Source organism: Leptidea sinapis, chromosome 36, assembly GCF_905404315.1.
Source record: "Leptidea sinapis chromosome 36, ilLepSina1.1, whole genome shotgun sequence".
In the NCBI taxonomy this organism is placed as follows: Eukaryota; Metazoa; Arthropoda; class Insecta; order Lepidoptera; family Pieridae; genus Leptidea; species Leptidea sinapis.
Window position 1 is genome coordinate 8,958,155 of NC_066300.1, and position 72,089 is coordinate 9,030,243.

A 72,089-nucleotide genomic window follows, 5' to 3' on the forward strand; every position below is an offset into this window, starting at 1 on the left:
ATTAGTTGTGCTTACAATATTATCAAGTTGACATTTTCATTACAAGTCCACATTTATATAAAATATTTTTAAATTTATTTAAACATTAATGCATCTATCATATTTATGGTTCGTAAGGTGTAAATTCCAGTTGTGTGTCGGAGCTGGTACACACAATTTGTTTTATTACCTACATACTTTTTTATTGTAGATTTATTTGCTTAGAAATACAGAGAGAAATATCGACAGAGAGAGAGAGAGAGAGAAATTGCTTGAATTGTTTTATACATATAATTAAATATAATAATTAAAATATCCATATCAAATTTAATTGAGAATTCAAGAAAGGCGTGAGAACTTCTATCCTGACGTGGGTCCCAAAATCTTTTTTAATAATAGAACAATACAAAGCTTTCCTCAATTATAATTAATGTACATATAGATAAGTTTTGGCGTTCTTGAATTGTATTACTAACAACAAAACAACAATCTGATAATATCATTTCATATCTTCGGTATCATCTTAAGAACTCGCAAAACTCCTATAAAAGCTAGAGCGGTCTCGTAAACTTCTATTCAAAAGAACTATTATTTGTGTTAAATCCCTTTAGAGTAGTTTCAATATTCGGGTACTTTGTTTTCGTCTAACTTTGTTTTGTACAATAATCCAATTTGAAGCTATGATTCTCTAGATTTAACTCAACCTTTTTATAGACATGAACTTTATTCAAAGCATCACCTGGAGTCCTTAATTATATGCGGTTTCATATCTCTGTTTTATTAATTTTTGAAATGATGATCAAACGTTATTGGTAGTATAGTAGGTTTTTATTGGTAAGAACCATACGAGGTAAATATAAAATCGAATTCTTGGTGGAAAGCAAAAAATATATTAATTTATTAATATCTAACAATTTGTATCATTTTATGTTCAATGTATGTATGCCTAGTTTAGAACAAATTTTTTTTTGTGAAATAAAAATATTTGAAACAATATATATAGATTATTAAAAGCAAAGATTCATAAAGTGATGCCAAATATACTTTTTGACCACACTTTTATGCTCTTTTTCATTATCACATAACATTCAACTTTATCCTATATCAAACAAATAAACACGCATATTTTTATTGTTTTCTGTTGAACGATGAAGACTTTCAATGTATAACTTATCTAGATATTAATTCAGGTCTTGTTTATCATTAAAATGCAGTTGTGTCGGACCTCAGCCACGGGATAAAATTTCAGCTCGATCGGTGGGGAGAAAAGATGCAAAATTCAGTTTAAGATTTGACCAATGTTACTAACAACAAAACCTTATCTAACACAGTCTGCTTGTAGAAACTAGAAACTTACTTTGGTGGCAATGTGGAACATGCAAACACATGGGTCTAACAATGATCAATAACAAAATTATTACAATTATCAAGTCAGTTGGCGATGATTATCCAATTAATTTATAAAAAGATCTTAATAAAAATTTATATATTAATTTTTAAAAGTCTAATTAAGAAGAAAGTTTTTATGACAACCCTAGCATCTTGCTGAGGTTGTTACAAAACTTTCTACAAGATGTTATCGCACTTACAGCACAGGCGGTCAGCATATTTAAAGTAAAACCATTGATAATAAATTTCACTAAGTAACAAAGAGTGTTGTGTCACGAGACGGCAACTGATTTCGTGCACGTGAAAAGCCAAAATAGGTCTACCGATACGCAATGTAACAAATCGGCACCACAGGAAGTGTTGGCAGTGGACGTATCTCCCTCTCTTTTACTACTGCACTTGATCGTCGCTCTGAAAAGTAGTCGTGTTGCGTTACTACGTTACGTTACTGTATTTATTACACATAATATGGTACTACTGTGTAATAAGTCATGGTTACACAGCAGATCATTATAAACGCAAACATTTGTAACGAAAAATTTGTAAACAATGACAGATTAATATCTGTATACTAGCTGACCCGACAGACGTTGTCCTGTTAATAATAAACAAAATAATGTTTTTATGAATTTGTCAATAATATAAAATATTTCTAATAATTGCTTTAGATTGTCAATTTTCTCCCACAATGACAACAGCCACTTCGCCAATGGTGGGTGAAATAAACCTCCTTGTGTGTTCACCGGCAGGTGTTTTGTCTGCTCGAATGACAACATTATGACTGTTTGATTTGAACGCACTCATAGCATTCTAAGCCTATATACTTCATTGTCACTCTCAAACTTATGACTTATCAGTCTACATAAAAATAATCTCATAGATAGTTAACAACTGCTGTTAATCTACCAACTATTGTTAGCTAAACTTAAGTTTATTTTTTACCTCCTGATAGAGTTAGAAAGATTTAAAAATACTTATTAGTTATTAATTTTAAACTATTCTTTCAATTTGATTTCTGAACGACGGGGGACACACCAAAGGAAAAACTAAATTGTTGTTTTTATTTAATTCTGAGCATCTTCATATTTTTTCACCTTTTAAACCTTTCCTGGACTTCCACAAATAATTCAAGACCAAAATTAGCCAAATCCGTCCAGCCGATCTCGAGACTAACGAACAGTAATTCACTTTTATATATATAGATAGATTAATTAAGCAGTTATAACACTTGTGCATAAAAAGAAAAAAATAAAAATATGATAGAATCTTTCTATAACAGTCTTGGAAATTATATCTCATTTAAAGGTTGACTGTCTTAAAACTTACGAACGTTGTTAAAAAGTTTTTATGGCTAGTAAAAACCTGTATAAAGCTGGAGAAAATTATCATTAATTACTTTGTTCTGTGTTGTACATTATAATAATGTCAAGGATATTAAAGTCAAGAAAAGACAAAAACCCAAGCTATACAAACGTTCCAGGTCTCCACTTTTTCCTAGTTTTCTACAGTTCACATAAACATTTAAAAGATTTAGGAATTAGAATACCATCCTTACAAAATACAAATATAAAAATAAAAGTATCAACATTTTACTATTTATTCCTTCCTTGTCAGCGTCAGATATATTATACAACTATACCAGGCTCCTTTGCATAGGATGCCGGCTAGATGATGGGTACCACAACGGAGCCTATTTCTGCCGGGAAGCAGAAATGTGTAAGCATTACTGTGTTTAGGTCTGAAGGGCGTCGTAGCTCATCGTATGTCTCAAGGTGACGAGCGCAATTATAGTGCCGCTCAGAAATTTTAGGTCTTTCAAGAATCCTGAGCGGCACTGCATTGTAATTGGTTTATCAATTACCATCAGCTGAACGTCCAGCTCGTCTCGTTCCTTATTTTAATAAAAAAAACACAATCGAAAGTTACCTTGGAGTAAATGTTTGCTACTTTCAGTTCAAATATTTTACATACATAGATACATACATAAAATCACGCCTCTTTCCCGTAGGGGTAGGCAGAGACCACTTCTTTCCAATTGCTACGATCCTTACATACTTGTTTCGCTTCGTCCACTTTCATTATTCCTTTCATACATGTTCTCCGGTTTAGGGTACTCTTGACCTGGCCTTTTTTCAAGACGTCCCCGATTTGATCTTGAAACGTCCGCCTAGGTCTACCCCTTCCAACACTTTCATTCACACTGACCTTATACACTTTCTTCGTCAATTTCATTCGTTCTCTCGACATGTCCAAATCATAGCATACCTTTCTCAATTTTTGTCACAACATCTTCTTTCAGACCACAAAGTCTCAAATATTTTATGTTTCTAATTATTTATTTTTCAGCTATTTCAACTCAGTGATCAAATTTTACGTTGCCGATCAACCCAGTCGTTTGGTTTTGGGTTCAGCGTGAGCAGATTTTTCGTTAGGGGGATGCCTATAACCCAACTACAGAATACCGGTAACTTTTTTTTTTTTTTTTTTGAGAGGAGGAAATACTGTTACGTAGTTACGCCCCGGAACGGGGCGTAATATGTCGGACTCGAGTGTCCGCGTAAGCGGACGCCCCATACCGACTAAAACCTCCTCTGTGCTGTTAGCAGTCCTGGCTTTCACAGCGAAGTAGGACGTGTGCCGTGAAGGCCGCAAAGGCTACGCAACAACAGTCGCGGGGCGTCTCCTAAGGAGACCCGGTCTGAGGTTCGAGTCTCCTTAGGAGACGCCCCGCGACTGTTGTTGCGTAGTCTTTGCGGTAACGTCCAATGTCAGCACAAGTGTGTCAGTACACTGCTGCAGTGTTTTTTATGGCGATAAGGAACAAGACGAGCGTTCAGCTGATGATAATTGATACGCCCTGCCCATTACGACGACCTGTATAGCCGAGTGGTTAGCGATCCTACCTACTAAGCTAGTGGCCCCGGGTTCGAATCCCGATAGGTGCAAGCATTTATATGATGAATATGGATATTTGTTTCCGAGTCACAGATGTTTATATGTATTCATGTATGTTTATATGTATGTTTATGTATGTATATTGTTTAAAATATATCGCTGTCTTGCAACCCATAACACAAGCTATATAAGCCTAATTTGGGGCAAGATAATTTGTGTAAAAAGTGTGTCAATATTATCATTATTATTATATTATTACAATGCAAATTACTTACAGATTCTTAAAAAACCCAAAAAACTGAGCGGCACTACTCTTGCGCTCGTCACCTTGAGATGTAAGATGTTATGTCTCATTTGCCCAGTAATTTCACTAGCTACAGCGCCCTTCAGACCTAAACACAATAATGCTTATACATTACTGCTTCACGGAAGAAATAGGTGCCGTTGTGGAATATATAATCTAGCCGGCATCCGGTGCAAAGGAGCCTCCCACTGTAAGCACATTCGTCCGAGTTACTCATCCGGGTTGTTCTGTCATCGGACGACAAAATTGGCTTAGGTGTACGTGAGCTGTAAGCTGTGCGGGTGAGCGGTAGGTGCTTTCTGCATACTAGAAACGTACTAGAAACGTACGTACGTAGACTAACAAATCTTAATAGAATGGCGCTTCTACGTTATAACCGACCGTATTAACAATAAGGATGGGTTGTTCTGGCCTGCTCGTGCGCTTGCTCGAGTTTACTGCACCGGTTCGCGATCTCGCTGTTTCTTGTCACAACGTAACATCACCTGTGCGTATGTTACTAAAAATCTTAATAATTAAAATTTTGTTTATAAATGAATATCTGCCACTAAAGCTTTCGTAATGTAAATCAAGTAGAACTTTGTTTATTACTATAACTCCTTTATGAAACTTTATAATAATAATTTCCTCATATAAATTGTAAATGAGTCTTCGCACTTTTAAAGAGTATGTATTTTAAAAATATTATTATATTTATTAACTAAGTTATTAACTTTATCTGTAATAAAGGATATTTGAAATTGAATTGAATTGAACTTAAGATAACTTACAACATCAAAACCTGCCTTTACTCGAATCAAACACAAAAATACTGCAATCATACGGTCATTTCCAGCAAACATCTTCAAAAAGATGTCTAGATTGTGAACTGCACATGTTGCAGTTTTACATACTTTCTTCACGAGTTTCGCAAAGTTGCTAAAGGATTTGTGTTCGAAGTTTCCGAACAAACGAATAAGATTTTAGTCTCTTGCATTTTTAAATTTTATATTCCCTTCGAAATAAATGTTTCGACTAAATGCTTTTCACGAACATTTCATCTATTGTCCCTTGTCCCTAATATTTACATCAATAATATTAATAATAATATTGACACACTCTTACACAAATTATTTTGCCCCAAACTAGGCATTGCCTGTACTATGGGTTGTACCCATACAACGATATATTTTATACAATATACTTACTTAAACATACATAAATATATGTAAACTGGATGTTTATGACTCGGAAACAAACATTCATATTCATTATATAAACGTCTGCAGCTACCGGTATGCGAACCCGGGACCTCTAGCTCAGTAGTCAGGGTCGCTAACGACTGAGCTATAGGGGTTGTCAATATATGTAAATCTGAAACATTCAAATTCGTTTTTATATTCAATTGCCAGGATTTATATTGATTTTGTATCAATAATTCGCTTCGCAGTGATATATAGGTATGCCTACATTCCAGATGAGTTTTTATACATTTCGGTATTGATGCCATCACATCGTTAGTTAAATGGCACCTAAAGAAATAAATAAAAAACCTTCATCCTAAAAAATATCATTTAAATGTCCATAAAATATCCACAGCGGTTTCAACTGTGAAATGATGAACTCTCAATCATTGTCACTTGACGTCTGAGACCACCGCGATTGAGCTTAGTGAAGTAAAAGTCAAGTCGTAGTTCCTTCAGCTACTAGCAATGACGTTCTATACATACATACGATTACTAGACGTTAGTTGATATTACTATTTTTTTGATTGATATTTTATCATTTTAGAAGTATCTTAAATTATACCCTAAATTTTTTACAATGTTTTTTATGTTTACTATCCAATAATAATTATCTTATTATTCTTAGTTTGGTTTTCAATGAGAATCTATATTGTTTCAAAGTTTTTATAAAACACATGTTTGAAATTGTTTGTTATATGACAGTGACCTGTAAAAGTGTGTAATCATTAATTTTGTGAAGAAGAATAAGTGCTATCATGTATATGTATGTACTGAACATGTAAAGAACGGCGGATAAATTATTACATTATTTTATGTTCTCATGTAAGTGACAATATTATGTTTTTAATGAGAAATAAATATCTTTAAGCCTAAGCGTGTATTTAGTTTGTTTTTCTTGTAAAGGTGATAATTATTAACAACAAAAAATCGACTTTTAGGTTTAGGTATGTCTTAGCATGCCTTGGTGTATTGCTCAAAGACATGGATATAAAAATAAATCTATTTACAGAAACAAACAGAAGGAACAGAGTATTTAAATTATTCAATTAATAGTGATAAGTGCACAATGTGCGTGTTTTTAGTTCGAGGTTTTGTAGATATTGAAAATCACGTTCCATTACCTACATAAAAACTAACAGACGCACCAAGCTATTAAAACATTATTGAAAACTATAATGTCAGTATTTATTTAAATGATAATATATGGTATATATGTAACCTGACGCGAGTTTAACATTTTATACCCATCCGAAGTAAAGTGCTAAACGCCGCTAAAAAGTTTCACTTCAAAATAAATCAAGTTGCAACTATAGATATAACTTTATTGTTCATTATATAACTACTAATATTAAAAGTTTGTAAGGTTAACGAGCATAAAAAATAAAGGTAACAATTTCTAGAATTTACCTTAAAGTGGAAATTTGAACATGCAGAGAAACCATATTCTCTGGCTCGAATTCAAATTTCAACGAGAGTCAGTTAATTAATTTATACCAAACCTGATTGTAATAAATTAAAACTTACACACTCTTCATGTGAACGAAGTCTCGTGAACTTTGTAAAACTTGCAACTGAGTTTTCTTGTCTTGTTTCTAAACAAACTTGAAATTACCCAGGCCTTCCTGAATATTAACTATTTTACACAATTTGTGATTTTATAAGGACAAACATATACAAAAACATAGTACCGATGATCTGTGAAATTTGTGTTAGCCCAGAAGTAGTATAATAATAATAAAAACTTTTAAAACTTAAATCAAACTGCTTATATTTTTGTAGTGTTTATATTAAATAATTTATCATTATATTTTAACAACATTATGTTAAATACTAGTTCGATAATTGATGTCATAGCATAAGTATTGGCAACTAGTTGTACATCGGGCACACTAAAAGTTTTGCACTTCTAGCTAATCGGAACTAATTGAATTTCGAACGTTATATTTTTTTTAAAACGTTGAAAAACAAATTACAAATGGCGGGAAATCATTTGTCAATTGTTTTTTATCACACATCAAAGTTCTACGTACGCAACGAAAATGGAGTTAAGTCGAAAAGATTTTAGAGCGATGATTTTTTTATGATTTAAAACGTTCTATCTCTCCGCAAGACTTTGCCACTCGTCTTCAAAATGCTTTTGAGAGAGAAGCACCTTGCTTGAGCACCGTGAGGCGATGGTTTGCTGAATTTGAGAAAGGTCGGGTTTCATAATTCATGACGAATTTCGTGAAGAGCGGCCTTCACGAAAATAATGTGACTTTTGTTAAGCGGCTAATTGAAGAAAACCCGCGGATTACCTATGAGACAATTCGAGGACTATTGGGGATTGGTATGAGCCAAATTCAGAAAATTTTACAAGAGGAATTAAAATTTCGGAAACTTTGTTGTCTTTGGATCCCTCATGAACTGCTTGCCGAGCAGAAGCAGGCTCGCGTGGAATGGTGCTCACAGATGCTAATGAAATGCGACCACGGACACTCTAATGCTGTTTATGACATTATCACAGGAGACGGAACGTGGACGAAAAAAAACAGCAATCTTGTGAATGGGTGTTTGAAAATGAGCACAGTCCAACAAAAGTGAGGCAGGCGAGAAACGTTGGTAAAAAAAAGGTCGCTTTTTTTTTTCTCAGCTGCCGCGGGTGCCATCTGCACAATTCTCCTTAAAGATCAAAAGAGTGTTAATACCGAGTGGTATTCTACCATTTGTTTACCCAGGGTGTTAAAAAAAGTTCGCGAAAGACGACCAAAAAGCGGCGTTCTCCTACATAATGACAAGGCTTCTTCACACACGGCCAACAAAACTAAGTCATTATTCTTCCATTAGCTTCCGAAAAAGTACAACTCGTCACCCATCCTGCACATCGCCCCGACCCTGTGATTTCTGTATTTTCCCCAAAATCAAAGATTTGATAAGAGGTTTCACTTTTACCAATCTTTTTCATATCTGTGGTCCACCTGTTTTAAAAAATGGTTCGATCACATGAAAAATTGCTTAAGATGTAAAATAGACTATTTTGAAAAGCAATAAACATAATATTTTGGTTATAACATGTTGTTTTTTTAAGTAACGCGAAACTTTTAGTGTGACCTACGTATTAAGGCGGGTCTCCTAGTCCTTTATAACGTACTAAAATTCTATCGATATTTAAGTCAGCTTTTGATTAAGTCACTTTTGACGGGAACAACTATATATATATATGTATCTTGAGTAATATTTTTGGATAAAATAATTTTAATCCAAATGCTTACAAACCTTAACGCTCATGAGTAACACAATGCAACAGTTTGACTTTAAGACGTTTAGCTACGAATGCGGTGTTGAGCTAATCAAGAAGATTTTTAGTGCCCTTGGGGAATCACAGAATACACTTGGTATCTTTCGTGATCTATATAAAGCTTTTGATCTTATTTTGTGGAAATGGAGGACAAAAGAGCGTAAGGGTTACACAATATTATCACAGAATCACAGGAGCATTGCCTTTGTTTTAGAAAGGCATACGCTAAGTAATTGCGCCCGATCTTCTGATTTATTTATAAATAAAATATTTAAATAATATAATTCAGAAAGTTGATGTGAATGGCAGGTGATCTCTTGGAGCTCCTCTCACTGTAGGGTTCCACAAGGGTCTACTCTTGGACCGTTCATTTCCCTTATATTATTATTAATGATCTATCTGGTTAAAAAAGCACAAGATAGCATTTTTGGTTGACACTTCACTCGTATTCTTAGTGAAAAGAAAACAAATTATGTATTTCGAAGTATACACTATTCTCATATCGTGTACTGGTTAGAAAAATGAAATATATAAAATTTACCATGTCAAATATCAAAAAATTTAATGGGAGTATGAAACGCAGAGATAATAAAACCAGTGGTATCTGCTATATTTTTACCGTTACTTTTTATTACAATGTACAATACTAATAAGATTGGCAAATAGACTTAGTGCTGCAGCATACACGATTTATAAGATAAGACAATTTTTGTAACATAGATATGGCGTGACTTATTTACATTAGTTATTTTAATTTATAGTAGATATTAATACTTGTGCTGCAGAAAAGGCCTATTCGCGCTATTTATAACATAGGTCCTATGGAATCAATAAGAGTAAAGTTTGATAATGTATATAACATTACTTTTGAGAACTATGCATTTAATAATAACCTGCGTTTCAGAACCCTTCAAAGTGCAGATGCAGAGAGAAAAGGACGCAAAATGTGTGTCACATATTACACGCGGCTGTAATAATTTACATTACACCTACCGTCACGTACATAAGATATATTGACACAATAGTACACAGTAATCAGTAAGCGTTCGTATGAAAGGATTACTAAAAATGGTTGTGAACGCTAGAAGCACGAGCGAGGCACACGAGGGTCATACGTTTAGTAATGTTTGTGTTGATATTATTCAATATTGTTGCGACGCCATATACATGATTCTTTTTAAATGAAAATAAGGGACAAGATGAGCAGGACGTTCAGCTGATGGTAATTGATACGCCCTGCCCATTACGATGCAGTACTGCTCAGGGTTATTGAAAACCCAAACAATTCTGAGCGGCACTACAACTGCGGTCGTCACCTTGAGCCATAAAATGTCAAGTCTCATTTGCCCAGCAATTTCACTAGTTACGGTGCCCTTCAGACCGAAACACAGTAATGCTTACAAATTATTGCTTCACGGCAGAAAAGGCGCCATTGTGGCCATAATGCCTCCCACGGTATAATGAATTTATATGCTTTTCTTGTTAATGGAAGGTGGGCTGTATTTTTAAGATACAAAAACGTGCGGTTCGCAGTAATAAAGAAAATGGTTTAAGAAATAAATGCACCTTGCGATGTAGATACTCCCACGATGTGACTGGATGCTCTAGCGTCGATACCAGGGCTACTAGCGATCACTGATAGTAAATACTGGTGCCCCTGATCTCGGAAGGCTGTGGAGGCCGATGTGGAAGAGGTAAAATTTAAAAATACCCGCGTTATGAAGATCTATTATTCAACTTTTCTGACGGGAACAAGTTAGGCAACAAGTACGAAGCTGTCCTGCAAAAATCTATATTTAATTAATTAATTTAAAAATCTATTAAAAGCTGTTCAGTTGTTTTATATTCAGCTGGATTTACATTAAGATATTGTGTTTGTAGTAAAATTCTGTGATTTTCATATTTAATATAATGCTTTTGTTTAAATTATACCTTATGATGTTCATTTCTTATTCTTTTGAAAGTAGTCCCAGGTTTTCTTAGCTTATGTCGTTCCTAGAATATGAATTGCGTTTTATTGCAAACGCATGTGATAATATTACAGAGATTCCGCTTCTCCCTTCATGCAAGGTTATATAAAATATGATCATTAAAGTTTATATTCAGATACCAAGATTTAATCTTAACTTGACTTTACTACCGTATCCTTAAATTATGGTGTAATTAATATATTCCTTCAGCTTAATCGTTGGTCATAAAAACTTTTTTACATCATTCGTTAAATTTAAGAAGATATTCAACCCTTTTATGTTCTCGTCGTTTCTTGCGATCATAATAGTAATTGTTATACAAATTTTCATTATGCTTAATAATTTAATTAATCAATAAATTACCCGTCCGTTCAAAAATGTTTAGATACTTCTAACATAATAATATTGAGTAAACATTTTAATGTTTAACCGTTTACTAAAATCAGGTAAAACATAGTTTAATTAAATCTTAAGGTGCAAGGGACCTGTCTTGTAATATTTGTTTAAAGCGTTTTCTTTGTTCTGAAAAGGTGCTGATCATAAAATTAAAATAATATAATATTTTTGATAATATATATAAGCCATCAAACATAAAAATAGTCACGAAAGTATGCAAGTTCAACAAACATTTGAAATCAAGCTCATGAAACAGATTAATAATGTTTTCAGCTAAGTGTACATTTGACTTATAACTAGCTGACCCGGCAAACGTTGTTTTGCCATATAAATTATTTTTAGAGTTAAACCGTTTCTAAGACATGGCAACATTGCTTTATTTTTCTAAAATAAAAGAATTTTCCCATAATAAACCTAGCCTAAGTTACTCCTTATTACATCAGTTCCCTGCCCACAAAAGTCCCGCCAAATCGGTCCAGCCATTTAAGAGCTTAGCCGAAACAAACAGACAGAGACAAAAATTGTAAAAAATGTTATTTTGGTGTGTGCACTGTATATTTATATTCATATACATGTAGTAAAAAACGGTTATTTCAATATTACAAACAGACACTCCAATTTTAATTATATGTATGTATGTATAGATTACTCAAGTAACTTCTTCTATTAGAATTTAATATCATCATCCAGCACGATTCGTTCTGCTATATGTTAATAGCCATGCCTTGTTCTTGAGGAACAACAATATTCTGATCAAGAATATAAACTAATGCTTTGATGAACCAATTACCACGATTAATTATCGTGCAAACTGTATGTTTCTCGCCTTCCGTCTTTGTGGAGCTGTGATAAATCTGAAGCCAGCTTCAATTTCCAGACGCTAACTTGCTTTTGAGCCAAAGCCACTGAAACATTAGCGCTATCTCGATCAGCACTTCCCTGCGGCATTATTCTGAAACTTGCAGGTTGACTAATCACATCCTCCTAGTGTACATATATGTTCTTACATTAGTTATTTATATGCTTTGTATAAGGAAAATCTTATATATAAATTTCTCGTGTCACAATATTAGTTACCTTACTCTTCCGAAACGGCTTTACTAATTTTTCCAAATTTTATGTGCATATTCAGTAGGTCTGAGAATCGGCTCCTATCTATTTTTATCCCCCTAAATGTTAAGGTAAACCCCTAATTTATTTTTTATTTTATTATGATACAACATTAAAAATACATACAACCCTAAATTTTCAACCCTCTACGATCAACCCCTATTTTTGTATCGCGATTTTTATATTATTCTGTTCCATCCATAAATCCGCTATAGGGTTGCAAGATGGCAATGGATCAATACTAATAATTGTAGTACGATAAATTTGGTAGATCTGAGAATCGGTTGCATCTACTTTTTACACTCCAAAATTTTTTTTATTACTTTATGTTTTACAGCAATACAAAGTTTGCTGGGTCAGCTAGTATTATATAAAGGTGGTAAATAATATGTGGTAAAAATTTACTTATTTTTTGGCGTTTCGGTTTGGGTTATATTTGATTATAGACTGTTACTTTTTATATATTATTAATGTTAATAATTGCCGAAATATTAACTTAAGTTCTTATGCCACAATTACACGTTTAAATGATATAATTACTGACTTTTAACATGAAACATTTACATTAAAATTACTTAAAATGCATGCTGTAAACGACACACGAAACGCCTAGATTAATAAATAAATATTACTTTTGGGAATAGAAACAAAGATATATTCTTGTTTCTGACAATATGTATTAAGAAGTTTACTATCTAATTCTTCTATATTAAATATATAGGGTAGTAAAATTTACATTAAAATAAAATACAATGCATGCTATTAACCACACACGAAACGCCTAGATTAATAAATAAATACTTCTTTTGGGAATAGAAACAAATTGGAAAATCCAAAAGTGCACGCCTCGAACGCTCCTGCTATATTTGTTTTAAAAGTTAAATTTCGAATAAAATCGAATCACCTGCGTTTAAAAAAAAAACGAGAAGGCCTGTAGTAGTGATTTTCGAAAGGAACCTTTTCTGATGAATTCTGAATTGTGAAAAAAAAAATTAATTCGTTTCGTCAAGTCGTCCTCGAGATATCCGTACCACGCCGTTTTTTTGAAGCACAGACTAATGGACGTCCACGATAAAGAACTTTTAATGATCTTTTAATAATTTGTAAAGTAACGGTCTCTACAGAAATAAATCTTTCTCTAGAACTTTTTTCTATGTAACAATATTATCTATGTATTAATATACCTATATAAAAGCAACTAATAAGGGGTATATATACATAGGTTGTTTGTTTGTTTCCTACTTAATTTAATACTACCTTTAATACTACTTTTTTGATCTAGATTATGGAAATAGTTGCTTGCGCTACAGAAGAGCTTCATAATGCTCAGTGTGGTAATTAAGCGGTAAAGGCGTTGTTATGGGAACTTTGCCAAGGACAATTTTATGCATCGTACCTGATAATCATAGCAATATGCAGGAATCTTGAGAGAATACATTGCTAAAGTTTTCGTTATCACCGAGATTTTTGAATTCGAGTGCATAAATGTAGTACCATTGAACTTTAAATGTTTTTACATATTTTGCGTTAATATTTATAGCTTTGTTTCAATCAATACGCGTAGAATTTTATCTATGAGACTGAGGCATATAAAACACGCAATTATTTAATACATTTTTTAGTGCACATTACATCTATTGTTTTGGAATAGTGTTTTTGAAGGCGGTTGATATTTGTTTATTTTTTTTTTAAATTGTTATCGCACGCTTTAGATATAATATGTGTTATTACAAAAAATGTTAAACAATTGTTGACAGTCGTTTTAACAAAGTTCTATTACAAATGTCTTTCTGTTGGTTAGAGTTCAACAATCTTTAGACATTGCTTATATTAAAACACAAGTCGAAGCTTGTTTAAGGTGTGTCTTACGGATAGAGTATATATCATAATTACAGGAAAATATAGATTACATGACGACAAAAATTAAGTATTAATTTAGATTTAGATAGATATGATGATGTATGACAAAAATTACATTCCGTTCCTTTAATTGTTGCTGAACATTAAACACAAGCTTAACACTGTTTAATATTCGAAAAAGATAAACTCCATTTTAGACGTCGTTATTGGAAGGTTACTGATGTTGTTATAGTTAGGTCACTGTCGAACAAAACACTTGTCTAATCCATGTTTAAATTATTTTTTGTAATAACACCTACTACGTTTATGACAGGAGATTACATGAACGTGGCATTAAAATTGAGAACGAGTACATCTCACATTGAGTTACCAGACGATAACGGTCTGAGCGATGGGAAATTGGAAAACTTCTACGAGACTTCTCATCACATGTACCGATCGGTGCGTCCTAACCGTGATGACTTACGGATCTGAGCCGTGGACATAACTTTAAAGTTGCTCAGTGTGCTATAGAAAAGGCTAATTAAGGATCAATAAGAAATAAGGAGTCCTGAAAGAGATCTAAGCTCACCGATATAGCCTATCGAATAAGCCGCAGAACGGATAACGGTTGAAGTATTCTTGAGTGGAGACTGTGACGTCTTGATGAGAACAGCTGATCATTGGGTTTAGTGGCATGCATTAGGAGAAGCCTCTGTCCAGCAGTGGTCGTATTAAGGCTGATGATGATGAAAATATATATGACGTTACAAGGCCGGTCACTTGGTGCGAGCCCTCGTGGCCGTCCACCATTATATGCGTGAACACGACAGCAAGTAAAACACTTCTGTTACACTTCACATGACTGCTATAGACTACATAATAAGAACGTGGCGTTCGCAACATGCGCGTGCGACCCAACCGCCTCGCCCCATAGTTATTCCTCGACTGCCCGTTCGGCGATCGCCCGGGGCCCGATGTCGACCGCACTCGCACCGCACGCTGATAACAATTAAATCACCTTCTCGCTCGTGGCTCGCAGTTCTTGACTACGATATATATTATATCATTTTCAGATTAAGCACGGCATAATAGTATGGATAAAATATTATGTTATCTTTTCATATATAATTTGAATTTTTTGACACCGACACTGCTTTAGAGAAGGAGTTTTAGGATTTTTATCAATTGCCAATTATATAATTTATTTAAATGATATCTAAAGCGAAGCAACAGCAAACAATATCTGAAGCAAACGACAACATAATATGAATTATCCTCAATATATAGAACACAAAAGTAATAGTTCTCATACATCACAAGTAAGATAAAAAATATTGTATTTTTATGTCACTGTTATGTTATACTAATTTAATTTCTATGATTTGCCTAATGCATTAATGATCTATACTAATATATAATAAAACTTGTTCCGTCTAACTTAAAATTGCTTTAGGCGAACTAAGTAAAATATTTTCATTTCATGATGGTCTCTCGTACGAGTTGAGAATGCATAACGTTAAATAGAATAGTTAATTAGCCACAGTTCGTTGTTAAATAAAGTTACCCAAATGTATTCACAAGTTCCATTATTGTTGTAGCTGGGAAAAAAGTGCTTGTAAAATACAAACATAAAAGTCACCATCGTATGTAGTGAATGTTTCCTTTCATTATCTAGTATATACTACTGTTAATTAGTTTAATTAATCTATGTCGCTCTTAAAGTCCTTTGTCAATTAAATAAAATAAGGAGGTAGAGTGTTCGCGACACAACGCAATTGTCTTTTTGGAAGTTAAATCAAGCCGTGACGAGCCTGTTGAAATTCTCTTTTGAAAAATTTATTGAAGTAGGCGTTATTTTGCAGAAATCCGTAATTATCCAAATGTTTTGAGTTTTCTGGTGTTTTCTGTCTTCAAACAATTTGACATGAGCTTCGCCTATACACAAGGCATCCTCAGGAGATGTTGACTCGGCAAAATTTGGCACGAGACTGAACTAAATCCCTCCTGGGTCTTCCCCGTAGGCCCTCACGGGCATCGGGGTAACTGTTCGGGACGATGGCCCCTTTCAGTGATGTCATCGCCGCCTACAACTACAGGCGGGGCTCTAGGTGGGACCGGTTGGTCCATGGTGTCATATCTGTTGGTATCCTGCTGTAGTGCGATCGTGCTCGCGTAGTGTGGTGCGAGCGATCTGTGGACTGTGGCAGGGTGGTAGGTCCGTGGTTGTGTACCGGTGAGCGCCCATCAGCCAGCGGCGAAGAAACAGTCATGTCCCAGGGGACTTGGTCACGTGGTAGTCCTCTTATGTCCGTCGTTAACGGTATTACGCGATTCCACGCAGATGTCGGATCGCACTCCGTTGGCACGTGCACAGAGGTGCTCAGGCGACCGATAGAAATTTGATCGTCTTATATCTACGTAATGAGTAAACTAAATTTTATTCTAATTATCAATCTTATCTAAATCTTTTGATGTTTAACTGTAATATTATTTCACTGACACAAATGGTGATGTTGCAAAGATATGTGAACTAGTGTCATGCTGGAACGTGACATTGTGCTGCCTTCGAAATTACAGTGTTCTCTCCCTCTCATCTCTAGAGCAAGCAGTGACTAAGATTCTACTGAAATCAGTGCAGAAAAGTGCAGGTCCATTTGACCGCGTGCAACCCAGAGCAGCTCGAATCGTCGGGGACCCAGTGCTCTGTGAACGGCTGGATCACTTAGTGTTGCGTATAGACGTCGCTTCATTGTGTGTCTTCTACCGCATTTATCACGGGGAGTGTTCCGAAGAGCTGTTTAACCTGATTCCTGCCGCGAAATTCCACCTTCGCACGACACGCCACAAATTAGGATATCAACCCCACCATCTGGATGTGTGGCGGTCCTCCACTGTGCGGTTTTCAAGGAACTATATTCCACGTACTACAAAGCTGTGGAATGAGCTTCCTCGTGCGGTGTTTCCGGGACGATACGACAAGGTTACCTTCAAAAAAAGCGCGTACACCTTTTTAAAGGCCGGCAACGCTCTTGTGATTCCTCTGGTGTTTCAAGAGAATGTGGGTGGCGGTGATCACTTAGCACCAGGTGACACGTACGCTCGTTTGTCCTCCTATTCCATAAAAAATAAAAAAATTAAAAGATTCGTAGCCACACAGATTAAAGAACTACATTAAGCCAAATTAATATCTTTAGAAACAACGCGTTTGCTACACCATTTAATAAAAGATATCTTAAATGACAAAGTAGTATAGCATAAGGAAATATTTACACACATTTTTTCGTAAATTAAATAAATAAGCAAAATATATAAATAAATATTCCAATTAGTGTCAGTCGCTTGTTCTCTAGATAGATTCAGTTTGAAAACGAACAAAGTTTAGAATTCAGCAAACGTTTCGAGCTGGGCGACAACTCACATTGGCATCCAGGACGTGTTGGTTATTGTATTGTAGGTTTTCATGCAGTTCATTGTTGCACTCTAACAATTCAATACACATTTATCTCACACTAAATGAATTTGACCTGGTTTTAGCTTTATATGTTTTCCAAAGTCCTAGACGTTATCTTGGAGATGACTAACGGAATTATGTCTATTTTGTTCAAATATCATTAAGGTTGGAATTATAGCTCCAATTTTTATGATATTTGTAGCCAATTAGTGAGTCTGATTCAAAAGTCCTTTGCTTCATTCATTTACTTTGATTTATGATAAGATAAATGTAAACACAATGCATCTGTAATAATATATACATAATATTCGATTTTGAATTCCAAGAATTAGTAGTAGAGAAATAGATAGTATTTGGAGCAAAATCCAGTGATTTGCCTGAAATTACATAACATTTGACCAAGTTCAAAGTAAAGTTGCTCGAATCCAGTAATTTATGTGTGGTTCGATCGCTTAGATTTGCGTAGCGACGTCTCTCCAAGTTTGTTCCAAATGCGGATCAGTCCAGAAACGCCGTTCCGTGTATAATGTAACTAAATGAATGGAAGGAATGAATTTCTTTGCGTGGTGTCTTCAGGTTGATAAGACAAAGATTCTTTAAAAAAAGTAAGTACATACATACCTAGTCTTGCCATAAATACTGAAACAAAGAAAAAAAATTCTGTTGCAAATAACATTTATTACTTATACAGTGTGTTAGTTTAATACATAGATATAAATCAATTTAAAATGTAAAAAGCTTATTCAAAGTGGTCTCAATTGGCTTCAATACAGTCCTATAAACGTTGACGCCAGTAATCCATATAAACATACCCTTTCTCCATGGGAAAATTCTTCACTGCCAATCGTATGGATAGTTTTAGGGACTCCAAATTGTCATGGCGTTTAAAGCAAGCCGGCGCCGAGTCTTGCTGGAAGCACCATTTTTGGTTATTGAACATGGTGTTTTTAAGGGGCTTCACTACCTTCTCAAGAATAGTAGCTTGATGCACTCTGTCAACTAATTGGAAAGCTTCCTTAAGGCTTTGAGCATAAATAGTTGAGCATAAAAGTACTAGGCATAACAAGTTTATGTTTGTTCCTCGTGTTAACATTGTGATTGCCACAATTTCTAGCAAATTCCTTATAGTGCTTATGGACAGAACACTACCAATAATATATTGAGATGCAACAATCAAAATGTTTATTTCTTTAAATTTTTTCTTTAATGGATGTTCTATTAACCTAGATACGTCATTGACCTAGGTTATAAATCGATGAGCAATTGTATTTATTGCTAAATAAAAAAATGTGATTCTAATCAATTAATAAATAGGTTGTCTACATAATATGTTTAGTCAAAAATATTAATTCTTATCTAGGAAATAAGGAAATGATTTTATAACTTGACGAAAACGAAAAGGCTTAAAAGAACGTAATGGAGGCAATAAAATGAAGATATTGCAAATCCCGTATGGTTCGGGAATAAAATGGTTGCCAAGATAGGATCGAACAGCTGAGATTTTAGACATTTGTGATTTTATTAAATATTGGATTTTGTATGTGCTATAAGGATTTAAGTAACAATATGGCATTTATAGAAAACATTTATTATAACATCAATATTATTGAATTAAAATCAATATCTGAAATGTTGAAAACATAAGCGCTTGAAATATTGAATTGAAGTTTGTTTGAATATTTAAAATTTCTTGTTTCATATTTCTTTTCAATATTACTCTTTCATTTGATATCCATATCATGTGAGTTCATTTAAAATATGCTATCGTTATGAGTCATCTTAATACGTAATGCATGAGTAACTTAGAAAGATCTTTATGTGTTGATTTCAGCTATCAAAATTGTGCCCGTGATTGAGCATACAAATATTTCACTTAAAAAATCAACAATATTTATCACAAAAAAAATTGATCATATCATTAAATAAAGTTGGATAAAATTAATCGCATCATGGCGTAAAAATAAGACTGATCACATCATTATAAAGAAAAAATATTACAAATTAAGTTAAAAATTATGGTCAAATTACATAGTTCCTAAATACATATTTGTCAATATTACTTCAAAGCTTCAAACCTCCAAAGTCATTTTCTTTTAAAATTCATTAATTTTATTATAACACTTATGTGTTAACATATTTTAAATACATTAATAAAACCATGCCTGTAAATAACTAATACAGTTTGTGTTATAATTTCGAAACGATCGGTAGAGAACGTTTGGAGAGACGAGCAGGACGTTCAGCTGATGGTTCGTATCAATACGAACTGCCCATTACAATGCAGTGCCGCTCAGGATTATTGAAAAACCCAAAAATTCTGAGCGGCACTACAACTGCGCTCGTCACCTTGAGACATAAATTGTCAAGTCTCATTTTACCAGTAATTTCACTAGCTACGGCGCCCTTCAGACCGAAACACGGTAATGCTTACGCATTGCTGCTTAATTTATATAACCTATAATATAATAACCCATAATTTAGCCGGCATGGGGTGCAAAGAAGTCTCCCACTGATTAGATTAAACGATAAACAGATTTAACAAAACGTTTCAAAATATGTCCCTGATATCGCATAAAATCCACAGCCAAATTGTTGTCCTCACAATTTGCCTGCAGATTACATTATCGCATGAATTTCAGTTGAAAAATACATCATTTATAGCACATAAAGAAGATTTATGATAAGAAAAATAAAAAGAACTTTAGTACTTTGCCCGCGTACCTTAGATTTCTCAAGTTACATTCATTATTTCATCGCACACCTGCGCGCCCCACACTCCGGCACAAATAACCGCTTAAACCAGACAAATTGTTACACATTCATATTGGTCAGAATTTCAGAGTTCAGCCGTTTTACGATTCCCGGTTTTGTAAATATATTGATATGGGTCACTTTCGGTTCATGTTGCCTGTTATTTCGATGCTAAGTTAATTTTCGATTGAAATTACGGGGCCGAATAGATTGCATTATTTCATAAAGAGTTAACTACATAACATAATTGTATTCGTGTGACCAGCTAGGTTTTAAAATAAATTATATGATACCCTTTTCTTTATCTATATATTAGGTCTACCAGTTTTTTTACATAATTAATATTTCTTAAACTATGTACAATTTTATTACGTTTACAGGGTTCATACAATACATGCTGATTTCGCTTATCATTCATCTTCATAAATTAAACCAAAATTAGAGAAAAACAAAAAATAATATATAAGTGAGCTAAAAGGCTACCTTATCAATTAAAACATTTTGAAATATATTTAGGGATACAAATAATAAGGGTGTTAATTAAAATAACTACTTGGTTTTTTTATAACAATAAGAAAGGATGTGAGCAAGACGTTCAGGAGATGGTTATTGATACGCCATTACAATTCAGTGCTGCTCAGAATTCTTGGAAAATCTAAAAATTTTGAGTTGCACTATAATTGCGCTCGTCACCTTGTGACATACGATGTTAAGTCTCATTTGCGCCGTAAATTCATTATCTACGGTGCCCTTCAGACCGATACACATTATGCTCATATAGTACTGCTTTACGGCAGAAAAAAGGTGCTCAGAATTTTTGGGTATTTCAAGAATCCTATTTTCATAAAAAAAGGTTCTTAGTCTTAACACTCTCTTAGGGAACTTGAAGGCAACATATACTTATATATTTAATAGAAGGTAATTAGTTGAATTTTGTCGTTTGCAAAATGCAAACTATTTTTAACAGAAATATCTTGTTTGGTACAGCCACTATTTGGAATAAAATACCCAGCAGTTTTCCCGAATCCATACGACTTAGTGGCCTTCAAGCTTAGGACATACTCCCAGCTTAAAGGTCGGCAACACATTTCTTGACCCCTGGTGGTTGCCTCACCATTTCCCACAACTATGTCCCTCTCGAGTTTAACCATGTGTTTTATATACTATTCTTATTGCCTTCAATAGAAAAACAACGAAAATGTGTTAATTAAAATTCAAATATACGAAAGTAAAATTTTATTTAAACTTATCATTTAGTTACAATATTAATATATTTTCAGTAGGGGTACGATCTGCCCGTGTTGACTCTGTAAATTCCAGATCTGAAATATTAAAATTAAAATTTAAAAGAAATTCTGTACCTTAAAGTTCTGACACATTTGTACGTACGTGTACATAGATAGATACTATCCGGTTATCTCTTGATCGGACGTCGATGACGTCACATCGTTCGTTGCTTTGTTACGATGTGCAAAAAAAAATCACTATATTTAGTTAGGATAGTTTAGGTTATTATTATATCCTAATATTATTATTAACAAATAAACTACGATTTATTTTTGCTGTTCCATCGGTTGCTGTATTATGTTGCTGATTTTTTTTATTTTACTGATGGAAAAATAATGAAAGTATTTAAATTAACTACAACGAGTTTCTATTTTTCTGACAGAACGTTTAAAGCGACACAGAACAAGAGGATCTACAGAACTATAAAAAAAGGGGAGGGGAGGAAGGGGGCATTACATTCTAGCGAGGTCCAGAGATAATGTGGTAGTGTAGTAGTTAGCTTAAGATATTATAAAGCCAATAAAAAAGTCTTACGATTATAAAATCTCAGCAAGAAATAAATTAAAAACTAAATATATCAGTAAAGATCGTTTTTGATTAGTTTCAGGTTATAGTCATAGTGGCGTTGATGATTCAGTTAGTTAGTACAAGTTAATATTATCTATATGAATAGATTGTTAATATATCTTTTCATCATCATCATCATCAGCTGGACAAAGACCTCCCCCAAAGAAATGATTTTTATTCAAGATTTCCACGACGATCGGCCCTGCTCTGCCCTCATCTAACGTATTCCGTATATTTATGATATTCTTTTCTTTTAAAACTCTTTTATAGTTATAAAAATGATTATAATAGACTGTAATTTTTATTGGCAATGAATATAATGAATACTTACCCTGTTTTAGTCAGTATATCATTGCCCATGTGAAGAGTTGAGCCTCTGCAAGTATTCCAAGACACTTGACTCATACTCGAGCACTGGTTCCCCACTAAATGGTTCCGAGTTACCGTTGATGCAAATAGTTCCCAGGCACGGTTGTGGTTGCACAAACTAGTTAAACAACCAGGCTGGGAGTTTCCACCATTTGGGAAGAAATCTGCGTTAGCTACGCTGGATCCGATACCCAGACCACCTGTGCCACCATCAGTGTGGATTGCTTCTACATACACGCCATCTGTTGGGCGAATTCGATCGCTGTTTAGGTTCCACAGGGGACCAGCTGGATCTAGGCCTGTTAAAGAGAAAATTTATTAGTTTTTTTTATATTATTTGGACTATACAAGTCACGAAAAATGATATCAATAGCTGAAGAATGAATTGCAAAGAAGGAAACTGTCTAGCTGACTAGGTATCCAAAGAAGGAGCTTCCTCCACCTTCAAAGGCCCAAAATCCTACTGTAGTGCTGAGGAGTCTCTTATCCATAGCTTTTCGAGGAGCAACACCCAGTCATTGAACCTCAATTCCATGTCGAAGGAAACCTACTTAGCTGCTCCTGGCAACTAAGTAGGTTTGGTGTGCTAACTTTTGAAAAACATACACAAGTTTCGTGTTCGACCATCAGGATCTGAATGGGCACGTAAAACATTACATTTTATGTATCACCTTATAAAAGCAATTATGCAGGAAATACATTTGTGAGGCGCTCTTGTAGTTTATACAATAAACATCTTACTGAAATTGATATATTTTCATTAAATATACAAAAATATAAGAAAATAGTAGGTGACATTATACTCAATTTAAAAAAATAAATAACTCTAAATAATAAAATCATTGTTGTGGTGAAGAACAGGATTCTTAACTATACTCTTATAACTGTTTAAATTTTCGCTTTGTACATTGTAATTTTGTAGTTTTTACTTTTGGTTTAAAATATCTATGTTGTTTGTTGTTTTTTGTTTTGCATTATTGTCCATTGTAAACATAATTAGTATTTAATTTATGGAACTGTTTTGTCTTCTAGATTATGTCTATTTGTAACTCACTATTGTAAAAGACTGTTTTGTTCCTGAATAAATCAATAAATAAGTAACTGGTTTGCCAGAAAGCCACTGAAGTCACAAACACAAAAAGTTTGAAGCTATTGTTAGTATGAGGGCAGTGTGTCTTAAAATACGAAAGAGCGTTTACCTACTTGAATCCCGTCTGGATAAATTATCATTATTTTTATCATCATATTGTATTTATGAATATTTAGTCTAAAAACTATCGCAGACATTTTTTGTATTTATTCGTATTGAAGAGCGGGAATTCAATGAATTGATATAATAAAATGTAAGAGCAAAATTATAAGCGCAGAGGTACATCTTCTTTATATTAATTTTACTAAATTATAAATAAATTGGAATTAATTTTATATTTATAAGAATTTATGAAATAATTACAGCGCTTATTAGGTTGGACTTAACCTGCTACGGGTTAAGTCCAACCAATACAACTAGAAAAGGGATTTTAAAATAAAATACTTAATATTGTATCTCTTACTTGCTTTAGTACACGAATAGAGCAGAAAAATGTTTAAAATAAATGCTCGACCACTTAAAGCATAGCGTCCTGAAAAGACTTAAACAAAAAATATTCTTGTCTGACATTCTCTTTTAATACATAGATATAGAAATTTTTAGAGAGAGCTATTAGACGATACGTTGTCCTAAGGATATTATTATGTTGAAAATATTATTTTGTTGTATCAAAAACTTTGAATGAAGTTTAGATGTCATAAAAGTATTACTGTAACCAAAAGTATTTTTGGGATTTTAAAAAATCTTTGGCTCAACTGTGCAATGTTTTTTTTTATATATATATATATATTTTTTTATGGAATAGGAGGACAAACGAGCGTACGGGTCACCTGTTGTTAAGTGATCACCGCCGCCCACAATCTCTTGCAACACCAGAGGAATCACAGGAGCGTTGCCGGCCTTTAAGGAAGGTGTACGCGCTTTTTTTGAAGGTACCCATGTCGTATCGTCCCTGAAACACCGCACAAGGAAGCTCATTCCACAGCTTTGTAGTACGTGGAAGAAAGCTCCTTGAAAACCGCACTGTGGAGGACCGCCACACATCCAGAAGGTGAGGATGATATCCTAACTTGTGGCGTGTCGTGCGAAGGTGGAATTCGGCGGCAGGAATCAGGTTAAACAGCTCTTCAGAACACTCCCCGTGATAAATGCGGTAGAAGACACACAATGAAGCGACGTCTCTACGCAATGCCAAGTGATCCAGCCGTTCACAGAGCACTGGGTCCCCATAAATTCGAGCTGCTCAGCGTTGCACGCGGTCAAATGGATCGAGCTGATACTGGGGTGCGCCAGACCAGAGATGACAGCAATACTCCATGTGTGGCCGGACCTGCGCTTTATAGAGCGCTAGTATGTGGGCCGGCTTGAAGCATTGCCGTGCTCTATTAATGACGCCCAGTTTCTTTGAAGCCAATTTGGCTTGCCTTCCAGATGACCACGAAATTGGCAATCGTTCGAGATTTCGAGACCCTGTATTCCGATACTAGGCGAGGCTTTGAGGGAAGTGTTGTCGAAGAGCAGTGATACGACAAATGGGGTTATTTTAGTGGTAAACGCGCAAACTTGAGTCTTCTGGGGGTTAAATTGGACAAGGTTCAATTTTCCCCATTCCGCGACCTTCTCAAGAGAGGACTCGATAGAAGACACAAGTTTCTCCCGGCACTGGTCGACGATTTCCCGAGGGAGACCTGCATGGCCCGTGTATACGGCATCACCGGTGCTGTCGTCTGCATAGCAATGAATGTTGGAGGTGTCCAACATATCATTGATATGCAGAAGAAACAGCGTGGGAGACAGCACACAGGCTTGGGGCACTCCAGCATTCACGGGCTTCGGGTTTGAGCAATATCCGTCGACAACGACCTGTATGCTACGCCCAGTGGGGAAGCTGGAGGTCCACTTGCACAAGCTCTCGGGAAGCCCAAATGATGGAAGTTTGGAGAGGAGTGCCTTGTGCCATACACGATCAAAGGCCTTCGCTATATCCAGGCTAACTGCCAGGCCTTCCCCCTTGCTTTCAATAGCCGCAGCCCATCTATGTGTCAGGTATGCCAGAAGATCACCTGCCGACCGACCATGGCGAAACCCGTATTGTCGATCGTTGATCAACTGGTGACCCTCTAGGTGTACCAAGAGCTGACGGCTAATTAAGCTCTCCATGATTTTGGAGAGCAGAGAGGTAATAGCAATAGGCCTGTAGTTTGCCGGATCCGAACTGTCTCCTTTTTTTTGGATCGGATGGACAAGGGCAGACTTCCATGAGTCAGGGACTACGCCTTTAGAATAAGAGTGCCGGAATAAACGCGTTAGCACCGGCGTCAACTCAGGGGCACACGTTCTAAGCACGATTGGAGAAATGCCATCCGGTCCGCTCGACTTCCTGACGTCCAACGAAAACAGAGCTCGCCTAACAGTTTTCTGTCTGAACTGTACTTCAGGCATAGAGCTCTGACACCGCGGGATGGTCGGCGGTGTTTTTCCGTTGTCGTCAAGAGTCGAGTTGGAGGCGAAAAGAGTGCACAAGAGATCGGCTTTCTCTTTTGCCGTATGGGCCAGGGTGTCATTCCTCATGTGCAACGATGGCATGGACGGCTGGTTGAAGTTACCAAGAGCAGCTTTCGACAACGACCAGAACTTGCGTGTTCCGGTCGGGTAACTGGAAAGCTGCTCGTCGATTTTGTCGACGTGTTTTGATTATGAGATATGAGAGGGGGCAAACGGGCAAGAGGCTCACGGGATGGGGAGAGGTGAGTCAGCTGCCCACGGACATCCGCAACAATAGGTGTGTCAAGAAATGCGTTGCCGGCCTTTAAGGTGGAGTATGCTTTTTTCTTGAAGGTCCCTAAGTCGTATCTGTTCGGGAAGACCGCTGCCGGTAGTTGATTCCACAAAGTGGCTGTGCGAGGCAATCAATTTTGAAAAACGCGCGGTTGTCGAATGCCAGACGTCTACGTGATGCGAATGGTACTTTGCACGTAATGTCCGGTGGTGGAATTCGGCCGCTGGAATCAACCCGAACAGCTCCTCTGAGCACTTCCCGTGATAAATGCGGTAGAAGATGTAGAGAGAACCCACATCTCTACGCAATGCTAGAGAATCAAGCCGATCGGAGATGACTTGATCGTCGATGATTCAAGCCGCTCTTCGTTGTATGCGGTCAAATGGAAGAAGCTGGTACTGGGGAGCACCCGCCCAGAGGTGAGAACAGCACTCCATGTGAGGCCGAATTTGCGCCTTATAAAGTTGCAGGCGGTGGCTTTCAGTGAAGTACGGTCTCGCCTTACTGAGTACACCAAGCTTTTTTGAGGCCAGTTTGGCCTTCTCTTCCAAGTGACCACGGAACTGAACGTCGCTCGATATATCGACGCCAAGTATGCCAATACAGGCTGTGGCAGTTAGAGGAGTTATCTCGAAACGAGGGGATACGACAAAGGGACTTTTAGGAGTAGGAGAGCCGGAAAAGACGGGTAAGGACCGGCGCCAGTTCCGGAGCACATGTCCGCAGCACTATATATATATCTATATGTGAAATGTTATTTATAAAAAATGTATCAGTTAATTGCATACCACAATTACAACGTAAAACTTAAGTAGAGTAAATTGCACATTAAAAACATCTTTGAAACACAAATCGTGAATACTTACATTGATTTTGCAAATTTATAATTTACTAGCTGATGCCCGCGACTAAGTTACCCCGCGAATAAGAAAGTTTGGAATCGAAGATTATCTCATATCCTGTTCTAGTTCTGGTTCCCGTTCCTAACATATTATATGAATCTTATTTGGAGGAAGATTGCTATGGCAAAGTAAACCTACTATTGGCTTATAGCGACGTGAATTTCAGTTTTTTACAAATACCGCGGTAACTATGCATTTTCCGGGATAAAATATAGCATATGTTTTTCCCCAAGCTCTAGTCTATCGCTGTACCAAATTTCATCAAAATCGGTTGAGTAGCTCCGGCGTAAAAGTGGAACAAACAAACTTAAAGCGCATACTCATTCCTAAAAGGCCGGCAACGCTCTTGTGATTCCTCTAGTGTTGCAAGAGATTGTGGTTGGCGGTGATCACTTAACACCGGGTGACCCGAATGCTCATTTGTCCTGCTATTCCATAAAAAAAAAACTTACATTCAAATTTATAATATTTTTATTATGTTTTAGAGAAGGTTGAGTAGCTTAGAAGTTATTTGCGGAGATGAAAACACTAGTTCGACTTTTTTACACAGGCAGCTGTTTAGATAGGGACGCCGGTTTTGCTGAAAAGCGGTATACTGTTGTTTGAAACGCGCCGTGTCTGGTGGGTTACTAAGACCTCACATCTTTTATGATTTAATATGGTAAGCGAAATCTCGTTGCTGCTCAGTATTTTTGAATTTTCGATACTCTTCACCAGCACTGCATTTTATTGGACAGAATCAATTTTTTTTTTGGAACGAGACGAGCAGGACGTTCAGCTGATGGTAATTGATACGCCATGCCCATTACAATGCAGTGCCGCTCAGGATCTTCGAGTTTCCTAATTTCTTATATCAAAAACAAACCCACAGTCTTTTATTTTTATAATATATAATTGGTGCTGCACAGGCAACGTTTTGCTAGGTCTGTTGTCGCTGCACTAAGGTTTAAAAGGATCATTCTAAGAGTATAAAAAGTTGTCGGTAATTGATCTAGTTAAAGAACGTCAGAGCTTTTAGTGACAAATTGTTTTGATGGATTTCACAAGAAATGGCTTTATAGTGAAGTTACAACAAATATTGTAATGTGGTTATAGAACAATATTATTAGGTATATAACATTTTACTGGATAGAAATATAAACTGCATTCAATTTTTGAAATAAAAAACGATAGATAATGGTTCCAAAATGAATATGAGGAAAATCATGCATAAAGTACAAATTGATCCCTCCGACCTCAGCTTAGTAATCAGCCCAATTTACGAGGTAAATAAAAAAACACTTGATTGCAGATAGCGCATAATTTGTTTATTGGACTATGCCTATCTGGATACGCCGCTAAACTTATCATATTTAATTTTATTTATTATATATTATAATCAATATATACATAAATACAAACGCAGTCCATCATTCTATTCAATATTTACTGTGCCTCTACCTTCCCCCTACGCCCTGTGGTTTAGTTATAAATCCGCCGCTCCACGGAACGTGCTGCGCTCACGTAAGCTATTACAAATTATTGTCATTGCTAACCTTTATACTTTATATATTAATCGAAGAGACTTTTTAAACTATTTGGGGCTTTTGCAACTAAAAATAATCTTAAAATCTAGTAAGGTATTGTCTTAAGAAGAAAGGAGAAGCTAGCATACTCCTGGAAGAAGTCTAGCTAAATTAGCAAAAAAATTAATCAACATGTATTTGTCCTCAAACGCGTATCAAAAACAATAGGTGAAAAAACAGCGCTAATGGCATATCATGCATTCGTGGTTTCAGCTTTAAGATATGGATTGGTCATATGGGGCAACTCGGTGAGCATAGGGCATTTATTTATTGGACAGAAGAAGTGTATCAGGGCGGTTTGTGGAGCCGGCCCCCTAGATTCTTGTCGACCGCTATTTAAAAAATTGAAAATTCTATCGCTGCCATGCCTATACATTTATGAAATAAGCCTATTTGTTCAAAAACATATGTGTGATTTCTATACAAAAAAAAGCCAGAAGGTTTTAAATACAAGGTATCCAAATAAACTCATAATGCCCTTCTGTAGAACTGCATCTTTTAGTAGAAATTGTTTCAGCATGTCTGTGAAAATATATAATAAATTGCCCAATGAATTGAAAGATTTACCGTTCAAAGTTTTTAAAAGAAGACTGCATCAGTGGTTAACAAATAAGTGCTTCTATAGTTTAAATGAATTTTTCAATACAAAATGAATTAGTCTATTTGATAATAATATATGTAAATTAATATACTTTTATGACATTGAATTTGTTAATATTATACATAGGTACTAAATGAATTATTAAGTTATATACGTCTCATATTATTATAACCGCAAGTGAGTTTTTTTTAATGGAAAAGGAGGAGTAAACGAGCGTACGGGTCACCTGGTGTTAAGTGATCACCGCCGCCCACATTCTTTTGTAACACCAGGGGAATCACTGAAGCGTTGCAGGGCTTTAAGTGCGGTAACACCGCACAAGGAGGCTCATTCCACAGCTTTGTAGTACGCGGAAGAAAGCTCCTTGAAAACTGCAATGTCGGGGACCGGCACACATCTAGAGGGTGAGGATGATATCCCAGCTTGTAGACATGATGGAATTCGGAGTCCCCTCTTTACCCTTTAAAAATATATAAATTACCACTATCATCTTCCATTAAGTGAGACCCAAGCCCCCTCTTAAATGACTGATACAATGAAAATATCATACCAGTTACTCTTGCAGCTCTGCCACTCATAGCTCGTCCAGCGTTTCCAACGAGATGTGCTCCCAGACTGAAGCCAACAAGATGCATCGTGTTGAAGGGTGCTCCTGTCACTCGGTTAAGAAAGACGAGGAACTCTCCTACACCACGACCGACGGCTGGAACACCTCTTACCTATTACATCAAATCAGGTAGCTTTAGAGCAGGTAGAGCTACGAAGAATTGATTTGTGACTTAATTGTTTAAGAGTTGTATTTCCCCATGATTATCCCACATGTACGTTATATACTTAAAATACAATTTATATATATATTAGCGGACCCGACAGACGTTCTCCTGTAAACACGTCTTTGATTTGAAAAATCGGTTCAGCCGTTAGGAGGAGTTCACTAACATACACATAGGCAGGAGAATTATATATCGACGAAATTGAGAATCTAAACCATTCTCAAATTCACTAGAACACACAAAAAAATATCCAAATCGGTCCAGCTGTGTAGGAAGTACTTTAATTGTGAATGGAATCCACTTGTACACACACAAAAAATTCATTCAAATCGCTCCAGCCGCTTAGGAGGTCACTGACAACACGTACAGAAGAATTATATATATAACGATATATTATTATTTTAAATACAATTAAGTAGACATATTCAGTGAGAAGAGAATAACAACAAAACGGATTCAAATGAGGAAGTACTCTGTAGTGCAGATCACGAAACCTTGCAAGCGGTTCGTGTGAAAAAACATTGTTTTTCAACAACAGTTTCTTTAATATCTGCCCTCTAAATTACAAGCAAAGCAAGGAATTCTGCGGTAATCTACCATTTTCTATTATAATTTTTTGTTTTGATCAAATTCTTAGACGAACGAACGACTACTAAATAATATATTTTATTTAATATGTGCTAACATACCGCTGTAGGATATGTGGATAGCGCCAGTCTGCTCCAGTCAACAATAATAACATTGACGTCAGACTTGTCCAAATATGCTGTAAATAAAAGTGAATATTATTTTTTTCATATTACGTCTAAAGAAACGAGCATTACCCGACCGGTGGGTCGGGTGCCAATACGTCGCTAAAGCCCTCGCCACACGATAATACTTTCAATGTCTGTTTAAAAAGCCTTGAAATTAAACATGCGGGACACGAATGTTTGTTCACGTGTCAACGCTTTAAAAACGCGACGCTTTTATCGGACAATGTCTTAAATTAATTTGGGTTTGACTTAGGTCATCTGGGATTTGGGATGAATGTACTTTGAGACATTTTTTAAACGAACGTTTATAAGTAGCATGTGTAAATGAGTTTATAAGTAGCATGTGTGATTTGTTTTTGTTTACTTATGAACACCACTCGAATTCTCCTTAAAACTCTATTAATCTTTGTTCAGTAGCGTTTAACGTTTAAAATATAAATAACAGCTTACTGTCAATAAAATCGTTATAATCAGTCTAGTAGTTACTATGCCACTATAAACATACATAGAAACTATCATATCATTGCAATAAATAATCTTTACCAAAACAGCAAACCAATTAGCAGACCAAATGACGGGAAATAGAGAATAAATGGCATTTTTAAGAAAAAAAGGGGATTGATGGTCCTTAAAGGATTAAGTTACGCAAACAACTTTAAGGATAAATCAGAAATGACACCTATGAATGTCAAAAAAAATTTTTTTTTTCTTATTTTCTCTTATTCTTATTTATCTACCGCTACTTCGTAAAGGGTTGAGCTAATGAGAAGAACTAGCAAGAAACTCATTGCCACTCTTTTATATCAAGATTTACATTTACATCGATTTACAAATCATTTCAATTACAATATAATATGTAAAATCACTACACACTCAAACGTCAAATAGTCAATGTCTTACACGAGTAAGTCAAAACAGTAAATGTAAATTAATACAAAAGTTATTGAGTACAGTCCACACATATACCATAAATAAATAAAGGTATTCTGTGAGCATTTTATAAGCGATTATAAATACACAATAACTTTTAAGAATCTGAAACCGAGTCTCCGGCAACAGGATCATCCTGCCACCGGTATATAAATAGATATATATATAACCTATATGAACCACAAAGTAAGATCGGCTTAACACACCCTATCGTCAAAGAAACCGAATCGCTTCGAAACAATATCAGGTCTTTCATCTGGGAGAGCTAACGGTCGCGCCCATACTTTCACCCATTAATCGGAACGTACGTAAGAGCGTTTATAATATTTTTTTTTAAAGATAATAAGGGACGAGACGAGCAGGACATTAGTTGATGGTAATTGATTGCTGTCCATTACAATGCCAAAAATTCTGAGCGGAGCTATAATTGCGATCGTCACCATGAGACATAATATGTTATGTCTCATTTGCCCAGTAATTTCATTAGTTACAGCGCCCTTCAGACCGAAACACATTAATGTTTACAAATTACTGCTTCACGGCAGAAATAAGAGCCGTTTTGGTACCCATGATCTAGCCGGCATCCTGGGCAGAGGAGCCTCTCACTGGAATCGCCTCGTAACAGTATTAGGTCTTTCATCAGGGAGAGGTAACGGTAAGCGGTCTCATACTTTCACCAATTGATCGGAACGTACGTAATGCCGTTTATACTAACTATTGGATTAATGAATTAGGATTGATCTAAAAGTGTTACCAGCTCTGACAACCGGGTTGAGGTTGTTGTATCCGTTTCCAAGCCATCCGTGAGCCACAATCACAGTGGGAACACGAGCGTTGAAGTTCGATCCAGTTATAGACGCAGCATTGTTCATCCTCAATGTTTGAGAAAGTCGTGGATTGCGCCTGTAAAGTAAATTCAAATTTAAATATTTTGAGTATCATTTTGCTAAAGATACGGATTTGAAATCATTTAATTAATGCCTCAGACCTGAGAAGAACTGGCACAAGAAACTCAGCGGGCTTGTTTTTCATATTAAATTTCACTATAATATAATTTATTATTTGAAAAACCTCATGGCAGTTGCTTCATTTCCAAGCCATGGTATCATTAAGAAAGTCCTTTGCTTTTTTAATAGTAATCTTTACCAATAAATAAAATAAATTAAGCAAATTCTCTTAAATTTACACTTTCTCATTAATAAACGCAGCATAAAGTTTAAAACTTCTTCTACAGAATTACATTACAGAGTATTTTTTAAAGTAATTTTAAAATTAGAGTAACTTTACACTGCGTTTATTAACTCACATAAATAAACTAGCTGAAAATATTGTCTTCTAAGGCTTGGTAGTATTTAATAAAAACACGTGTAAATCTAACATGATACTCGCCTTTTCATCAAAGACAGTGTTAAGATTCATAAAATACAGTAAAAACTAAATTATATATTTAATCATCACAAAACCGTTGCACAAAGGATTATTTTGGTCTTATATTCTATCACGAATTTAAATGATATTGTAAAAAGGAAATTTTTATTTCAAAATATCTATATTCATAGTAATTAGTAACATTATAAATCGATACTGTTTTATTTTTAGTTCGAAAGACACAGGCTTGGATGAATTTTTGTCGATTGAAAAAATTAACAGTTTACCCGTTACACTGAATATCGTAGAATTTATTTTATGATAAATAAAAAAAATTAAAAGCTATGGCAGTTCGTGCTCTGTTCTCATGTTGCTAGAAAATGTACGCACATCTTATATAAATGCTTAATTTGCTTTCAATTTAACTGATTTTATGTAATTATTTTAACCCTAAACTTGCAATGAGTTGAAGTTCTAAATTTGTTATCCATAAAACAATTATGTGTGGATTTTCTTATCTTCTCAAATTACCTTGTATATAACAAATATTGGTTGTTCGCTGGGTTCCTCGCTATCTCATTCAGAAGCTCCATATCTGGTTCCTCTTCTAGATCTACTTTGTGCATTAGACCATCATCTCCAGGGATCTCCATAAAACGGGGATATATTTTTTCCCCAACATTCTCCACGGGAAGGCCGGCTGCCACGCAAACTAAAAACAAAAGCAAATTTAATTAATATTAATATCTTTATAATTAAAAGATACATTGCTTTTAATTATAGTTAACGTAACATGAATTTCATAGCAGAACATATGAAATAAAACCTACCCGTGCAAATAAAAGTCAATAATAAATATAATCGCTGCATGATGAAAAATAAAAAAATACCACATCCGCTGAATGTTTGCTCATTTATACTGAAAAAATTATCAGAAAAATTTTGGCCAATCAATTATTAATTATGACGTTAATGCGCTTATAATTCTGCAAATCTGTTGTTTGTACATATGATATCTTACCACCTACGAAAGACTCGTGGTGATAATGGCCCCTTATGATTACAGCGACCATTTTGACGTCCAACTTTAAAAAAAATGATCGTAACAAATTTTATTTTTTTATACTCTCAAAATTTCTAGAAGAAAATGGAGAGTTGAACTAACATGCCAAGATTTATGGGAAATATATTATTCGGACGCTCAGTTAAGTGCTTAAAACGCTGGGGCGTATCCCTAGAGGCGTGGGTCCGAATCCCACATCGTCCACAAATTTTGGTACAAATTAAATTTGTATATTGTATCCCAGAAGTGTGGCAATACACTTAAAAATAACAAATTTTACCTAGATACACACATACATTGTACATAAATAAAGGTTAATTGTACAAGCAAATCCTTATGCCTGTAGGGACTTATGCGATCCAGCTGTTGGGCATCACCAAACAAACGTACAAGTCAAAATCATACAACGCTTCCAGAATACAGTATTCAGGTAAATTGTCAACGCACCTGTAACATTCAAAACAGGGATCTCCATCGGGAGTTCATTGACAAAGTAATACAAAAATACGCAGAAACTCAGCAACATAGACTTCACCATCACGAGAACGTCGAAGCAATCGAGCTTCTAGACAACACTGATATAGTAAGAAGACTAAACCGAATAAAACCATTTGAGATAGTACAGTGCTAGTGAATTAGTGTAAAACAGTATAAAAATAGTATTATTGTAAAAGATACAAATTTGTACAATAGAGATTTAAATATTCTAAGACCAGTTAAAAGTTACTGAACGAATTAAACAACTATAGACGTATAACAATGTACTATTACTATTTTCTAACATACTGATAGGAAAGAAAAGAAGCCTTAACAATATTAACAAGAAAAGTTTTGTATAATACCTAAGAAATATTCCACCCTACCTCGTACCTAAAATTCCCAAGAAAACGTTGGTGCAGAAGTGTCATTATAACAAAGCACTTGAAATTATAAGTCAACGTGAGCCATTACGAACATAATGGCACGACTTAGTTCTATCATCAAATCCTCGAAACGATAAGTCACCGCATATAAACAGGAATATCTGAAATTACAAGATTTCTGAATATGAAATGAATTGCGAAAATTGCATTCACGTATTCAGTCGTCGTTCACGGGAAATGACCACCCTTTTTAGCAGAGTTTAACGACTATAATAGCATGATTTCTTGTTGTAATCCTGTTTATTCTTAACCGACTTAAAAAAAGGAGGAGATTCTCAATTCGTCGGTATTTTTTTATTTTTTATGTTTGTTACCTCATAACTTTCGACTGGGTGAACTGATTTTTATAATTCTTTTTATTTGAAAGCTGGTGCTTCCCATTGTAATTTGGTCCAAATCTGACAATGTCATCCATGAGAAAAATCAGAAATTGAATGATAAATTTACGAATTAAATACAATTATCGTAACTAGAATTAGATTGTACAAAAATACGCATTTTTTTATACTTTTTAGTGCATATTATATCTGTTGTTTTGGAATAGTGTTTTTGAAGTCGGTTGTTTTTTTGTTAAAAATTTTTTGTATGTTTTAAAGCAGTAGGCCACGAGTTTTTACAACGTTTCATAATGCGACGATTATATTCTGGTTAGGTCTGAGAACTTAAACTTCGACATTGAGTGTCTGATATTTATATGGACTTTGACTGTTCAACTTTTCTTTTTTCTTGAATCATAAAATTATTAGTATTATTAAAGTATTATTGGCATGTTATTTATATTGGAAATCACCATCACACCATTCAAACTTGGGCACTGATTCTTTTAGATTTATGTCGATGTTTCGTCATATTCCAATTATAACTTAAAAAATTTCAAAAATTAATTAATAGATATTTTTTATTAAACTATTAGAATAGCAATCCATTAAACTTTATCCTTTTTTAGGAATTAAGACCAGCTTAAAAGCAACCCACTGGGTACATAATATTTTTTTTATGAAGAGAAGGACAACCGAGCATATGGGTCACTTGGTGGTTAGTGATCACCGCAACCCATACTCTATTGTTACAGCAGAGGAATCACAAGAGCATTGACAACCTTAGGGGGCGTCCATAAATTACGTGAGATATATAAAGGGGGGGAGGGGGTCGAGTCAAATCTCATCTAATCTTACGTAGGAGAGAGGGGGGGTCTCGGCAAATATCACGTAATTTTGCTTTGGACATGTTGGTTCCAATAGTCTCTCTTGAGACCGCGCATGATTCTCCATGGCCTGAATTAGAGTAGATATTATTTTTTTAATCACAGTAGTTACGATTTAAGTAATCCATTGTTAAATTTTTATTACACTTATAACTCTCAGCAATATTGGTTACTAGTCGTAAATAAAAGCACAAAGCAATTTTTTCCAATAACAATCCAACGCGTTTACGTAAAAAACCCACATTTTGAAAAATCTCACGTGAGATTGGGGAATGGGGCAGGGGGTTGAATAAAATCTCACAACATCTCACCAGGGGGGGAGGGAGTTACAGAAAATTCAAAAAAGCAACTCACGTAATTTATGGACGCCCCCTTTTATTAAAGCGCCAAATAGACGTACGTAGGAATTCGAATACCCAAATCGCATTGGTACGTGGCGGGCAAGGATCGAAATGGGGGCTCCGTGGTGCCTGATGCCTAATTTTCAATCAAATATCGTAATTATAACGTCAAAATGTGTCTTGTAAATGATAAACACAGACGTGCGTCTCACTAGTAGTTGATTTGACTCTTCTGGAGGGTCCGTAGCTACTACATAGGTCGATATTTGTTAGCAACCAATCTAATTCCTAGCTATCAGATATGTTTGAAGCGTTAAAAGTAAAAGGCCCAATTTTTACAATTCACAAGTAAATCAAAACCAATAACAATTACTTAAATAAAACTTTCAAGGTATTAAAATACGTGTAGTAGTAAGTATTTTTGCATAAAAGCTACAATTTTAGTATTATTTATTTAACCCGACGTTTCGTGACTGCGGTTGACAGGAGTCATATGGACGTAAATGTAGTTGCCATGTTTGTTATTCTGAAGTTTAGTGGCATTTATTGCCTCACAGGTTGTATTTGCTATACAAAAATGTTTTTGTGGCAAAATACACTGACTGTGTCCTTTTCTTTCTGGGTATGTGTAATTTTGGGTTTTAATTTACAAATAATTTGATCCCAGGCGGAATGGGATACATTGAATCTTGTCCAATTTAGTCAAAGTCAAAAATACTTTATTGACATTGACAACAGATTGTTCGTCAACGTCAATCACTAAACATACAATTTAAATACATGCTTATTTCACAAAAGTCATCATACAATCTAGTGAAGTATCACAAGGTTGAACCATAAAATTTATAACGAGTAACAACTTCAATACTATTTAATTCCATAGTGTAATATCGTTTACGTAATCATTAATTTTGTAATAATCCTTCGCCATAAGTCTTGCGTTTAATAAATGATTTAAATTTATTTATTGATAATTCAGATACACTTTTGGGGAATTCATTGTAAAATTTAATACAATTTCATGCAAATGAATTGTTAAATTTACAGAGCCTAGTAGGGGACACTAATAAGCTTGTAGTTATTTCTAGTGTTTATATTAGGTTTGTTGCTTATTTTACTGTATAAATTATAATGTTTATGCACGTGCAGTTGATTGTTGTAAATATATAGTCATACATGGTCTTACATGGTCATAATATGAAATTCTTTGAATTTTTCGTTCAGAGATTTTCGTGGGCTCATTTGGTATATAGCACTTACAGCTAATATAAATATATATATAATATGAAAATAGCTAAAAAAGACTTTCTATGACTTCTATGATTCTTTTTACAGCAAAGCTGCTGAACTTAATTTATTAGTTTAATCGTGTAAATGAAGTTGTAATCTAATATTACACCTGAATATAGTGCACTATCTACCATTTTCAAAACTATATCATTAAAATTTACTTTTGTGAGACTTACATTTGGCAACGTAAATTTAAAAATAAAAATTTTATTCAACAACTAGCTGACCCGACAAATGTTGTTTTGCCATATTATATTATTTTTAGGGTTCGACGGTTTTTTGTCCAACGTATTTTACTAATCTAACTACTATGAAAAAGTATTTTCATTTTTTGGGTTAATATATAGTATACATACAACACTCACAAAAATTTGGATTTCCAAAATTGGTTGGAAGAATTTTCAAAATTGGTTTAGTAGATCCAGAGATAAAGGCGGAAATGCTCTTGTGATTCCTCTGGTGTTGCAACAGAACATTCTCTGAGCGGCGGTGATCACTTAACACCAGTACGCTCTTTAGTCCTCCTTATACATAAAAAAAGATTATCCCCTAAAAAATTGTGATAATGATTTTAAATGACAGAAAGTATTTTCTTTTTTTCGTCAATTTTTCAATGATTTTATATTATTCTGCGATTCGGGACGGAAGATAATCCAACAAATTAAAAATCATGAAAATCAGTCCGCCGTTCTATAAGTGTTCGAACACTTGTGTAATGTATGTTAATTTGTACGAAGAATTTTTATGATGATTTCACCAATAGGTATTATAAACGCTATAGTTTGTATGGATAAATAAGTCGGATGTATGTATATGATGATTGAAAGTAATGCAAAAATTAAAGGTTCAAAAAATTTTCAATGATTTTATATTATTCTGCGATTCGGGACGGAGGCAAATCCAACAAATTAAAAATCACGAAAATCAGTCCAGCCGTTCTTCAGATATAAGTGTTCGAACAGCTACATTGTGTAATGTTAATTTGTACTAAGAATTTTTATGATGATTTCACCAATAGGTATTATAAACGTTATAGTTTGTATATAGTTTGTAAGGATAAATAGTTCGGATGTATGTTTATGATGATTGATAGTAATGCAAAAGTTAAAGGTAGTTACGGCAATATATTCCTATGTCCTCCTAAATTAAAAATACGCCTGAGCAAGTCACGTAGATTTGGCCTTAGGAAAAACATGGCATGCCCATATCTATGCCTGCTTCTTTTAGGGATTGACCCTGCGATTTGTTGTTAGTCATTGAAAATGTAAATTAATTGGAACTGCAGGCGTGTTAACCTGTCCACCCGCAGCCATCTGGTCGCCCGCAAGCCCGTCTCACCGCCTGCCACCGGACCGCACCACAATATCGCGCAATTGATTGTTTATCGTCATCGTCATGATGACGACTCTCCCCGTAGTCGCCTCTTAGGCATACTTTTTTTTTTTATGTAATGGAGGAAACAAACGAGCGTACGGGTCACCTGGTGTTAAGTGATCACCGCCGCCCACATTCTCTTGCAACACCAGAGGAATCACAAGAGTGTTGCCGGCCTTTAAGGAAGGTGTATGTGCTTTTTTTGAAGGTACCCATGTCGTATTGTCCCGGAAACACCGCACAAGGAAGCTCATTCCATAGCTTTGTAGTACGAGGGGGAAAACCGCACTGTGGAGGACCGCTACACATCCAGATGGTGGGGATGAAATCCTAACGTGGCGTGTCGTGCGAAGGTGGAATTCGGTGACAGGAATCAGGTTAAACAGCTCTTCGGAACACTCACCGTGATAAATGCGGTAGAAGACACACAATGATGCGACGTCTCTACGCAACGCCAAGAGATCCAGCCGTTCACAGAGCACTGAGTCCCCGATAATTCGAGCTGCTCTACGTTGCACGCGGTCAAATAGATCGAGCAGATACTGGGGTGCGCCAGACCAGAGATGACAGCAATACTCCATGTGTGGCCGGACCTGCGCTTTGTAGAGCGCTAGAATGTGGGCGGGCTTGAAGTATTGCCGTGCTCTATTGATGACGCCCAGCTTCTTTGAAGCCAATTTGGATTTGTTCTCCAGATGGCCACAGAATTGGCAATCGCTCGAGATTTCGAGACCCAGTATTCCGATACTAGGCGCGGCTTTAAGAGAAGTGTTCTCGAAGAGCGGTGATACGACAAATGGGGTTTTTTTAGTGGTAAACGTGCAAACTTGAGTCTTCTGGGGGTTAAATTGGACAAGGTTCAATTTACCCCATTCCGCGACCTTCTCGAGAGAGGACTCGATAGAAGACAGAAGTTTCTCCCGGCACTGGTCGACGATTTCCCGAGAGAGACCTGCATGGCCCGTGTATACGGCATCACCAGTGCTGTCGTCCGCATAGCAACGTATGTTGGAGGTGTCCAACATATCATTGATATGCAGAAGAAACAGCGTAGGAGATAGCACACAGCCTTGGGGCAGCATTCACGGGCTTCGGGTTCGAGCAATATCCGTTGACAACGACCTGTATGCTACGCACAGTGAGGAAGCTGGAGTTCCACTTGCACAACCTCTCGGGAAGCCCAAATGATGGAAGTTTTGAGAGGAGCGTCTTGTGCCATACACGATCAAAGGCCTTCGCTATATCCAGGCTAACTGCCAGGCCTTCCCCCTTACTTTCAATAGCCGCCGCCCATCTATGTGTTAGGTATACCAGAAGATCACCTGCCGACCGTCCATGGCGAAAGCCGTACTGTCGGTCGTTGATCAACTGGTAACCCTCTAGGTATTCTAAAAGCTGGCGGCTAATTATGCTCTCCATGATTTTAGAGAGCAGGGAGGTAATAGCAATAGGCCTGTAGTTCACCGGATCCGAACTGTCTCCTTTTTTTGGATCGGATGGACAAGGGCTGACTTCCATGAGTCAGGGACTACGCCTTTGGAATAAGAGTGCCGGAATAAACGCGTTAGCACCGGCGTCAACTCAGGGGCACACGTTCTAAGCACGATTGGAGAAATGCGATCCGGCCCGCTCGACTTCCTGACATCCAACGAAAACAGAGCTCGCCTAACAGTTTTCTGTCTGAACTGTACTTCAGGCATAGAGCTCTGACACCGCGGGATGGTTGGCGGTGATTTTCCGTTGTAGTCAAGTGTCGAGTTGGAGGTGAAAAGAGCGCACAGGAACCTGGCTTTCTCTTTTGCCGTATGGGCCAGGGTGTCATTCCTCATGTGCAACGATGGCATGGACGGCTGGTTGAAGTTACCAAGAGCAGCTTTCGACAACGACCAGAACTTGCGTGTTCTGGTCGGGTAACTGGAAAGCTGCTCGCCGATTTTGACGACGTGCTTAGACTTCGCACGCGCGATTTGCCGCTTAAAAAATCTGGAGGCACGGTTATATTTCCTCTTAAGAACTTTGCAGTTCGGATCCTTTGTGCCCAGCGCCGCAACCCAAGTTCGATACGCCTGTTTTTTGCAGTCAGATGCTGCTTTAACTGACGCATCAAACCAGGGCTGTGATCTGCCACCGATGGGTACTACAGAGTTTGGTATAAAAATATACATACCCTGTAGTATCACATCGGCTACTGCAACGGCGCAGGCACTAGGATCATCCGAAGGGAAACAAACCTTGCCCCAAGGGTAGGATGCAAAAAAGGAACGCATCCTATCCCAATCTGCTGACTTGTAGTGCCAAACGCGGCGGGTCGCTGGTGGTCTGCGACGTTGGCGTCGGATAGGGACTACACTCCTGACCAGGCAATGGTCGGACGTTCCGAAAGGGGCGTCGACAAAGACCTGGTAACCATCGGGATGTGTAGTCAGCAGAAGATCTAATAAGGACGGCATGTGGCTATCCACATCCGGGAGCCGCGTTGGCGACTCAACCAATTGGGACAGACCATACGCCAATGCAAAATTATGCACAGATCGCCCTGCGTAGTCTGTGGTACGTGATCCAAGCCATTCGGTATTGTGCCCGTTGAAATCACCCAAGACTACGATTTCAGCGGAGGGGATCTGTGCAAGCACGTCGTCAATTGCCGCTTGAACGCAGCCCATGAGATGATCGGTTTCTGCGTTACCACTATGGGACCTGTAGACATACGCATAGATGCGGACGTGGTCCTCTAAATCTACCAGAGAGCCAGAGAGTGGACAGGACCCTACCCTCAAAATTGCCGAGACGGCGACAGCAGATATCCTCCCTGACGTACACACATACCCCGGCATGAGGCTAAAAATTGTGCTCAATTTTGTACCCGGGGTACGTTAAATATGACGTATCGCTAGGTCGAGATATCTGCGTCTCCGTAAGAAACACAAGGCCGGCTGCGCCGTCTCAAGGTGGTGGTGGACGGCGTTTAAATTGGAGTGAATTTCCCTGATATTGCAAAAGTCCACGTTGAGCGTGGAGCGGTGGTGTTTCTGCCTCGTTTGTCCTCGGTCATGCGCGGTTCTGTGCCCACCCCAGAATACGAAGGGCAGCCCGAGCGAGAGTGCTCGGGGAGGGATTCTCCGGCTCTGGTAGAGCCGGTACCCTCCTCTTTCTCTTTATGGAACGCTCTCATATTTTGTTGGGGGCAGGGTGTGGGGGTAAGAGATGGCCTCCGGTCATCGACACTACGCGACCTATGCGAAACATAGCGGCACTAGGCCGCTACTTCACGCCGGTATTCTGTGCGAGTGTGGTAATTAACCCGGACGAGTCTGGCCCGATTGTGCTGACGTCATAAGACGGCAGCGTGACTCTCTCACTTCTTAAAAGCCCTTAGTCGCCTCTTACGACACCCATAGGCCTGGGACTCCCCTATTCTTCTTACGCCCCGGGGAAAGTACAGGGCAACTTAATGCAACAAAAAATTGCAACACAAACATAGTCTGTCTGTATCTGTGGATGGCTTGCAGGAGCCCAGAGAAACAGCAGAACTATTCGCCTCGAAAATCAAAATATACTCGATGCCTGGTTTTGGGAACTCACCCCATTGCTGCTGAGCTACCAGTGGTAGTGTTCACTATAAAAACTATAGGCCTATTTCTCCGATCACCGTAGTGGGCGAGGTGTTTGAGCAGCTGTTGCAGCCCAAATTACTGCAGAAGGTGTGTATAGATGAGGCACAGTTTGGATTCCGTCCCGGCGTCTCGACAGACTCGGCCATCGTCAGCCTCGAGCACACAGTTGACTATTATGTAAGCCGTAAAACGTCTGTTTATGCTTGCTTTCTGGATCTGAGCCACGCTTTTGATCTAGTGAATTATGGGATCCTCTGGGCCAAATTGAGCGGCTGTGGTGTACTTGGATCAGTGGTAGAGGTGATGAGATACTGGCATGGGGGACAAACTAATCATGTGAGGTGGGTCGACACGACCACGGTCAGAGTGCGAGTTCCGTCAGGGCGGACTAACCTCTCTGGCTCTTTTTAACGTGTATTTCAACGATCTGATAGGCGGTATGAGGAGCACTGGAGTCGGCTGCCATATCGATGGCATACTGTCAGTGTTTCTATACCTGTCAGTTATAGTACTGATACAGGAGGGCGTCCTTCAGCACCTGGGTGCAATATATTGATGCATACCGCATACTTATGAAGTTTCCGAAGTCCTGCAGCGCATCGGACATTTTCGCCAAGATGGGAATGCCCGATTTCTTGGCTGTTATCAAAGCTCGCATATCTTCCATCTGCGAAATATTACGTAGCTCTGATAACAGTATACTCCTGGTGGTGGGCCAGGACCACGTAGTCTAATGCTCGTTGGATCTTGCAAATCGCGATGTAAATAGAAATAATATTTTTGCATCTATCTAATTGAATTAAGTAATTGTATACTATTTTATTTATCTGCACGACTAAATATTGTAATATGGGATTTTCAGCTTGTAATATTTATCTATTATTATTATTTGTATAATTGATATAATATGTCATTTACTGATTAATACTAATCTTTTTGTTAATTCATGTTATTATATGTCAAATGAATAACATTAGGATATCATATGAATATGATAACTTTTATAAAAACATATTATTAATAGATAATGTTGATAACTGCAGATTATAGAATGGAATTTGTCGTGATAGTGAGTGTGAGAGATATATTAACCATTAACAATCATAGACATGACATACACTCACACCATAATAATATCATAACAGTAACCTTTCTAATGTAAATTTAGTTTTGAAATTTTAAATTTTATTAACACAAATGTATTTTATTAACACAGAGAATTTTTGATTAAAAATTAAGAATCTTTTTCGATATTTGAGTCCAAATAAGGTTAAAGGATAAATATTTCAAATGAAAAGAATTAGAGTGTATTTGGGATATTAAAAGGTAACTTTATATCATATTTCGTGGAAAAAAAAACTTGTTTATTTGAATATTTCACATAAATGTTGAGATTATGTGAAAAAAGGTGTAAAAAAAAGTTCTAGATCTTTTTATTACGAACAACATTACTGTTCAATTTTTTCTATAGGACTTGTAGTTTTTTACGCCATTTTTTACCCTTTAAAACCCCCCCTCTTTTCATTTCCTGACATCAGATCGCCCGTTATTTATTTTTACTTCAATTTTTGTTATATTCTCTTCCTTTTCCAATGGGTTTTATCCTACTATTACTTTTTATTTAGTTTCGAAAACTATCGATATCGATATACAGGGCTATCTAGCAAATCTGTGATGATAGATTTTAAAACATTGACCGAAATAAATAAAACAATTCGTTATAACTCAACACTTAGTTTACATCTACGTCTCGTTCCACAATTTTTTTAATTATTTAGAAAATGTGGAAATGGAGTCTTCCGAGGGTGCGTGGGTTAGTAAAACCCACGCACCACGCGGTTGATCGCAACCACAGACAGTGCTTCTACTAACTCCAAAGCTATCGCCTCCGAGATATATACGGCTAAACAAAAGTCATTATTTAATTAGTAATTGTGGTTTTAATTAAAACCCAAATGCTACCATGTTATAAATTCTCGGTAATGTAATGTGCCTCGGGGTGTTACAATACCTACACCGCACTATTTGCATAAAGCAGTGAACACCACTTTGGCGTTAGTTCAGGTTGTTGCTCATTAAAATAACTGCACAATTATTTCGTGACTACTACTTATAAATGGTTGGGGAATAAGTTTCGCCGCCTTTTATTTGAATACTCATTTTTTTTGCATATTTGTTCATGTTTGGATATCAAGGAACTTTCATCGACCAAACCATGGAATTAGCTTCCTTTGGTGTCTATTTCCTGTGATTTCCTTGGTATTGCATTAAAACGTGGGCAGCAGTCATCACTTAACAGCTGATGCCAAATACCCTCATTTGTCCTCCTCCATTCCACAGCTTTTATATCATTTCTATTTAAAAAAAAAACACTCTTTTAATAATTTAAATAAAAATGATAATCATTTATACGTCTAGATAGACTATGACAGCTGTGAAAGCGCCGAAAAAAATAGACTTTAGAACTAACCTCTATTTTGAGCATTTCACGCACACTAACACAAAGTGTCATACAAATCGCAAGTATACGACCTGTCACGCACACTAAAGTAATATTCTTGTCCTATTTTTTTCAGTTGTCTAACAACAAGAGACTATCTAGACGTATAAATTATCTAAGCTATAAACAATGTTTCAACGACTTATATATGAAGAATTGAATCACAAGTTCCGTATACATGTATGTTGATATCAAGGTGTTGTATGCCATTTTGTTTGATGACTTTTGCAGATACTGATAAAATCCCGTTGCTGTAGAAATTTTGGCGTTTTGGATAATAAAAATGGAAAATGTAGTTGTGGCAGTAGCTACTCTCTTGATGTTATTCAGACACTGCCTAATTAATTATACAGAGACTGAAACTGGTGAAACTCTGAAGGTGCAAAGTCGGGGCTATATGAAGAATGACAATACCTCGTAGCCTCAAGTCTCTTAATTTGCTGAGTGGCTAAAAATCTGTGTGGTCTAGCGGTATCACAATCACATCCTTCCTATTCATCAATTCCGGCTGCTTTCTCTTAACTTCTTTCTTTAATCAGATCAGTTGCTGGAAGTAGAGATTCGAATAGTTACGGGGGTGCACCAGATCACAGATGACAGTCACTCAATATAATCGGATCTGGTGGTCCAAGAGCGCAAGAATATCGGCACAGTAAAGAATTTCCCTTATAATAAATAAATAATAATATAATCTTTTTAGCACAATAAATCTAGATACAAGTTTCTTCCGGCAGTAGCAGACGGTGCACCAAATGTGTATAACGAGTTTCTTGCAGAAACCAGTGTGTTTTCTAAGCTCGATAAATTCGATCGTCTTTTGCTCTATCCAGACTGACTGCCTTACGAGGGTCTAACTGAAGGTTCTTAGAACTGCTTAAACTAGAAAGTTATTACTTGTTCTATATATTTTCAAAATAGTGTCCATTCACGTCATCACATCTTCTCGGCACCCAAGGCCCCCACCCAGCTTCGCTGTAATAGCCTTTATTTAGAGCTATCAGCACAGAGGAGCTTTTTAGTCGGTAGTGGGTGTTTACACCCGAGCCTGGCATATGGGCCCCGTTTCGGGGTCTTCAATATGTAAATATATGTTCCTCCTCTCGAAAAAAAAAGTGATGAAATCGCTTCATCCCATGGAACCAATATTTTTTTATCACAATAAGAGACGAGACGAGCAGGACGTTCATCTAATGGTAATTGAAACGCTCTGCCTATTAGAATGTAGTAACGCTAAGGATTCATGAAAATCCCGAAAATTCTGATCGGCACTACAATTATTTCGCTCGTCACCTCGAGACATAAGATGTTAAGCCTCATTTGCCCAGTAATTTCACTAGCCACGGCGCCCATCAGATCAAAACACAATAATGCTAACTCGTTACTGCTTCACGGCAGAAATACTCGTAGGCGCCGTTGTGGTACCCATAATCTAGCCGGCATCCTGTGCAAAGGAGCCTATCACTGGTGTACCTCTGAGAAAAGCACTTTGCCCAATCGTCCTTAGGGGAGTCCTTGACATCCTTTTCAAACGTAGCCACAGCTGCCTCGGCGTCCATCAATAATTAAGACATAATTTCTATTTTTCACCCCATAATGCTGATGTTATTTTCAGATGTCGCCGTAGAAGACCGTCCCTCACGCAAACCATCGGTGACATTAGTGCGTCCACGTTTAAACTCAATAAATCAGTAAACAGTGACCCGAGATGGGGCTTCAACGTTAAAACCAATCAAAGTCTATCATAACTTTCTTGTTGACTCGTATAAGGTAGGCTCGTATGGTGCGCACGAGCCTGTTTGACACTACCAGTTGATACAGCTTGAATATTAAGTCATTGTGCCCTACCTTGTCGAAGGCCTTCACCAAAATGGCGGTGGAATTGGCGCCGTTTGAAGATTTACTGGTGAGTCGATGAGCATGCTGGGGACACGAGTGAACGGTTCTGAACACGAACTGTATTTCGCGTATAAGGTTAAGCGACATGATTAAGACGCGCAAAAAATAATCTTTCGTAAAGTTTCCCGATTGAATTTATTAAGCTAACAGGTTCAAGCGACTATCTCTCTTTATTAATATGGTATTTTCCTGTATAAGCTGTTTTGTACTGTTGTTGTATATTTTCTGATTTGGTCTCAAGGGTGATTATTGTTAATTGAATATTTTACAAAACCACTTCTGACGCTTGAACCAAAGAGGATATATTGCATGTATTTATAATTCGTAAGCTTACCTATATATTATTTTGATTTGCTTTGTATTTTTCTCTAAGTCTGAATTTGATTTTTTTTAAATTACTTTATCAAACCTTACTCCAAATAAAACGATTGATGATTTCAAAAGCACATTACGCTTAAGAGAGGCTTTATAAGATAAATTAAGATATTACTGTCCTATATCGTGTTTGCTATTAAAACAACAGCTACTTCACACACTGTACTTTGAAGAAACAATTTCCATAATGTAAGCTAAACTGTGATTTGAGCGTTTATTTTAATTATTCTGAACATTCTTGGTTATTTAAAGTTGGTTCAAAGTATACGCTTTCATGTTTTCTTTTGCTGTTTGTTGAGGTGGAAAAAAAACGCGTACACTTTTCTCAAAGGCCGGCAACACTCGTTTTATACCTTTGTTATTGCACGATAGGATACGTGGAAGTGATCACTTAATATCATAAGGTCACTCATATAGTTATTAGTACTTATATTCCTAAAATATTCATTTAGGTAATGATATTTTTATGTGTATCAGTGGACGACGTAGCTTATAAATAACGATAAAATCAAAAGATAAATTTATTTACCAGTGTCCAAGTACATAGAATAGATTATACATTATACCTCTTCACAGATTAATTTAAAAAATAACTGATAACTGTTGGAATAACAACTTACACGATAAAAGCAATGATATATCTGTAATTTACGGCTACGTGATCGACTGCGTCTACACATACGTAAAAACTGGGTCTATAGTAATAATAAAAACTACGTTTAAAAAAACCGACTTCAAAAAATAATATTAATAAGAAGTGTATTAAATTTTATTTTTAGTTATTTGATACTTTTCAGTTTTTGAAGTCGGTTTTTTTAAACGAAGTTTTTTTCAGTTAATAATAATAATAATATTATGTGAACCTGAATCAAAACTCCTAAAAAAGCCGTACACAAAAAACCATTAAATCATCCAGTTAGACAAAATTTTTCATAAAATGAAAACTACCGGGTCAAACTATGTAAAATTGTTATAAATGGCATCTATTTCGCAGGGAAATAAAGAAGAATTACGTAAATCGGATCATAAATCTTAGAGTAATCGGTATACATACATAAAAAATACCGATCGAATTGAGAACCTCCTCCTTTTTGAAGTCGGTTAAAAATTATCCCTTCATGTGCACTTCAGAGACTCTGCCATACTGTTTCAGGTTATTGGCAGGACATAATGTTACATTGATATATAGACCAGAATTGTCCATCCAGCCTTAACTGTGAGCCCTATTTCATATGTTTCATCAATATAGATTGAGTCTTAAATTAACACGCTCAGATTCACCGTATTTTTTTAAACATAATTGAAAAAACATCAAGTTTAAGTTTTAAATCCCGCACAGATGACTTGACCGCATTGATGACAAAAATGCTATATAATGCCTTATAAAATTAGTATACGACGCTTTATGTTTTGGTTTGGGAAAACGATTCATAGATCGATAGAACCCGGCTTTATTTTCTTTTAATATAATGTTCGCATAATACATTAATTTAGTTGCAGTTAAAATTGTATTATTCGTTTGCCTGAGCTGACCTTGCAAGTAATCAATTTCATAATATTTATTAGAGTTTTGATTTGCATTTATTCCTTTGACTTAGAAGACTGTAACTATTTTGGTAATTTTCATAAGGTAAATCCGACAGACGACAGAATCGGCAACAAAACTTATTATTTATAATTTATTTTTGACGTTGAAACATTTCTTAACCACGCTGACCAGTGCTGATCGGGGGAATTGAATGATACTGAGCCATGTCTAACTATCCTTAGGGTAAACTCATTTCGAGTCAACTATTGGAGAACTATTTGGTGAACAGAGTTGAATTTTTTTTATTATTTATTTATCGTATTACATATACTGATATAAAAAGTAGGTCAACTTAGCATCTAAAAAAACCACAAAGGTTAACAACTAATGCTAATAACACTTAATAAAACGTCACTACTTAAGCTATAAATTAAATTAACAACAGTGAAAATATTTTGAAAGACATAAAAACGAAATATAACTTAGCAGGTTCAAATTCTCTTGTCTACTATAGTTTTTTTAATAGATAATCTTTTAGTCTATAATTATTGATTTTAGTATTTAAATTTTGCCGTTCAATGAAGGGCAGCTCATTAATTTCGTATTATTAACCTCGCCTTGAATAAGTTTTTACTTCTGTAGTCATAGCTCATTCATTTTTATTTTGTTTTTGAATCGATTTGGGTAAACAATGAATAAACAACAAAGATATAACATATTGTAATCACGTTCTAGTAGCAAAAACAGAATTCAGGTCGTCTGTTTCTGAGATAAGCGTGCATACCAAATACCAACCAACAAGCAGACGAAGTTTAAAAAAAATTTGGTTTTGGCCTCAGTTACAAATGAAAAACGTGTATAGTTATTATTAATATTTAATATACAGATATCGCATACTTATGTATGCAGGGCATATGACACAGGTATATGATGTGGTTCACTTTTGCGGTCCGGAAATTGAATCCAAACCAATGTTCAGACGTTCACGAACCTTAGCCGCATACCTGACAGCTACAGCATAATACTTAAGTAAGCCCAATCAATCTATTTATTTAAAACATAAAATATTTTCAATATTGATATTATTGTCATTATAAGATGTTGTTGGGTTAGCTAGGTAGAACCGCAAAGAATTACTAAATAAATTAACCGATTTGGTATTTATTACATGGATCTCACAACATTTTACGGTAGAAGAACTGAGTTGCGAGACTTGGTTTTTTAGTTTTAAGGTTATGTTTTTGATGTTATCTCATTTCTTTATGTTGATAATTCACCGTTCCGGTATCTTCCACTTCTTGGATACCAACAACAGGATTTGTTAAAGCTCACTGTCTGTCTTACGAGCTTTCCTTACTTTTGTACGTTGTCTTCCTCTCTTTCCTTTCCGGTATCTTCCACTTCTTGAATACCAACAAAGGATTTTATTAAAGCCCACTGTCTGTCTTATGAGCTTTTCTTCTTTTTGTAGATAGTCTTCCTCTTTTTCCTTTCCGGTATCTTCCACTTCTTGAATACCAACAAAATATTTTCTTAAAGCCCACTGTCTGTCATATGAGCTTTTTTTTGGAAGTAGTCTTTCTCTTTTTCTTTTCCGGTATTACTTATGCTTATTCTTTACTTATTCTTTTCCGGTATTATGCCCTGTGCTGCCCCGGGGCGTAAAAAGAATAGGGTAGTCCCAGGTCCAAGGGTGTCGTAAGAGGCGACTACGGGCTTTTTGAAACTGGAAGAGTTACGCTGCTGTCTTATGACGTCAGCACAATCGGGCCAGACTCATCCGGGTTACTTACCACACTCACACAGAATACCGGCGTGAAGTAGCGGCCTAGTGCCGCTATGTTTCGCATAGGTTAGTGTCGAGGACCGGAGGCCATTCCCCCCCCCCAACAAAATATGAGAGCGGTCCTAAAAAAGAAATTACCCCAGGAGGGTACCGGCTCTTGTAGAGCCGGAGAATCCCTCCCCGAGCATTCGCGCTCGGGCTGCCCCTCGTATTCTGGGGAGGGCACAGTACCGCGTATGTCACAGGACAAACAGGGCAGCAACACCACGGCACCCCGCTCCACGCTTAATGTGGACTTTTGTAACATCCGGGGAATTCACTCCAACTTAAACGCCGTCCACCACCACCTTGAGACGGCGCAGCCGGCCTTGTGTTTCCTTACGGAGACGCAGATATCTCGACCTAGCGATACGTCATATTTAACGTACCCCGGGTACAAAATTGAGCATAATTTCATGCCTCATGCCGGGGTATGTGTGTACGTTAGGGAGGATATCTGCTGTCGCCGTCTCGGCAATTTTGAGGGTAGGGGCCTGTCTTCTCTCTGGCTCCGCGTAGATTTAGAGGACCGCGTCCGCATCTATGCGTGTGTCTACAGGTCTCATAGTGGTAACGCAGAAACGGATCACCTCATGGGCTGCGTTCAAGCGGAATTTGATGACGTGCTTACTCAGATCCCCTCCGCTGAAATCGTAGTCTTGGGTGATTTCAACGGGCACAATGCCAAATGGCTTGGATCACGTACCACAGACTACGCAGGGCGATCTGTGCATAATTTTGCATTGGCGTATGGTCTGTCCCAATTGGTTGAGTCGCCGACGCGGCTCCCGGATGTGGATAGCCACATGCCGTCCTTATTAGATCTTCTGCTGACTACACATCCCGATGGTTACCAGGTCTCTGTCGACGCCCCTCTCGGAACGTCCGACCATTGCCTGGTCAGGAGTGTACTTCCTATCCAACGCCAACGTCGCAGACCACCAGCGACCCGCCGCGTTTGGCACTACAAGTCAGCAGATTGGGATAGGATGCGTTCCTTTTTTGCATCCTACCCTTGGGGCGGGGTTTCTTTCCCTTCGGATGATCCTAGTGCCTGCGCCGTTGCAGTAGCCGATGTGATACTGCAGGGCATGGACATTTTTATACCAAGCTCTGTAGTACCGATCGGTGGCAGATCACAGCCCTGGTTTGATGCGTCAGTTAAAGCAGCATCTGACTGCAAAAAACAGGCGTATCGAACTTGGGTTGCGGCGCTGGGCTCAAAGGATCCGAACTGCAAAGTTCTGAAGAGGAAATATAACCGTGCCTCCAGATTTTTTAAGCGGCAAATCGCCCGTGCGAAATCGAAGCACGTCGTCAAAATTGGCGAGCAGCTTTCCAGTTACCCGACCGGAACACGCAAGTTCTGGTCGTTGTCGAAAGCTGCTCTTGGTAACTTCAACCAGCCGTCCATGCCGCCGTTGCACATGAGGAATGACACCCTGGCCCATACGGCAAAAGAGAAAGCCGATCTCCTGTGCACTCTTTTTGCCTCCAACTCGACTCTTGACGACAACGGAAAAACACCGCCGACCATCCCGCGGTGTCAGAGCTCCATGCCTGAAGTACAGTTCCGACAGAAAACTGTTAGGCGAGCTCTGTTTTCGTTGGACGTCAGGAAGTCGAGCGGGCCGGATGGCATTTCTCCAACCGTGCTTAGAATGTGTGCCCCTGAGTTGACGCCGGTGCTAACGCGTTTATTCCGGCACTCTTATTCAAAAGGCGTAGTCCCTGATTCATGGAAGTCAGCCCTTGTCCATCCGATCCCAAAAAAAGGAGACAGTTCGGATCCGGCAAACTACAGGCCTATTGCTATTACCTCCCTACTCTCCAAAATCATGGAGAGCATAATTAACCGCCAGCTCTTGGTATACCTTGAGGGTCACCAGTTGATCAACGACCGGCAGTACGGCTTTCGCCATGGTCGGTCGACTGGCGATCTTCTGGTATACCTAACACATAGATGGGCGGCGGCTATTGAAAGCAAGGGGGAAGGCCTGGCAGTTGGTCTGGATATAGCGAAGGCCTTTGATCGTGTATAGCACAAGGCGCTCCTCGCAAAACTTCCATCATTTGGGCTTCCCGAGAGCTTATGCAAGTGGACCTCCAGCTTCCTCACTGGGCGCAGCATACAGGTCGTTATCGACGGTTATTGCTCGAATCCCAAGCCCGTGAACGCTGGAGTGCCCCAAGGCTGTGTGCTATCTCCCACGCTGTTTCTTCTGCATATCAATGATATGTTAAACACCGCCAACATGCATTGCTATGCAGACGACAGCACTGGTGATGCCGTATACACGGGCCATGCAGGTCTCTCTCGGGAAAACGTCGACCAGTGCCGGGAGAAACTTGTGTCTTCTATCGAGTCCTCTCTCGAGAAGGTCGCGGAATGGGGTAAGTTGAACCTTGTCCAAGTTAACCCCCAGAAGACTCAAGTTTGCGCGTTTACCACTAAAAAAACCCCATTTGCCGTATCACCGCTCTTCGAGAACACTTCCCTTAAAGCCTCGCCTAGTATCGGAATACTGGGTCTCGAAATCTCGAGCAATTGCCAATTCCGTGGCCATCTGGAGGGCAAAGCCAAACTGGCTTCAAAGAAACTGGGCGTCATAAATAGAGCACGGCAATACTTCAAGCCGGCCTACATTCTAGCGCTCTACAAAGCGCAGGTCCGGCCTCACATGAAGTATTGCTGTCATCTCTGGTCTGGCGCACCCCAGTATCAGCTCGATCCATTTGACCGCGTGCAACGCAGAGCAGCTCGAATTGTCGGGGACCCAGTACTCTGTGAACGGCTGTATCACTTGGCGTTGCGTAGAGACGTCGCTTCATAGTGTGTCTTCTACCGCATTTATCACGGGGAGTGTTCCGAAGAGCTGTTCAACCTGATTCCTGCCGCCGAATTTCACCTTCCCACGACACGCCACAAGTTACGATATCATCCCCACTATCTGGATGTGTGGCGGTCCTCCACAGTGCGGTTTTCAAGGAGCTTTCTTCCTCGTACCACGAAGCTGTGGAATGAGCTTCCTTGTGCGGTGTTTCCGGGACGATACGACATGGGTACCTTCAAGAAAAGCGCGTACACCTTCTTTAAAGGCCGGCAACGCTCTTGTGATTCCTCTGGTGTTACAGGAGAGTGTGGGCGGCGGTGATCACTTAACACCAGGTGACCCGTACGCTCGTTTGTCCTCTTATTCCATTAAAAAAAAAACTTATTGAGCTTTAGCTACAGTTTTCTCAAAGCCCATCAATGACTCTATGGGTTTTTCTTAGAGGCTTTGACATTACAATTTTCACAAATCTGGACGGTAAATGCTTCTTAGTCTATTTTATTCACAATTTGAGAATTCCTGCACCTTAATACTACCAAAGTCGACATTAATTAAGTGTGAATCTCAAAAGTGCCACGTGAAATTGCAACACAAACATCAAATATTATGTGAGATTACAATTTTATTTGCAGTTGGTGTAGAAAACTGGACCGAAATTGTAAAATATTTTAGTTTTTCCTTGATATATACTCTAAACTCTAATTTTGAAGCTTCTTTGTCTACCAAAAGTGCCTTAGACTTTTGTTGATCGCTCAGTGAGTCAGTCAGTCAGTGAGAGACAAATTAAGAAACTTTGATTAGTTATTATTCTTAAACGACTGGTTCAAATTTAATGAAATTTGAAACATACCGTGTTTATACACTGTTTGCTTGTTTCAAATTAAAACTTCTAATTTTATTCACCACAAAGTGTTCGAAATGGCCTGATCTGCTTCGAGAAAAGGATGGTACGGCCGTGCAACTTGATTTTGCTCGACTTGGCGAAGAAGAAATCGAAGTTAAACCGTGATTGCACTCGTAACCTTGATAAATACGAAGAATTTCAGAAGTGGGAGAGTCGCGCTGCCAAATTATGACGTCAGAACAAACGGACCAGACTCGCCCGGGTAAAGTACCTTATTAGCACAGAAAACCGGCGTAAAAACATTATAAATTGTTAATGTTTGGTTTCACGTGATACAAGGACAAATTTCAGCATATTTCGCATTGGGTGTTACAGCGCAGACGATTTGCGTTAAACAGTGGACATCGCTTTGGCATCCGTTCAGCTTGTTGTCAATTAACATAACCACTCTATTATTTTGTGCACTACATGTCCTTATACGAGAGATAATGGAACAGTTACATCCTCATAGTACATCATGATTGTTAAAAGACTTTTTTCTTCGCTGTTTTTAATTTTTTATCACAAAATCTACAGCAGTTTTATTTATTTCTGGATAAAGTTGATATATATTTATATTAGTTGGTATTATTCATATTGACTTATAGGAGGTTTAAAACATCGTTAATATACGCTTGTTAAAAATGGTACTCATTATCCCTATTACAGGTAAAATACTAAATATTAGTTATATTATAAAATACTGTTTTTATGATATCCATTACCAATTATATGTGTTTTATTATTGGTAATGGAGCGAATGTTCTCACAATATTTTAAATTTGATTGTAACGAACTTTTATACTAAAAAAGAAGAAGCCCGCTGTGTTGCACACCTTATCTCAGGTCTGAGGCTTAAATTTTCGTATGGTCGGTAGTTCTCCACGTTCAATGAGTGATTTCTTGCCCAAGTTGGATTGTGTTCAGTGGAGCTTGAAGAAACTTCCACTTGTATATAGAATTCGTGGTGATAACGTATTCTACATTTGATGTATGACAACTTCTATGGCCTCTGCTCAAATAAATACAACATGACATAATGCTATTTAGATATAGGTACGTCTGTGTTGCAGTGTATTTAGTAGTAGGTTATTAATTTTAAATGGTTAACGAATTACAGTATACTTACCTACCTAACTAAATTACCTACTTAAACTGTGTTTGTTGTGGAAGCATCTATTTCATAATACTTCCGTGAAAGTTTGGTTGTTAATTTGTCATGGAAGTGTCCATAATGTGAGCTTAACCGCAAATCTAATAAAAAGTACCCAAACTACATTCATGGCTTTATGACACTATAACAAAATTTATAACACATAAAAAATACGATATGTTATCAACTTGATTTGTTTATGAATCTGATTAACAATAAAAAGTATTCTAAGCAAGAGTATTTTAAATTTTAGAACGATGTACTTATTTCAAGTTTAATTAGATACAAGAAAACATAACTTGGTTGAAAGTCTTATACGTGAACTTTAAGCTCACGTTGAGAGTGTGAGGTTCAACTTTATTAAAGCCAGGTTTTGTGAATATTAATAACGTATCTCTTAAAACGAAGTTTTGAGTAAATATAAGTCGTATAAAATAATGGATCCTTAAGCCTTTTATGACATTGTGGTTCAAATAAACTGTGATAAACATTCTAACATTTTTATGATCATATGTTATGAAGACATAAGATAAAATTAAAATTAAATATGTCATTTACAAATTTGTAAATGAATACGTACACAGACTACTAGCTGCTGCCCGCGATGTCATCCACGAGGTAGCCTTAAAACAGCAAAAGTAAAATATATTAAGTCTGCATCTAGCGTGACAACGTGTAGCTATGTTGTCCGGACCTTTTCTTAAATTTTAAAATTTGAATTGAATTTATTCAGATTTCACCCGCCGCCAAACCGCACCATTATATCGCTCACTCGGTTGTTTATCGTCATAATCATAGTGTAGTGTAACGAACAAATTTATCTACTTTAAATACCGGATGCTAAAAAAATATGTGTTATTCTGATATGTAAGCGTTTAGTAGTAGGATTATTAGGTTACATAGAATGTTAAACATTAAAATGCTGGATATATTCACATCCGGCATCACATTGTGAAAAAGTTAAGGTGGAAGCAACATTTTTAAGTCAGTCATAAACGAATGGGGCTGCCTTGTTTGTAGCTGGTGATTATCTCCCACTATTAATTGAGTTTCATTTTAACTTCGGTTACTGACGATATTAACGCTTCCTCTGACGAGAATTGTCTTTCGGAGATCTTTACTGAGATTGTGTTGTTATCACATTGTAATAATATCAACAAATAAATAAAAATTAATTAAAAAAAAAACTTGAACACGTGAACTGCAATTAACTTTAAAAATAAAATTACAATTACATTATAACTAATTTTCAATTACAATTAAATTCAATTCAATCAAATCAAATCAAATCAAATCAAAATCACTTTATTCATGTAGGTCACGGAAATGACACTTATGAATGTCAAAAAAAAATATTTTTCCTTATTGAATCTACTGCTACTTCGTAAAGGGTTGAGCTAATGAGAAGAAATAGCAAGAAACTCATTGCCACTCTTTTAAATCAAGATTTAAATTTTCATCGTTTTACAAATCATTTCATTTACAATATAATATTATGTAAAATGTAAAGTGCGCATCACTTCACATCACATACATACTCAAACGTCAAATAGCCAATACCTTACACGAGTAAGTAAAAAAAAAAAAACAATTGTATTAAGTGAAAAATATTTAAAATAAAACCCATATTCGTGTAAACCAGAGGTTGGGGAATACATTTAGTTTAAAAATCGGTAGTGTAACAAATTCAAAGAGCGTTTTATTTGTATTTTTCCGAGGTCGACATCGAGTGGAGGTTGACAATTTAATACACATTAACATCGATGTTTATTTTGAGCATTTGCGTGAAATTTAGTCTATAAATTTGTGGTAGGCAAACCAAATAAGTGAAGAAAATAATCCATATCTACATATTAACTATACAAAATAATATAAAAAATATAAAAGTGTTATTTTGTCCGATGGAAAAGGGAAACAGTTTATTTTCACTGTGTTACAACATTTTCGTTTAGAACAACCTTCTGAAGAATTATGAAGAAATCAAAACAGATGGAAATGTGAAAATGCAAGGTCGAGGTTACATGGTGGATGTATCAACACCTCCCAGCCAATTTTTTTAGTTTGAGTGGCTAGAGATGTGATGAGAAATATCGTGATGAAAGACACACTATTGCTATTAGTCAAGTTCGTTTGGATATTCTGTTCAGCAGTACCTAAGATTTACCACAGAGACCTTTTTAATAAAGCAATAAATACTTTTTTTATGGAAAAGGGGGACAAACGAGCTTACGAGTCGCCTGGTGTAAAGTGATAACCGCTGCCCACATTCTCTTGCAACACCACAGGAATCACAGGAGCATTGCCGGCCTTGAAGGAATGTGTACGCGCTTTTTTTCAAAGGTACACTTGTCGTACCGTCCCGGAAACACCGTACAAGGAAGTTCAATCCACAGCTTTGTAGTACGTGGAAGAAAGCTCCTTGAAAACCGCACTGTGGAGGACCGCCACATATCCATATGGTGGGGATGATTTCCTAACTTGTGGCTTGTAGTGCGAAGACGGTATTCGGCAGCAGGAATCAGGTGAAACAGAAAACTTCGGAACACTCCCCATATACATTCACTTATGCGTAGCATGCATATTATGCATTCTGTCTATATTATTTTTAAATAGAACCCTTTTTACGTTTATAACATATCTGTGACAGACCAAGGAATTGTCTCTCAGATAAATTCGTCGTATCGTAAAATGTATTTAATGGATTAAGTGATAAATTCCATTTAAACGAACTGTCGGACTCGAATCTCGAGCTAAAGGAAACAAAGAGCGATTGTCTATAGTTGTGGAGAAGTGAAGAAGTGAAGCTATAAACTTGATATCTTGAATGAAAATTTAATTCTCTAATACGGCTCTCTTCTTTCGGGAAGTAACGGAGATCGCTTACTCGTGTTTATTTGATATTATTATTACGTGGAAATTAAATTCAGATTTGTTTCTTGGTATCTCATTACAACAATGCTTTGATGAATGTAATAATAATATTATTATTATTAATACTGTTTTTACTGTTCACACACAATATGTATAGAACTGATTGTTTTAAAATAAAATCAGCAGTTTAGTTAGTAAAATAGTCATACTGGTTTATGTTATCCTTTGATTGTTGTAGTTGTAGGTTGAACAAGTGTTCGCAGTTAGATAGATATATAAACTGCACAAAATGCACTAAAAATATGATGTAGGTACCTAAATATTCAGGAATAATGCAGTCTAAAGTCATCGGAAATTAATTCAAATTCAAATATATTTATTCAAAATAGAATTTAAAATCACTTATTGAACGTCAAAAACTACCACCCATTCAAAAGAGACTGCCTCAGACCTGAGCAGAATGGGCGCAAGAAACTCAGCGGGCTTTTTTTTTAATATAAAATATGGATTACAATGTGATATCGTACAATAAACATTTATAATTAAAGAGCCTTAGGGTGTTCGCTTTATTCCCAGTCCGTGGTGTCATTAAGAAAATCGTTTATGCTATACCTTTCCCACACAAACGTTTTTTAACAATTCTTTTAAATTTCATAACACATTTGTTTTGTACATTTTCTGGGATCTGATTGTAGAAGCATATACATCGCCCAACAAAAGACTTACTAACTCGACCCAACCGAGTAGTAGGCATAACAAGTTTATGTTTGTTCCTCGTGTTAACATTCATTTTCAATTCATTTATAATATGTAGTAATAAAATAATAATGATTAATATAGTATTTGTGTGAACAGCATTTAACTTCCGCTTTATAATAGCAATTTTTTTAAGCATTAAAATGGATATCCTTAAGCGACAGACACATGCTATTGTTGACTTTTCTGTAGAGGTCTACAGAAATATATAAGATACACAATTCCACGATACTCGTCTCGTCCCTTATTTTCAAAAAAAAAATTGTACTGGTGTCTGTTCGCTCGGTTTTCTTATCCCATAATTAAAAATATATTGAAACAGTGAATACAAACATTGGGCAATGGTTTGCACTACCGTTCCGGTAATTCGATACTTTATAATGATAAAATAAATTGGATTTTATTTTCTAATAAAATTCAATAAGAGTTGAATGGATAGCTTCTGTGGTGAACTGATAAAGTTCAGATAGATTTAAGGTTTCGCTCGTTCATTTTCAAATGAACAAAGTTTAATTGAAATATGATTCTTGATTTAAATTAGGAAAACATTAAAATGATAATTATATAGTATTATATGGAGAGTATTGAATCATAATAACATGGTTATAAGATTGATTCATTCTATCTAGTTTTGTCATAAGTTCTACTACAAATAAAAATGCACATTTTTTTACGACGTAACGTAATCGTTATAAAAATTATATTTTTGTGATTTAATACTAACCTCTGAAAAATATATTAAAAATATATTAAAATATATTAAAAATATATTAATTAAAAATTAATTAAATTTACTAGCGGGACGTTCACCTGATAGTAATTGATACACCCTGCCCATTACAATGCAGTGCCGCTCAGGATCCTTGAAAAATCGAAAGACTCTGAGTGGCACTACAATTGCGCTCGCCTCCTTGAGACATAAGATGTTCAGTCTCTAACAAAGTAAGAAATTTTGAAGTTTCTAACATAATTTAAATTTAATTAAAATCAGACGTTTTTAAGTTATATATTTTAAGTTATAAAAACATTTTAAATTAATAAAGTATTAATGAAAACACTACGCAACGAAGTATAGCTATACATACATACATACATACATACAAGGAAGTTTCTTGAAAAGCGTATCGTTCAGGAACGCCACACGTCAGTATTGGTGGTGTGTACAATGTCTTAGTTTGTTATTTTGAATGTACAAGGACACATGTGTGTCTTTCCAGTGGGAGGCTCCTTTGCACAGGAAGCCGGTAATTTAGATTATAGGTACCACAACGGCACCTATTTCTACCGTGAAGCAGTAATGTGTAAACATTACTGTGTTTCGGTCTGAAGGGCGTGAAATTATTGGGCAAATGAGACTTAACATCTAATGTCTCGAGGTGACGAGCGCAATTGTAGTGCCGATCAGAATTTTTGGGTTTTTCAAGAATGCTGAACGGCACTGCATTGTAATTGGTAGGGCGTATTAATTACCATTAGCTGAACGTCCTGCACGTTTCGTCCCTTATTTTCGTAAAAAAACACATGTGTTGAAATTTTTCTGTACCAATGTTCACGACTCATTTCTCCTTTATTTTTAAGGCTAGAACAAAATTACTTTCAAATAAGATCAGGTCCATCATCAGCCTATGTCTGTTTGCCTTTTTCTGATATATTTGTAATTGTTAGAGCTAGAGAACTTCAATAAGTGCTTAAAACGGCCTAATCACGAGGCTGTAAACAGAGGCCTAGTCAAAATCAAATAAACTTTATTCAATTACTCTTAAACTAAGCACTTTTGAATCGTAACTACAAATATTTCTTTGAAATTACTGAATTTACCATATTAAATACGTAAAAAGTTAACTGGTGAGAAGAATATACAAGAAACTCAACGGCCACTCTTTTCAATAAAATAGAGTAATTTACAATGGCTGTAATATATATAACAAAATAGTTTATAAGGTGTTGCATCCAATATATGAGTCCTGTATAAATAATATAAACTATTTCATAAAAATTAATAAGGAATTAACTGTTTAAATATAAATTATCGTATATTGGCTGTATCAACCTTTTGAGTTTGAATTCATTGTTTGTGTAAGGATGCTTCGTTAACATGATGGTCGTGATTACTATCACAAGTAGTAATTGCATTCAATAAATATTTTGATTTTTAACTATCACAGGCCTAGTATACAAATTCAGCAGTAATAATCTAAAAAATTAAAAAAATTGCGTCACAGACTATTTCCTTCTCCTTCAGTTTCCAAAATTTCATTTAGGAGGAAATTGTCGAGAACGAAACCCTGATTTTTGAGTTTTGTACTCATGATTGCTAGTCGAAGCTGCAGTTGTCCTTCAAAATATTCCAAATTTAGAATTCTTTCATCTAGAAATCTAGAAATGGCTATTCCTAGTGTTTCCTGCTTGTCTGTTTGTTGTGTGTTTCTTAATACACTTATCAATAAAATCTTAAACTTAGAATCTTAAATAAATTTTTCCTAACCTTTAGGTAAGGCTTACCTCGTTTTGATACGGATCAACATGAATGGCGAAATATACCACAGCGAGGTGCTAAATCCTTCTGTTGTTCCGTACAAAATTCAAATGTTGGAGGATTTTCTATTCATACAAGGCAACGCTTTAGTACACACTGCGGGTTTGGTGATGTATGTATTCCGAGAACAAAGCATCATAGTCTTAGAGCGCTTTCGCACTACGTCCGATCAGAGTCCGATCCGTATCCGTGAAATACGATGTAGTCGTAGAACTATTTCTTTGGTAGTTTACTTAGATCTGGCTTCCGTTAACCGTGAATCTCTGTTCCGGAGAAGATTATAGACGGACGAAAGTAGCCATAGTATTATTTGTTTGAACGAACTGCTTATGATCCGAATCCGAATTACAGGGATGTGTAGTGTTTATCTCCCTTCATTAGTAGTTATATGGAAACAATAATAATTATTGTCTGATTAAGAACTGAGTTCTACTTACCTTAATCTGACTGCAAGCATTTCTTCTAGCGGTATACATTGTCTAAATTTATGTCTTGTCGCAAAATATTGTCTTTTATGTGATGTAAAATTAAATCGAAAGTGGACACACTCATTCGGTTTCATAAACAATGACTTGAATGCCCTGGTGGGCTTCGCGTAAAATACTGTATGCCGAAAAGTGGCCCCTGAATTGCTTGGAATTGGATCAGAGATCGGACTAGTGGGTAAGCAATATCCGTATTTTCACGGGTACGGATCGGACTCTGATCGGACGTATTGCGAAAGCGCTCTTAGACTGGCCTTCACAGTCTTGTGACATAAACCCTGGAACACGCATGGGATTTACTCGGAAGAATGAGATTATTTGAACAAATTTCCCTGTTTTCATTTTTAGAAAATATCATTTTATACTGTAGAATCTTATTTTTTAAATAACCAATTTGTATCCAACTTTCTTAGTTATTTTTGAAAATAGTTTGAGTCATAGCCAATGTTGACTAGTAAATAAATTTGGGATCGTAGCACTTAAATCCAAGAATCTACTGTGGCCCTTCTAGCGCATATCAACCGCTACCTTCAAAAGTATAGAAATCAAGGCGATTTACCGGAGTTTTACCAATTTTAGCTCGATTCCTATAGCCATGTAGTTAGGGCAAGTCACTAGATGCCTTAAAGGTTTCTTGGTTTCTTAAGGGTCTATGGATAAAATACTTCCCGGCATTACAGAAGTATTATAGGTAAATAAAAGGAGAAGGCCTTAGCCAGTCAGTCAGCTATTTATTTGTTTTGATTTACTTTTGTGCCCTGGACGGAGTAATTATCCATATTAGTAGACCTATACGTATATTATCACACTATCATTGGGCCATATTCTCATAAAGTATTTGTTTTTTTTTTCTTAATTACCTAGTAATTAGAACACAGTGTTTACAGTTATTTACCAGTGGATGGACCAGTCATCCTTTGCACCGGATTCCGATGTCGGCTAGATTATGCGTACCACAACAGCACCTATTGCTGCCGTGAAGCAGTAATGTGTAAGCATTACTGTTCTTCCGTGTGAATGGCGCTGTAGCTAGTGAAATTACTGGGTTAATGAGACTTAACATCATAAGATCGTCTCAAGGTGACGAGCGCAGTTGTTGTACCTAGTGTAGTGAATTTTTGGGGTTTTCAATAATTTTGAGCGGCACTGCATTGTATTGGACAGGGCGTATCAATTACCATCAGCAGAACGTCCTGCTCGTCTCGTTCCTTATTTAAAAAAAAACATAATATATAATATTAACATAATATAGCACATGCGCTCAAAAATAATCTGCAAATGGCTGCCTAAATTGACATAAATATCTGATATCAATTCTGTGAATATAATAAGTTGAAACTTTGAATTCACTATCTTTCGATACATTTTTTATGTAAAATACATAAAACAGTTAAATTTTAAAGAGTTGAAACAGAATCTGTAAAAGACAATGAAATTTCTTTCAGAGATATTGCATCATAAAATCTATTGAATGAAATTGCTGACGAATATAATTTGTATGAAGCGTCCGCGTTGGCAGCGATACTCGAACGTCGACGAACAAAGAGCAATTGTCTATAGCTGTGACGAATCGACTATTTACACTTGGACTGTTTATAAAGGAGTGGATAAGGAAGATATTTATGCTCATCTTGTGGTTTTAACCTAAACATACTTATTAATTGATATGTGAGTATTAGTAATAACATAAACACACAATTACTAAGTCTAAATATTTATACTTTGCCAAATAATACAATTTATTTCTTAGCTGCATTTGTATATACAAAAAAAACTGGATTTTATATACAATGAACATGGTAAGAAGACATAATCATACAACTATTCATAATGGTATTATAGTTCTCAATAGATTTATAGACGAATATATGTTGTATACTTGTATATATTAAAATGATTGAAAACTAATTCAAGCCTAAAAAATAATATAAATACTATATTTCTGAACAGAAACATTATTATTGTGCTTTTTAATCGAATAAGAATATTTTAATGAAATACACATAATGAATTCGTATATTACTAGTATATTACTTAAAAAAATTACATGCGTACAAAGTACATATGTCAGAAGTGAAACCTGCATTGTGCATGAACCTCTAAACTGCATATGAAGTCCTGGTATATGTTGCTAGGATAACACATGATTTCAACCGCTGTGAAAGATATTACTATCACCGCTAACATATTTATGTTCTCCTGGTGTCTATGTACCAAAACATCGCGCGCATGACGTCAGAATATATTAAGGTATACTCGCGTCATACATAAGACAATCTCTTCTTCATCTATGATTGCCTGGTACCGAAACACTATATAATGCTTCCTATCTCAATTTCTCCCTCTTTAATAAATATTATGGATTTATTTATGTGTCTGTCTCTTTTTACTGTCTCGCTTTTTCGTTTCATCTACTTTCAACTGACAACGATGCTAAATAAATTTTCTTTTCAAAAAGATTTTTTCTTGGTACCTTAGTTAATTCTTACAACTGGTATGTACAATATCCTTATTACGTTATATAGCACAGAATACAAGGTGCGATTCGTTTTAACGAACAAATTGACTCAGTTCCTTCCGTGTATTTTGTAACATTTTCCGTATAACTCTGCGACCCGACACTTAGCTTAGCTTTATGGCCGCACTAAACAATATGTGACACATACTGCACTGTTTTATTTATAAAATAAAACTATTTATACCAATACTCTGTCCAGTGAAATGTGGTACGGGATTTTTTATTAATATTATAAAACTGTTCTGATTCTTACAGTAGCCTTAATACCATAATTGTATTGTGTTTATAAAAACTTAACATTATTTTTGTTATTCCATTTTTGATGACGTCTTTTATTACTGAAAAGGAGGACAAATGAGCGTACGGGTCATCTGGTGTTAAGTGATCACCGCCGCCGACGCTCTCTTGCAACACCAGAGGAATTACAGGAGCGTTGCCGGCCTTTACGGACACTTAAGGACACCTTTATGCGCTTTTTTTAAAGGTACCCATGTCATATCCTGCATTTATAATGCTTGTGAATTCTTTATATTTAAGGGAATTTGCTGGGCTGTTACAAGAGAGAAGAACTGGCGCAAGAAACTCTCCCAGCATCATTTTTTTTGCGCTCATTTTAATCAAATATACAATATTGTATTGTCATGGCTATTGTTATACAATAATCATAATCTAGTCCCAGGCTGTCGGATCACTTAGATATTCAGCTGTGGATTAGTAGGATTTACGACAGAGCAATTTTCTAATAAATCATTGAAATCTATTTATAGATAATGTCTGAATAGTGGCTGGGATTTTATTATAAAAGTGTATACATTTACTCTTAAAGCTATTATGCATCTAATGAAGCCTACTAGAATTAGTTACAAGCAATCCCTTAGTTCTAGTGCTATAACAATGAATATCACTATTAAGAGCAAAACCTAACTTTGGACATCCACTTGAAGCTATTTTCTGGGTCGTGTATATTACTTTAAAATTCTTAAAAAATCAAGCTGTTTAACGTCACCACCACAACCGAGCGAATATGACAAGAGATGCAACGGGAACTCATCACGGGAATGCACAAAGAAGAACTAAAGTTATTATGATATTAAACAATTTTTATCTCTTGAGAGTCCAAGACATTCTTCGATTGAATTGTTATTTTGGTGAAGTCTTACAAAATATTATAAGATTATTTCGTAGGCCCAGATTACTTACTATAAATACTGGTAAGGTTTGTTGAAATTCTATACTATCAGTTCTCTACCAATAAGAAATGCATTCAGCTTTCAGGCTGTTAAACTTGTATTTTGCTATCAGAGTAATTTACGAGTTTATTTATTCTGAAAACTTATTACGACTCACGAAACATATCTTATATGTTGATAGACTTTACATACATTTGAACAAAATAAAGCGAGAAGCCACAACCTGAAAGTTGAACAAAGCATACAATATTTATCAACAATATATATATATATATATAGTTCCTTATTTAAAAAAAAACATAATATATAATATTAACATAATATAGCACATGCGCTCGAAAATAATCTGCAAATGGCTGCCTAAATTGACATAAATATCTGATATCAATTCTGTGAATATAATAAGTTGAAACTTTGAATTCACTATCTTTCGATTCTTTTTTTATGTAAAATACATAAAACAGTTAAATTTTAAAGAGTTGAAACAGAATCTGTAAAAGACAATGAAATTTCTTTCAGAGATATTGCATCATAAAATCTATTGAATGAAATTGCTGACGAATATAATTTGTATGAAGCGTCCGCGTTGGCAGCGATACTCGAACGTCGACGAACAAAGAGCAATTGTCTATAGCTGTGACGAATCGACTATTTACACTTGGACTGTTTATAAAGGAGTGGATAAGGAAGATATTTATGATCATCTTGTGGTTTTAACCTAAACATACTTATTAATTGATATGTGAGTATAAGTAATAATATAAACACACAATTACTAAGTCAAAATCTTTATACTTTGCCAAATAATACAATTTATTTCTTAGCTGCATTTGTATAAACAAAAAAAACTGGATTTTATATACAATAAACATGGTAAGAAGACATAATCATACAACTATTCATAATGGTATTATAGTTCTCAATAGATTTATAGACGAATATATGTTGTATACTTGTATATATTAAAATGATTGAAAACTAATTCAAGCATAAAAAATAATATGAATACTATATTTCTGAACAGAAACATTATTATTGTGCTTTTTAATCGAATAAGAATATTTTAATGAAATACACATAATGAATTCGTATATTACTAGTATATTACTTAAAAAAATTACATGCGTACAAAGTACATATGTCAGAAGTGAAACCTGCATTGTGCATGAACCTCTAAACTGCATATGAAGTCCTGGTATATGTTGCTAGGATAACACATGATTTCAACCGCTGTGAAAGATATTACTATCACCGCTAACATATTTATGTTCTCCTGGTGTCTATGTACCAAAACATCGCGCGCATGACGTCAGAATATATTAAGGTATACTCGCGTCATACATAAGACAATCTCTTCTTCATCTATGATTGCCTGGTACCGAAACACTGTATAATGCTTCCTATCTCAATTTCTCCCTCTTTAAATCTTATGGATTTATTTATGTGTCTGTCTCTTTTTACTGTCTCGCTTTTTCGTTACATCGACTTTCAACTGACAACGATGCTAAATAAATTTTCTTTTCAAAAAGATTTTTTCTTGGTACCTTAGTTAATATTTACAACTGGTATGTACAATATCCTTATTACGTTATATAGCACAGAATACAAGGTGCGATTCGTTTTAACGAACAAATTGACTCAGTTCCTTCCGTGTATTTTGTAACATTTTCCGTATAACTCTGCGACCCGACACTTAGCTTAGCTTTATGGCCACACTAAACAATATGTGACACATACTGCACTGTTTTATTTATAAAATAAAACTATTTATACCAATACTCTGTCCAGTGAAATGTGGTACGGGATTTTTTATTAATATTATAAAACTGTTCTGATTCTTACAGTAGCCTTAATACCATAATTGTATTATGTTTATAAAAACTTAACATTATTTTTGTTATTCCATTTTTGATGACGTCTTTTATTACTGAAAAGGAGGACAAATGAGCGTACGGGTCATCTGGTGTTAAGTGATCACCGCCGCCGACGCTCTCTTGCAACACCAGAGGAATTACAGGAGCGTTGCCGGCCTTTACGGACACTTAAGGACACCTTTATGCGCTTTTTTTAAAGGTACCCATGTCATATCCTGCATTTATAATGCTTGTGAATTCTTTATATTTAAGGGAATTTGCTGGGCTGTTACAAGAGAGAAGAACTGGCGCAAGAAACTCTCCCAGCATCATTTTTTTTGCGCTCATTTTAATCAAATATACAATATTGTATTGTCATGGCTATTGTTATACAATAATCATAATCTAGTCCCAGGCTGTCGGATCACTTAGATATTCAGCTGTGGATTAGTAGGATTTACGACAGAGCAATTTTCTAATAAATCATTGAAATCTATTTATAGATAATGTCTGAATAGTGGCTGGGATTTTATTATAAAAGTGTATACATTTACTCTTAAAGCTATTATGCATCTAATGAAGCCTACTAGAATTAGTTACAAGCAATCCCTTAGTTCTAGTGCTATAACAATGAATATCACTATTAAGAGCAAAACCTAACTTTGGACATCCACTTGAAGCTATTTTCTGGGTCGTGTATATTACTTTAAAATTCTTAAAAAATCAAGCTGTTTAACGTCACCACCACAACCGAGCGAATATGACAAGAGATGCAACGGGAACTCATCACGGGAATGCACAAAGAAGAACTAAAGTTATTATGATATTAAACAATTTTTATCTCTTGAGAGTCCAAGACATTCTTCGATTGAATTGTTATTTTGGTGAAGTCTTACAAAATATTATAAGATTATTTCGTAGGCCCAGATTACTTACTATAAATACTGGTAAGGTTTGTTGAAATTCTATACTATCAGTTCTCTACCAATAAGAAATGCATTCAGCTTTCAGGCTGTTAAACTTGTATTTTGCTATCAGAGTAATTTACGAGTTTATTTATTCTGAAAACTTATTACGACTCACGAAACATATCTTATATGTTGATAGACTTTACATACATTTGAACAAAATAAAGCGAGAAGCCACAACCTGAAAGTTGAACAAAGCATACAATATTTATCAACAATACGTCACTCGAACGGTTAGTTCACTTGGAAGAGCGCTCGCACTGAAAGCGAGAGGTTGCGGGTTTGAGTCCCGCATCGTAGGTGAGGGTAATCACTTTAAAAACATAATAAATTGTTTTGGAAGTCTTTGATATGGGAGCATGCACTACGCTTGAAGCTCCTTAAATCGTTTCAGTACTGGAATACCCACAGCAGCCGGGAGATTGATATACAAAGTGGCTGTTTGAATCAAATGTAGGTTTCCCATTATTCCCTCAAGATTCGTTAAACAAATTTATGCAATAAATTAACAGTAATAAAAGTACTTAGCCATCCCCTTTATATCTCCGAACCAACATTCCTTTTTCAAGTAGTTGTTAAATTATATGTTTGTACGTAATCCTTGTACAATGAATCCTAAAGATATACAATATAAGATATTGTAAGTATGAAATAAGTTTCCCATCGATAAGAATGTGTGGCCCGGACATAAGCTGGACAACGAAGGAGTTTTCACAAAGATTGAACGTCGCTGGCCGGCAGTTTAGATTAGAAAAGTTACAGAGTACAGGCTGACTCATGACTCACGACCAACGGACTGCAAATTGCTTTCCTAATGCAACAGATTTCTTTCACAAAAATTCAACAAAAAACTTTCTCAATTCTCTCAACTAAGAGTTTGTGAAGACAATTTATGCAAATAACTTTAACTTTAACATTGTACTTATCACTGCAACCTTAAATACACTTGCATATAGTTTTTTACTTACAAGGAAGAAGTTGATCATCCTCAGGAGCCTTGGTCAAAGTATAGATGAAGGTATATAGATTTTACAACTATTAATAAAAGTTGAAATTTGCGGTGGATGAAAGTTCCTTTTTATGATTATTCTTGGATTATTATTATTATTGGATATCTAACGCATATAGGCAATTTATTCTAACTCAATTTACTAAATAGATTATAACTAAGTAGAGGTCCATTAGCATTTTTCTTATAGTCTCTATTTAGGGGAAGAACTATGATCTTGTGATCTTTGACCACTTAATACATTTGAATTTAAATGCACACCACTATTCTAGAATATTACAACACTATCAAAAGGTTTACAATCCTTGACGTTTGTGAGTGTATGCTCATGAATATCTGAATATTTTTGTATATTTTGTAAGGCTAGGTCCACTTTAAGGAAATTTCTTACATACCAGAATATTTATAGATAAAAGTAGATTTATAGTTTACTTATAGTTTCATATAGAAATATATAATGATACTTTTGAGATTTAGAAATACAATCAATCATATCCACCAGCCGACGAATACCAAGAATAAGTAAATTAAAAAAAACTTGACGGGAGTAGAAGTAGTCAGAGAAATATTAAGTTTTTTTTAAGTAGTAAGTGGTGGATCATCTGCTCAATTTAACATTTACTCCAGGTAAAAAAAGGGGTCCAGGTAAAAAAAGGGGTCTAAGACCACAAAACAGAAGTGAAAACTTCATCAAGGTTAATAATAAATATAGATACTATAGAATAGACAGCTGTGCCCACCGAATGAATCGAATTTACCCGAACGTGGGTTTCATAGCCTGATGTGACGGCTTAGTCTTATTTAATACTACTGAAATGTCGTATAGAATAACGAAATGGCGCAGAGCATCTAATGAAGTTTTCACTCCAAAAATTCTAGAAGATTATAGTGTGTATGTTGTTATGCAAGAGCCGGGGGCAGTGATTGTTTACCTCAAGTTTTGTAAAATTCATAATTTTTCTTCGGCAAAACATTACGTATGTACAAAAACGTTTAATTATTAATACAATTTAAACTTAAATGTAATTTTCACTATACCGACAGTATTGGCATCAAAAATAATATTTTAATTACGTTGCACAATTATTAATTACATTTACGAAATTCAGATCAGTAAAAGTCAATTAAGGTTTCATTTTGTCAGTCTCTCCCCACCTTGCCACGGGGAAATTATAATTTGGGGTGTTCAACAGTAGGATTTATAATATTCGATATAGTAATTTTTAATTATGCAAAGGCTTTTGTTAGATTTAATTTACAGGCTAGCATATATAAAAAAGTAAAAATAATTAAACTGTGGTGCTTAGATATATAAACGTATATTTAAAAGTATTACTTACTTACTACAGACTAGGTATATGATAAATTAAGAAGATAAAGTCCTGCTCGTATTGTCCCTTATTATCATAAAAATAAACTATGAAAGTGAAAGGGCTACAGAAAATGGATGGTGAATAGAATTACCAAATGGTGAATAGAAGTAACCAAATGACTTTAGTCTGACGGCAGCCTTATAACTACGTC

General features: G+C 36.1%; 1 protein-coding gene across 1 annotated transcript; it reads right to left on the reverse strand.

The window, feature by feature from the left end:
• Positions 1-21,811: 21,811 nt before the first annotated feature.
• On the reverse strand, positions 21,812-34,498 carry LOC126975460 (pancreatic lipase-related protein 2-like). The gene is made up of 7 exons (XM_050823377.1): positions 34,407-34,498; positions 34,108-34,288; positions 32,963-33,111; positions 31,213-31,289; positions 30,301-30,469; positions 22,776-23,112; positions 21,812-21,912 (listed from the first exon to the last, which is right to left on the reverse strand). The coding sequence occupies exons 1-7, from the start codon at positions 34,444-34,446 to the stop codon at positions 21,867-21,869; spliced, it is 999 nt and encodes a 332-aa protein (XP_050679334.1). The 5' UTR covers positions 34,447-34,498; the 3' UTR covers positions 21,812-21,866.
• Between the last annotated feature and the right edge of the window lie 37,591 nt (positions 34,499-72,089).

Bases quoted from the DNA above. Each gene is read 5' to 3' on its own strand.
- LOC126975460 (XM_050823377.1), bottom strand. From the start codon at position 34,446: ATGCAGCGATTATATTTATTATTGACTTTTATTTGCACGG. The intron at 23,113-30,300 runs GTATGATATTTT...TCTCTTTAACAG, and splicing joins CAGAGCTGCAAGAGTAACTG to GCCTAGATCCAGCTGGTCCC. The intron at 21,913-22,775 runs GTAAGTATTCAT...TTAATATTTCAG, and splicing joins GATATACTGACTAAAACAGG to ATCTGGAATTTACAGAGTCA.